The sequence below is a fragment of the Cricetulus griseus genome, chromosome 8 (assembly GCF_003668045.3).
Source record: "Cricetulus griseus strain 17A/GY chromosome 8, alternate assembly CriGri-PICRH-1.0, whole genome shotgun sequence".
Taxonomy (NCBI): domain Eukaryota; kingdom Metazoa; phylum Chordata; class Mammalia; order Rodentia; family Cricetidae; genus Cricetulus; species Cricetulus griseus.
The window spans coordinates 98,617,531-98,682,530 of record NC_048601.1 but is presented as its reverse complement, the minus strand read 5'-3'; the positions used below and the strand labels follow the sequence as shown (position 1 = coordinate 98,682,530).

The window sequence follows — 65,000 nt, the reverse complement described above, 5'->3', positions numbered from 1 at the left end:
CTCAGGATCCCAAGGCTCGCTCTGTGTGTTTATGCTGACTGCCAAGCCACATTCATGACTCCAAAGCTGCTTGCTGTTCCTCTCCCATGGCCCCTGACATTGAGCCTTTTTTGTACCAGTTTTAAACTAAATTTTTCCTGCTTGAAATTTTACAGCTTTTTAAACCACACCCCCAATGGTCTTACAGATCCTGTGTAAAATTTACATTTTACCCAGAGTTTCAAAGATATCTGTCACCTTGATAGGGTAGCATTTTTTAAACCAAGCCAAGAAGAGGGGGAAGTATTCCGAAAATTATTTTCCTCCTGATTAAACAAATTTAAATACCATGAGAAATTCTTCTAAGGGGAGGTGTTAGGCAACATTAGTTAGGCCTTAACTCAGTACATATAATGGCATTTTCATTGCTGCACAGGTGTGCTACCTCCCCATTTTTCTTTTTCTTTTTCTTTTTTTTATGTTTTTAGTCTGTACATCCAGAAAACCTTAAAGTCTCATATAATTAGGGACTAGTGGCATACAGCTGGGAGGAGTGGCCAGCCACTCAGATGGAGGTCTGATGACTTTTGCCCATCTTAAATTCCAGCTGTGATTGTTTCAAGTAGGCACAGCTGGAGTTATTATTGAGTGTCTTTTCTATCCACAACCAGTTCACATTCTTCCTGCAGATGAAGCAGACAACCTGAAAAACTGAATGAATATTTGTTCTCCTATGAAGATGTCAAGTTGCCAATAATATCAATATCTGTAACCTAGAGACCATCAACAGAAAACTATAAAAATACAAGCAAGAGTATCCCGGCCTGGTGGGGCAGGAACAAAAGCAGGCAATAGCATAAGGCAAAGGATTGATTCTCAAGAACAGGAAGACTATCCCATCTCAGATGAAAGAAGAGGCTTGGAGAGCCAGCAGAAATGGTGGGCATGTTGTTTCTGGATGTGCTTGCCGGCTGCAGCTGAATGGCAGGCATGAAAGGGTTAAGATGGGCTGGGAGTTCAAAGTGGAGGTGGTGGGGGTGCTTGGATCATTCTCCATTCCATTTTATGAAGTTATCTAAATCAACTTAGATACTGAAATTTGACAGTTCCAAATTCAGGCTAGCAGTGGCCATTGTCCAGTACATATTGAGGCCAGATTTGGACCAAGACCTGAGCAAGTGTGACTTATGTGATATCTCCCAAATGGAGCTCTTTTAGATTAGCCCAGGGTCAAACTAAGGACATGTCCTTTGGTGCAGACAGTTTGGAACTCATGGTGGGTGCAGAACCAAGGTAAAAATGGGACACCTGGAGATGTCCCTTGGCTTTCAAATTGACCAAACAAGTCTGAAAAGTAGGAGAGACATCCCATTCTTGTATATTTCTAGGAACTGAGAGACTGTGGGGCCAGTGAGGAGTTCCTGGAACTCTCATCCAAGCAATTATCACGGCCTGTGGAAAGCTCCTGCAATGTTTGATCAAGAGAGTCTCAGCTCTACAGGAGTTGGACTCCTGGAGCCTCTGAGACTCCAGAGCCCCTCAGAGTTAGTCCCCATGAATTACCTTGTCCCAACATTTTGGCTATGTAGAATTCCTGTTCTGATTGAACGGAGAATTGGCCTTCCACCTGGAGGTCAGAGTGTGTCAGAGCAAGACAGAGAAGCGAGAGAAGGATGGAGACAGAGAGAAAGAAATGACTGCCTGAAGAGAGACGGGTAGTGCCCGGGGTCGGCGATCCATGACAGGAAGGGAGATCCATGTTGAGGGACCATGGATGCTGTTCCCAGATTTTGGCACCAAATGTTGGATTTCCATGGCAGCATAAAGAGACAAGGCAGAAAAGAGGAAGAGTCTGACCTTCAGTGGGTAAGACTGTCTCTGTAAGCACACAGTGAGGGGCAGCCTCTTCCCTGCAGGCAACTGAGGGGCCTACCAAGGTAAAAAGCTGACTGTGACTCCATGAAGGGCTTGAGAATTGAGAAGTGTTTGCAGCCATGGGGGCTATGTGCTATTCTTGCAGTCTGTCTTTCCTGAAATTGTCTGCCTCAAGCAAGACGTTATCTTGGGAGATGTGTTATCTTTCTGCACACATTCTTTTCTGGGCTGACTGAGCAAGATCATTGGTAACCTTGTAGGAATCCTGTTTTATCACCAAGGAACTCTGTCGATAGGCAAGATACAAAGCCCAGTCATGGGTCACCATTTCACGACAAATAGTGGGACTATGACAGTAAACTTGGGAAAGTACCCAAAGATCTACTGTTCCCCTTTCCAAGAGAATTCAAATTGGTCTTAAAATTCAAGAATGACTTCATTTACTCTCCAAGGATGTGAGGCTGGTATGCCCCAGTAGTACAATACCCCAGAATGTTCTCTGGAGGTGGAGAAATGCACCCTTATGTATCTCTTGCATGGTGTTGGTCTGCTCCTGCATTTCCATATATGGGCTTGTCCATGCTCTGTCTCACACAAGTGGTCCCTATTCCTGAGGTTTTTTAAGTCTTTTTCTCCGCCAACAGGCTCATTCCATATGCTATTCTCATAGCTCTAATGCACCTCTTTTTTTTTTTTTAAGCAGATATCTCATCTTTTACTATTTTGTTTTGTTTTGTTTTGTTTTTTGTTTTTCAAGACAGGGTTTCTCTGTGTAGCTTTGGAGCCTATCCTGGCACTCGCTCTGTAGACCAAGCTGGCCTCAAACTCACAGAGATCGCCTGCCTCTGCCTCCCGAGTGCTGGAATTAAAGGCGTGCACCACCAACGCACGACCTTTATTAGTTTTGTAACTTATTGTAGATACATTTTATGTATAGGCAATAGGCAACGACATGTTTTACAATCAAACAAACATTCTTTTCCCTTTTATGTCTTATAGCCGTCATTATATTGAGATATATTCTTCCTATTCTAGTTTCAGAATTTCTCTTTAAATTGAAAATAGATTTTTCTTTTCTTCTTTTTTATAATTGTAATTAGACCAATTTTAAATTATAAATAAGCGTCTTTTACATGTCAATCCCAGTTCTCTCTCCCTCTCCTCCCCCCCCATCCCATCCCCTTTCTGCTCCCCAGGGGTGAAGCCTTCCATGGGGATCTTCAAAATCTGTCATATCATTTGGAGCAGGGTCTAGACCCTTCCCCGTGTGTCTAGGCTGAGAGAGTGTCCCTCTGTGTGGAGTGGGCTCCCAAAGTCCATTTGTGTACTAGGAATAAATACTGATCCACTACCAGAGGCCCCATAGATTGCTCAGGCCTCCTAACTGACACCCACATTCAGGGGGTCTGGAACAGTCCTATGCTGGTTTCCCAGCTATCAGCCTGGGGTCCATGAGCTCCCCTTGCTCAGGTCAGCTGTTTCTGAGGGTTTCCCCAGCCTGGTCTTGACCCCTTTGCTCATCACTCTCCCTCTCTCATGCACCTCTTTTAATGTAAGTGGATCTTCAGTTTTAAAAACTTTGTAGTTATCCTTTAACAACAAAGAAAAAGAACTTGCATTTTTATAAAGTAGATATTTCATGCTCACTTAATGAGTAAGAAATCGTTTTAAAATTGAAGTGATCAGAATGCAAACACAAATCTGGATATTGAAGATACCATTCAGAGACCATGAACTGCACTCAAGGACCTACCACTAGATGGAGCCGCTGAGCGGGACCTACGCCTGTTATTCTTCAGTTGGGGCATTCTAAAGGTTTTCAAATTACAGGGCTGTAGAGTTTCCTTCCAAACGTACTCAACCTTCATCACCTGTTGGTTGTGACTTAACCCTAAGATTGTCTCCTACCTCTACTCTGACCCAAACTCATGCCAGTTTATTATAATTTCTATGCCACACACATGCTGGTTAGAACTGCCATCCAGCATGGGGCAGGAGACCTGGGAGAGAGAGGTGCTTTGTAACACGAAAATAAAAGACCCAGAGACTGATATTGGGGTTCAAGCTTCAAGCTGAAGTTCAGAGAATCAAAGCAGCAGGCCACAAGCTCTTACCACTACCTCAGGTGAGTGGGCTGATCCTGCTGCTCAGAGTGGCTGGAGAATCCTGAGACTTCAATGTCTTTCTATCCTCAAGGTGGCTGGAGAACGAATGCCTTCTACTGCATACTGAAGACCCTGCTTCTATCTTTTATACCCTTCTAGTACTGGGATTAAAGGCATGTGATCTGTTACTCTTTTAGACTGATTCAATTTCATGTATCCCTGGGTGGCCTTGAACTCCGAGAGATCCATCTACCTCTCAATCCTGAGTCCTAGGAGTAAAGGTGTGTACCACCACTTCCTAGCTTCTGGCTGCTGGGATTAAAGGTGTGTACCTGGCTTCTATGGCGTGTGGCTGACTTTGCTTTCTGAATCCTCAGGCAAGCTTTAATAAATCATAAATAATATATCACCATATGCTTTAGTAATTTTTTTTTTTGAGACAGGGTTTCTCTGTGGCTTTGGAGGCTGTCCTGGAACTAGCTCTTCTAGACCAGGCTGGTCTTGAACTCACAGAGATTCTCCTGTCTCTGCCTCCCAAGTGCTGGGATTAAAGATGTGAGCCACCACTGCCCGGCCCAGTAATTTATTTTTATCTGTGTGTATGTGTGTATGCCGGGGCCAGGGGCACCTATGTACCTTTGTGCATGTGTGTAGGCCAGTGGAAAACCTTGGGTGTTGTTCCACCCAAGACATCCACCTTGTTTTTGAGACAGGGTTTCTCACCGGCCTAGAGCTTACCAAGTAGGCTAGCTAGGCTGGCCTTTTTTTTTTTTTTTTTTCCAAGAAAAGCCTTTAAAAGCTTTTATTTTGTTTTTAAATACACTACATATAATGATACGAAGTACCATTGATAAACTATAAATGTGATATGTTAAAATTAATTCAAGTATGGTGCCAGGTTGACATGATAATAGAATATTATTATGTAGTTGTTAAATACATCATATTGTTGGAATGTGTTATAATTTCAAATAACATCAAAAGAAAAAAAAAACTGCTTTCTTAACTGGCGCTTAGATGTGTCTTCCAGTGTCCTAAGAAAGGCAAAGCAAACTGCTTATGAAACACCTGGTGTTTCTTGGCCAACTGAAGATGCAGGTTTGGTTTTGGAAACATACCAGAGGTACAGATTGAGGTGATGGTGACTGTTTTAATTTCCTTTCTGTTGCTGTGTAACACACCACGCCTATAGAAGGATGAGTTTACTAGGGTAAGTTCCAGAGCAGAGTCCATAATGGTGGGTATAACTGGTGGCTTTTTTTTTGTCCTGCCCGGTCTTATAGCCATTTCTAAATAATCACTCAAAGACATAATATTAATTGTAAATGTTTGGCTGATGTCTCAGGCTTATTATTAGCTAGCTCTTATATTTAAATTAACCCATTTCTAATAATCTATGTATTGCCACATGGCTCATAGCTTTTACTGGCCTGCTGGCATGTTATTCATTGGGTGGTTAGATGGCGTTTCTCTGACTCTGCCCTTCTTCTCCTGTATATCTGCTTGGATTCCCCACCTGGCTCTATCCTTCCTTGCCATAGGCCAAAGCAACTTTGTCAACCGCTGAGAGCAACAGGTATCCACAGTGTACAGGATCCCATAGCAGTGGGGGCATGGTATCAGGTGGCCTTATCAGTAAGCTGAGAGCTCATGTCTTCAACCAGAAACACAAAATAGAGAGAGAAAATTGAAAGTGGGGCAAGGCTACAAACTCTCAAATCTTGCCCCTTGAGGCATACTTCCTTTAGCAAGACTACCCCTCTCTACAGCCTTCCTACACAGTGCCACCGACTAGAGACCTAGTGTTCAAATACTTGAGCCTGTGGGGACTTTCATTCAAACCACCACAGTGACGCTAACAATTCTTTCAAGTCAGCTTAGTAGTTCTACTGAGAGGGAGTTTGGGCAGGCAGGAGTCACAGCTTGTTTTAGTTATCTGGTAAGCAAGTACAGATGGCATCTGCAAGCAACAGCACCTGCCACCACAGGAAACAAAATACCCTATGATGCCTCTGTTCTGATGCATCACAAAGCCTTTGAAGTAACAGGATAGAGTTTCCATGAATTTCTAAGCCAGACTTGGCTTTTAGTAGACATTAAAGCAAGGGCAGGTAGATACACACTGGCTCTTAAATCTTTTTTTTTTATTGTTTTTTTTTTTTTTTTTTTTTGAGGTAGGGTTTCTCTGTGTAGCTTTGGAGAACTTGCTTTGTAGACCAGGCTGGCCTCAAATTCACAGAGATCCACATGCCTCTGCCTCCCAAGTGCTGGGTTTAATGCACTTGGCCTAAATCTTTTTTTTTTTTTAATTAAATTGAAGAAGGTATTACTGGATCCCACCTAGGCATTAACAGAGGTGTGATACTGCAAAAATAGACAGGGTCTGATCTTGAGAAGCCAACAAAGGACTTTTAAACCAAGCTAAGCACTTTCTCTCTCTCTACTGAAGCACATAATGCCTGTAGTGTTTTCCTGGCAACGCCTAAGATTGTCACAGAAGTTAATTGTAGAGTGCCTTCTTCCACCAAGTGTGTTCCTGGGTCATGTCAAGTCATCTTCAGAGTCAGGGCTCCCCAAAGAGTCTTGCACCCAGTTACTCTAATGAATAATTCTCCAAGTGAGTGAGTGTGTGGAAAGCCCCGCTGTGGAGTCTGTCTGGGTGACTTACAGACCTAAGATTTCTGTTTCTGGTTTGCTGCTGCTCTTGTATGCTGACTGAGTCTTTCTCCATGAAGAGGTGGTACCTTTTCTTCACTGCTCATGCTCTCAGGCTTCTGTGTCCTGCTTAACAAGGGCAGCCAAGGGAGAAGCGCAGGCCAGTCTGTGTGGTTTCATTCGATTGGCTTAGCCATGGGATAGAGCTGACACTGACACATTCCTTAGTCCACAGCACTTTTCAAGCACTTTGGCCAAGCACCTTTCAAGATGCTGGCTGTACAATGGTAAAAACAACAAACCAAGTATCTGTCTTTCTGTGGATTATTTTGTGGTGGGGAACAAGAGAAGAGCCGAGTAAATGTCTGACTATATCAATAGGAGCTATGAAGAAAAATAAAACTGAGCACTGGGGAGTTAGAAGGCGGGGGATGGTGTGATGAACCAAATAACAGACACCAAAGGTGATCTGTCTCTAATCCCCTCAATCTGGGAATGTTACCTTACATAAAAAAATCTCACTTTGCCCATGTAAACTATGAATTGTGTTGTGAGGGGGTTGGAGAGATGGCTCAGGCAAAAGAGCACTTGCCACTCTTGTAGAGGACCTGAGTTCAATTCCCAGCATCCACACTGGACAACTCATGTCTACCCTCTTCTGGTGTCAACAGGCACCTGCATGCATATGTGCGCTTGCCCGAGTGTGCGTGCGTGAGTGTGACTGTGCGCGTGCGCACACACACACACACACACACACACACACACACACACACACACACAGAGGAATAAAAAAGCAAATACTACATTAGTTTTGAAGAGATCAGATTGGTGAAATTAGTTTAAAAGAAGAATATGATAACCTAGAAAACTTCTGGAAAAGATAGAAGAGAAAGAAAATAGTTTCAATTTTTAATGTGAAACCAGAACGAGAGAAGCAACGCAGGTGGTGGACGACATGAGCACCCGCCCTTTCACATAGCCTGGAAGATGCGTCTGCTACAGTGCCATTGCCATTGGGATTGTCTACTAGACACACCTCTGGGCATGTCTTTAAGAGATGCCTAGCTGAGGAAAACCCGCCTGAATGTGAGCAGCATCATGGGTGAGTAACTGAGTAAAAGGAGATCAAGCTGAGCACCAGCAATAATCTGTTTCCTGACGGCAGAGGCAATGCGGGTGCTGCCTCACGCCCCTGCTGCCACAGCTAGCTCACTCTCCTTCCTGCCATGATGGACCAGTTCCTCAATCCACGAGGCGAGATAGACTCTCAAGGAGATTTATCAGGTGTAAGATTTATCACAGTAAGAGAGAAGTACCTCCTGTACCTTCAAAGTACATGTCAGAAACGTAGTCGGCAATGTGGAGTCAGAGGTAGGACTTTTAAAAGGTGATTAGGTCCTGAGAGAACAGCTTGCTGCTGCTCTGTGGTATAGTTACGATGGGAGTGTGTTCCCGATTAGAGGATACCAGGGCCCCACTTGCTTGCTCTCTCCCTCTTACGCGAATTTGTCTATGTCTCATTTGCTCTTCCACCATCCTTTATGAAGATTCTCATCAGGTCTGAGCTCTTTGACTGACTTCTCGACTTCTAGAACTGTAACAAGTAAGTCTCTGATCTCCATAAATTCCCAGATCTGGAGCTGGACATGGTAGGGCCAGTTTGTAATCCCAGGAGTGGGGAAGTCGAGGGTGGAGGATTAAAAATCCAAGCCAGCCTCGACTACATAGCAAGGAGGCCCTGTCTCAAAATCAAACCCAACCAAAAATTTACCCGCTCTCAAGAAACTGTTACATATCTGAATGGGTAGTCCTCAGGCAAGAGGACTTGATTGCACCATCTGTCACTGGTAGGTAGTTCACCTAAATTTCACCTCATGATTCGAGAAAGCCACTTTCATTTCTGTACATCCAAAGGGAACCATGTGTGTATCTTTGTTTTAAGATAAGGTCTGGAATTCACTATGTAGTCAAGGGTGGCCTTGATCTCCTGATCCTCCTGCCTTCATTTCCTCAGTGCTGAGATTACAGGCATTCACCCCCTACCTTTATGACTGGCAGGCCTGCCATTTGGAAACTTTAGAAATTCCCCACCACCTGGAGCCTGGATGATGGTTCAACTTCCTTTGATGATTACAATTCCACAAGGTGGCCAGGCGTTGGTGGCGCATGCCTTTAATCCCAGCATTCGGGAGGCAGAGGCAGGCAGATCTCTGTGTGTTCGAGGCCAGCCTGGTCTCCAGAGCCAGTGCCAGGATAGGCTCCAAAGCTACACAGAGAAACCCTGTCTCGAAAAACAAAACAACAACAACAACAACAACAACAACAAAAAAACCCAAAAACCAATTCCACAAGGTGACTCCTGTTCTTGTGTTAGACAGGCACTGTAGGTGAACTTGGAAAAAGGTGCCATAGCTTTAAGAAAGAATTAAACAGGCCTCAAATAGAAGTTCTCAATTACAAGTTCTCTGGAGTGAATGCCTTAGCCAAGGGGGGAGTCTGTGATCGGGAGATTTTTCCTTTTTTCCTCAGAAAGAATCAAAATATTGTTTCTGAATTTTAGCTTGTATTTGCTGGCACAGTGATCCTGGATTATCCGGGCACACTCACCTGTGCCTTTATAAGTTGATTCAGGGAATTCCATGCAGCAAAGTGACACTGAGGCTGGACACTATTCTTTGCTCTTGGTGGAAGGGTCTTTGAGCCAAAGATACGAGGGCACAGCGACAGGTGGGACAAAGCAGGAAACAGGCTTTCTCTGGAGGAAGGTGGCTGGCCCACCAGACGTCTTCATTTCATCTCATTGAAGCTCTAAACTTTTGAAAGGGTAAATGGAATTGTTAAGCCTGCAAGCTGGTGAGATTTTGTTACAACAGTTCTGGAAAACGTGGGGTGATGATGGGAGACGTGAATCGAAATTTGAATCCTGAGAGGAATCCAAGGGCATCATCCCTTGGACAGCAACCCCAAAGGCCTTTTTGGAAGCAGTTTGTGACTAGCCAGGGCTGAGTCCAGCAGGTATTCATGATGCCTGAAAGTGAAAGACCCCAACTCAAACCCAGCCTGATACCCACCAGCATGTATTTGAAAATCACTCCGGTCACACACAGCACTGGGAAAAAGAACACATGAAATGATTGGTCATGATGACCAGTCTCTGGAAATTGTTATTATTACTAGTTTCCAAGGAATGTTATTATCCTCGACAACTGTCTGGTCTCTAGAAATTGTTATGGGTAACCCTGCTCCCGAGAGTCATCACCACCCAAGTTTTGAAAATAAGTATAAGTCACTCTGTTCCGGGAAAAACCACCAGCTGTCCCATGGCCTTGCAGATGTAAAAACCAAATTACCATTCCAAACCCCTCGTGAGCAAAATTGTAAGTTCAGTTCCCAGCAAATCAGTAAATGACTCATATATGTTATAGCCAATCAATATGTTGTCACACTCCTTCCTAGTGACCAAAAAGATATAAAAACTGCTTGCTTTAGAAACTCGGGGTCAATCTCTTCTCAGAGAAAGATCCCAACGCGTTGGAATAAAATCCTTTTGCGTTTGCATCGAACTTGCATCCTGTGAGTGACTCTGTGGGGTGTGTCTCCCAAAGTTAGACCCCGCTTTTGGGCCCAACAAAAGCGGCTGGTATATTCAGTTCATGCTGAGGCATTGATTTAGATGCTATTAAAAACTGCAAGGGAGGGAGGAGGATGAAGCTCAGTTGGTAGCGTTCTCGTTGAGTATTCACCAAGTCCTGGGTTCAATCCCCAACATCCTATAAACTGGGTGTGGTGGCATATCTGGCCTGATACACCTTTAAAAGTGACAGACTGACAAAGGGAAGGAAGAAGGTGGAAGCTGGAGAGTGGGGCAGCTGCTTCGGGTGGGCAGCAGAGCCTCATGGCTGTGAGGCTCCTACACAGACTCTTCCTCTGCAGGAAACCTGAGGTACTTGCTGGCTTCCTTCCTACCAACTGTACTCTGCTTCTTTTATCAAAATAGACTCTGGGACCTGTGTATGCAATAGAAAAGTGCTCCCATAGCAGTGCTGACACCCAATCTTCACCCGAGGCTGAGGGTCTGTCTCTCAGAGCCCTGCCCTTTCTATGCAGTACTCATGTCTTCTGCAGCTACAGCTATTTTTAGGACAGCATAGCCAAAGCACTCTGATTTTTTTCTACAGAAGCCATTAAGATCCTTTTCCCCTAAGATGATCACCCTAGGATAGGCAGGGGCTGACTTCGAATGTTTTTGTCTTTTTTTTTTTTTCTAGTGCTGGGGATGGAACTCAGGGCTTGTGTGTGCTCAGAAAGCACCCGCACTGAGCTAGGTCCTCAGCCTTTCTTTTCCTTTTTCTTTCCTTTTCTTTTTTATTTGACAGTCTTGCTTTGCAACCCAAGCTGAATTCAATTCTACAATCTTCCTGCTTGCCTCAGACTCTTGAGTGCTACTATTCCAAGTCTCTCTGTCTGGTTTCTATTATAATGAGATACCCGAGACTAAGAAACTTATAAGTGAAGAAGTTGATTTGGCTCATTTTCCTGGAGGCTAGGAAGTTCAAGACGTCACTTCTGTGAGGGCCTTATAGTATTTTGTTGGGCTCAAAAATGGAGTCCAACTTTGGGAGACGCACCCCACAGAGTCACTCAAGTTCGATACAAAAGCAAAAGGATTTTATTCCAACACGTTGGGGTCTTTCTCTGAGAAGAGATCAACCCCGAGTTTCTAAAGCAAGCAGTTTTTATATCCTTTTGGTCACTAGGCAGGAGTATGGCAACATATTGATTAGCTATAACATATATGAGTCATTTACTGGTTGGTTAGGAACTGAACTTACAATTTTGCCCAGTAGGGGTTTGGAATGATATTTTGGTTTTTACACTTGCAAGGCCATGGGACAGCTGGTGGTTTCTCTGGGGACAGAGTGACTTATTTTCAAAACTTGGGTGGTGATGACTCTCGGGAGCAGGGTTACCCATAACAATTTCTAGAGACCAGACAGTTGTTGAGGATAATAACATTCCTTGGAAACTAGTAATAATAACAATTTCCAGAGACTGGTCATCATGACCGATCGTTTCATGTGTTCTTTTTCCCAGAGCTGTATGTGTGTGACCGGAGTGATTTTCAAATACATGCTGGTGGGTATCAGGCTGGGTTTGAGTAGTTGTCTTTCAATTTCATATTGTGATGGGCTTCAAGAGGAAGTGCAGGCATGCACGGGAGAGAAAACGAGAGGCATCTTTACCTTATAGCAACCTGCTTTCATGAGAACCAACCCTGGCCTGTAAGAAAAGCCTTAGCCTCTTTCTTAACAGCCCAGTCACTCTTAAAGCCTACTGTCACAAGGCTTCCCCATATCTCTCCCACCAGTCTCTCCATGTGGGACTGGGACCTGGCAGTCAGTGCATCTTTTAGAGGGGAGAATCCATCTTCACTCACTCAAGACTTGCCTCGGTTGTGTTGGTGCTTCTGTGGAGTTCCTTTCCTCAATCTCAACAGATTCTTAGTTGGGTCAGATGCCTGTAACCAAAACTGGATTAATCAGAGGGAAATGGCATTTTTTCCCTCCTATTTCACATACGGGTGGGAGACACCCAGGGATGAGTAGTTCTCAACAAGGTAGCTTTGAATTCCAGCCCATTCAGTATCTGTAATAAACAACAGTGGATTTTAATTTTTTATCACTAGTTTTTTAGTGTGTTGGAGACCTAGAACTTCCTGGGCAATCATGTTACCGTGAGCTATACCCTAGCACAAACAGGCAAGGTAAAGAAAGGGCTTTGAGCCTCTCGGGGTGGCACCTTGTGAAGGGCTGCAGCAGGCCATCAAGGCCATCGTAAAGCTTGTTGGTGGCTTAATTTTGGTACCATCTCCAGGCCTCCCAGGGTCTCAAGCTGTCCTAGGTGCCTTTGCTTTCCCTGGTGGTAGGCATCTTCTGTCCTGTACGTGATGCCCAAGCAGGACAGAGGGCCTTTCTGTATCTACTCCTCAATTGTCCTCAGTCTGGGATTCCTTCGTATTTGAAAGTGTGTCTCTCCCACTGCTTTCTCTTGTTCACCTGCTGGGAGAACCAAAAAAGCAGGGCTGTGTAGGATGTTAAACCCAGTGTCTTGTCTTTTATCCAGGTCTGTGTGGGATGTGCCTTGTGCTTTCTCTCCTGGAACAGCTCTGGGGATCTTGTAATCTGCCTCTAGCATATTGTTAGAGGCAGCAGTTACTATGGAATAGTTAGAGGAATCTACTACAGTGAATTCTCCCTTCTCCTCTTCCAATCCTCCATCTCCAAGTTTTCACACTAACAAGAACTTTAATTTTTTTTTTTTTTTTTTGGTTTTTCGAGATAGGGTTTCTCTGTGTAGCTTTGGAGAAGAACTTAAAATTTTTATGGTAACTAACCCAAGAGGTATTTCCAATGATTCACTGCAGTTAAAAAGCCTCTTGCCATCCTTTCTCATTCTGGAAAAACAGCATGGACCACTTCTGTCTGGGTCATGAAGAGATTCAGTGCCTTCACACTGAATTCAGATGTTCCACACTGTAATTAAATATTCATGGAATCTATGGGCTAGTATTGCCCAGCAGTCTTTGGGGCTGCTGCTAAATAGTATATGGGTATCTTCAGACAGACAACAGGGTCTCTAAGACATAGTTTTCATCCCCCAGCTGCTTACCCATTTAGCCATGTAACTCAAAACAAAGACCAGGTTCTTCAAGAAGAGAAAATAAGGGCCCTCCAGTGGGCCCTTAGCCAGGTCTGGCCCTATACTGCTCCAGTAAACATGTTGAAAGCTGGGATATTCTACGTTAGGCTAGAGCACTTGGCAATTTGGCTGGTTGCTGGACTGTGTGTTCCTACAACTGACATTGTACAGGCCCCAATTTCTGATCAGTACACAGGCTCAGGAATCCTTGCCCAAGGCCCTGCGATTTCCTTCCCCCTGTGGAGTCAAGGCTGGCATTCTGTTTCTTTTATTGAGAAAAAAGTACAGGTAGTATCTTCTGAGTGGTGTTGGTGGGGAGGGCAAGGCATTTCCTTCAGGGGTGGGAAGAAAAGGAATGGTTTAGGGCTGTGGTTCTTCCTAATGCTGTAATCCTTCAGTACAGTTCATGTTGTCATGACCCCCAAACCATAAAATTATTTCATGGCTACTTCACAACTGTAATTTTCCTACTGTTATGAATCATAATGTAAATATCTGATATGTGACCCTCATAGGGGTTGAGATCCACAGGTTGAGAACTGGTTTAGGGCCTTGTTTAAGAAAGGAGAGGGGCTGATCACAGACGTGACAAAGGAGTCTCTTTGAGTGTAAGAATTCTGCTTGAGGGGCTCTTGCAAAAATGCAGTAATCAGCTCTCCTGATCTTGAGGCATCAGATCTGCACACTCATCAGCATTTTGCATTTCACATTTACTCTGGGTCCAGCATGCGGGGCTCCCTCCCTGCAACCCCTAAAACTGCAGTGGTTAAGGGTGAGGCTGGGCAGTGCTGCTCCTGTTTCCATCGCCCACCATGCAGCAGTCTGGCCCCCAGTCAGCCTTCTAACATCTCCAAGGCCCAGTTGTGTCATTTGTAAAATGAGGACCACAGAGTCTGTTTCAAAGGACTGTTGAAAGGATGAAGAGATGTGTATGACAGGGTGTTTGTTTTGTTTTTGGAGACAGGGTTTCTCTGTGTAGCCCTGGTTGTCTTGGAACTCACTAGGTAGATTAGGCTGACCTGGAACTCACAGAGATCTGCTTCTTCTGTCTCTGGAGTGCTGGGATTAAAGATGTGTACCATCACTGCCCAGCAATGAGAGGGGTTTATCACCATACCGGACACAAATTAAGTCCCCTGAGGGTTTAAGCTTTCCTATAAAACATTCAGGTGGAACTCAAAAAAGAGGGTCTTACTGCATAGTCTTCTGCAACCACTGTGCTGGACATCTGCTCCACAGATGCTCCTTCCAGTTTGCTGAGAGGGAAGCTCTACCATCCGTGAAAGCCCACATATCAGTGACTCCACAAAGTGTGACCCAAATAGTGTATGTATTCCACGGCGTGTCCACATCTCTGTTCTCACCCAACACAAACAGGGGTTCAAATATTGACAAGTTCTAAAGTTCATGTGGAAAAACAGAGGAGTGTTCTGGACAAGTTTTGAAAATCAAATTAAAACAAGACAGAATTGCTATAGGGAATACTGAAACTGAGGTCTTAAAACTCACTTTCTGCAATCAAACTATAAACAGAGAGTAACTGGGGATAGAGGAGGTAATGTTCCAAGCACAAATCTAAAGGCAAACACCAGAAAGAAAAGGATGGGCAGGTTTTAGCATATGCAACTAAAATTTTCTCACTTCAGAAATCAGAGTTTCTGAGTGTGGTGGGCATGCCTGTAATCCCAGGTTTGGGTTTAAGGCCACTGTGGGCTACACAGTGAGAGCTGATTCCCACATCCCAGCCAAAGGAACAGTCCAAGGGAAAACATCTTCCACATACATGACAGATTAACACTGTAAGCATGAACCCCAAAACAACAAAACTAACTTCCCAACCTTGAAACAAAGGACAAATTCTCAAAAGTCATAGCATAAACTTGTTAAAAAAAATCACCTGGAAGAAACAATTCAGCAAACCAGCAATCCAAGAAACAAAAACCAATTTTAATTAAATTTGGGAAAATAGCCCATGTTGTCAAGGAAATGGAAAAATGGTTACTTCTCAGGGATAACTAATAAGTCTTGGAAGAGCATTTAAAAATATATACCTCGTCTTTGACCATCTGTTCCTTTTGGGCCCAAAAGGTGAGTCCAACTTTGGGAGATGCACCCCACAGAGTCACTCGCAGGACGCAAGTTCGAAAAAGCAAAAGATTTTATTCCAACATGTTGGGGTCTTTCTCTGAGAAGAGTTGACCCCAAGTTTCTAAAGAAAGCAGTTTTTGTATCTTTTTGGTCATTAGGAAGGAGTGTGACAACATTGATTGGCTATAACATATATGAGTCATTTACTGATTGGTTAAGAACTGAACTTACAATTTTGCCCACCAGGGGTTTGGAATGATATTTTGGTTTTTACACTTGCAAGGCCATGGGACAGCTTGGGGACAGAGTGACTTATTTTCACAACTTGGGTGGTGATGACTCTCGGGAGCAGGGTTACCCATAACAATTTTTAGAAACCAGACAGTTGTTGAGGATAATAACATTCCTTGGAAACTAGTAATAATAACAATTTCCAGAGACTGGTCATCATGACCGATCATTTCATGTGATCTTTTTCCCAGAGCTGTGTGTGTGTGGCCGGAGTGATTTTCAAATACATGCTGGTGGGTATCAGGCTGGGTTTGAGTAGGGGTCTTTGTTTCCACCTCCAAGTTTGATACTGATCATATACAATGAAACATTAATTTCTACGGATATAGAAACAATTTGTAATCTATTTGCATATTTATGCAACCATTAAAATATATGAAAGAATATATAAAAGAACAATGAAATGGGCGGAAACTTACAATATCTTAAGTGAAGAGACAGCATATACAGTTGCAAGGGATTACCTCCGGCAAACCCCAACATAAAATGCTACTCAGAACATCAGGAGTATGTCAAAATGCCGAATGTAATTGACTCTAGGGGGCTAATATATGAGAACTAGATGGCTCTTTATTTTCTATATGTGGGAAAGATGTTACAAGTGTTTTTTAAAATAACGTACAATCTAAAACTTGTCTCTGTTGAAAGCATGAAAGGACACGAAATTGCACTGGCCTGGGAGCTCCAAGATGGGGTTCCTTTGGAAAGCCAAGGCCACCTGCCAGTGGGTGAGTCATCACCACAGGCTTGCACCTGCCCCCGCAGACGCCACACTGGCTGCTGTGCGTTTCCAAGTGTAAACGACCCACTTGTGCCAACAGCCACCTGAGCCCGGCCTGCAGCTCTAGAGCGCGGGCAACTGCGGATCTTAGTTGTGGGAACAGAGGGCCTCGCAGAGGTTACAGCCGCTGGCCATGCATTCTCCGCCCGGGCGCGTGCGGGGCGCGCTGCGTTGCCATGGGCTCTGCGGCTCGACTGTCCCGCAGCAGCCCCAAGCTGGAGCAGCCTGGGCAGAGCTCCGGGCTCGACGCCCGGGGAACCGGCGGTGTCCTGTCCAGTCCGCCCAGGCTCTGGCTCTTTAAAAAGCCAGTGCGGGTGGGCCAGACGCAGTGCCCTCAGCCCGGCCACGAGGTGGCCCGGGGGCTAGCGTCCTTTGCAGGGACAGAGGGCTGAGAAACTGGAGCCCCGGCCGGTGGCCAAAACTCGAGCTGGTGGCTGCCATGGTAACCGAGCCGGGGGGCCGTCCCCGGCCGAGCATCCAGGCGGGAGAGAAGCTCGGTGACCTGGCTCGCCCCGCCCCGCCCCGTCCCGCCCCCAGGCCGCGGCCGCCTAGCCGAGACTGACCCTCCGCAGCTCCTGTAGTCACGTGGCGCTGGGAACCCGGAGGGGGAGGTTGGGGACGGGCCTGGCAGTTGTGAACTCGAACCTGCCGCCGTCGCCTCGGCGGGGCGCGGAGTGGGCCGAAGAGGCCGGCCTGGGGCTTCATGGATCGGTGCCGGGTCCCCGTAGAGCACGCGGGAGAGGTACGGCCGGAGCCGGGGCACAGGGGCCACACCGGGGGCGCGCGGGGGCAGCTCCACCTGCGGGGCGCGCGACCGCGAGTGTGAGCGACTGTGGGGCGCGCGGGCGCGGGCGCGCGGGGTGGGGGAGGGCGGAGTGCTGCGGCGCGGGGCGAGCGCACCTGCGCACAGGCTCCGCGGGCTGCGCTGTGCGTGGGACCCGAGATGGCCCGCTCCCTCGGAGGAGCCGGTTCAGCGTGCCAGCGAATGTGGACGGAGGACACGCACCAGTACAAAAGGGGGGTGTGGGCCCGCTGCCACCCGGGGAGCCCCGGCCGAGTCCTGGGCACTGGCGCGCCCTGCGCAGACCCCCGGGAAACAGGCCTGGGATTTCTGTTTCGAGGAGAGTGGGGGAAGGGGAGCCAGCAGGGATTCCAGAGCTACTGCCTAGACCAGCTTTTGGCCACCGAGAGCGATCTTTGCCACAGATCAAGAATTCTTCTGTGACCCAGCCAGGCTAGGAGGCGGCCCCCAAAGGCAGCACCGTGCTTCCTGGTGAAGGGCCATATTCATGCTTTAGTCCAGTGTCCGTTAGGTCATTCTCCCAGGCTGGGGTGCGGAGCTTAAGGCTGAAGCCTGTGGCTTTGAATTGCGGGAGGCACTGGGTGAGCGCAGAGCCTCACATAGTTTTTCTCTCCTTCCCCAGGTAAGGCTGACCTCTCTGCAGTTAGAGGTCTGAGCTCTACCATGGGGATAGAGGATGTCTTTATTGCTACAGTTTTCTCTGACATCCGGGGGCTACCAGAGTGTGGGCCGAAGCAGGCACTGCAGCAGAAGTATCCCCAGAAGGAGCTGGAAAAAGCCTCATCCCCAGCACTGCAGTCTCCAGGGTAGAGCCTGGCCTTTCCTGTGTCCTCAAACCAACCCCAAACTCCAATGCTCAGGTCTCCCTTACGGGCAGGAGAGGAGCTTACCGCGGAATGAAGTCATCCCGGGGTTCAGCCAGTGGGGGCAGGGGTGAGTCATGTCGGTAGTCCCCCATCCCCCCCAGGAGAGAGCTGGTTGTAAAGGAATTTGGGAGGTTGTGCCTGGACAGAGCCTGTGAGCAGACATGAAAGGTCCCTGGGGAGTCTCAGTGCTACCCCACAACTGTGTAGGAGGCTTTCTGGAACCTGGGCTCCCCTGCTGTGGTATAGCAGTCCTTGGCCAGGTTTGGGCAGGGCCAGGCAAGGGATATAGAGATGACAATCTCTTCTTCCCTCCCCTCCCCTTACCCCAGCAATCCGTAACACCCCTAAGAGATGCTGAGCCAGGGATACCCCTTCCTGCCCCTGCAGCATACTGCGGGTGTTCCTTGGATTGAGAAGCACTTTCCTTCCCACAGTGTCCCAGTTGCCATGGCGTGAGTGTGGGTGACAGGGGCTGGTAGGCAGAATGTGGGCAGTCTGGCATTAGTCTGTGCTAGGAGAGGCACCTTGCTCCCCTCCTTTTCTGAAGAAAGGCTGTTCCCACTTGCCCTCCAGGCGTAGGGGAGAAGGGGAGAGGCTGAAGTACCTTCCTCAAAGCTTTAGCCTTTTGGTTTTTGAGGTCTTTCACACCTTGGTGCTAAGAGGAACCTACACTGGCCTGGGGGTTCACAAGACCTGCCCCCCCCCCCAGCTCTGGTCCACTAGTGGTTTACAGTGTCACCTCAGGCATGTCCTGCCACCATTTGAAGCCCTCTCTTGCTTCATATGTCAAGTAGGGAGCTTGGATGTGCTAATCACAGGGAAAGGCAATGGGAATTTTGGAATCAATCAGGTACAGTAGGGAGATGGAAGAATATTTTCTCTAAGTCCTCTTGACACTAGGGGAGATGCCATGTGAGAACCCCAACGAGTGTCAGCATGTCTTCCTTCTGGAAGTTTCCAGGGCAATAAAGACAGAAGGATCCTTGAAATGTTATTTAGAAACTCAAGACATATAGAATAGAATGGTGCTAGCAGTTCCTAGAGGGCGGCTTTCTTCTTCCTTGGGATCCTAAGGGAGGAACGGGTTAGTTCCTGCTGTGACCGTGCTTTTCCTCCCTCGGCAGACGAAGAACTGATGCTGGAAAGGCGCTTCCGGGGCACCATGGCTATGGGCCCAGCCCAGCCCAGGCTCCTTTCTGGACCCTCCCACGAGTCCTCCCAGCCCAACAGGGGGCTGAAGCACCAGGGCAAGTCAGTAGCTCAGTCAGGAGGCCAACCCCCACGCCAGGTCCATCGTTGTGCCCACTGTCGGAAACGGTTCCCGGGCTGGGTGGCCCTGTGGCTTCACACTCGGCAGTGCCAGGCCCGGCTGCCACTGTCCTGCCAGGAGTGCAACCAGCGCTTTCGCCACGCCCCCTTCTTAGCTCTGCACCTTCAGGTTCATGCCTCTGCCACCCCCGATGTGGGTTTCACCTGCCACCTCTGTGGGCATAACTTCCAAGGCTGGGTAGCCCTAGTACTGCACCTGCAGGCTCACTCAGCTGCAAAGCGGCCCATCATTTGTCCCGAATGCGACAGACGCTTCTGGCGACAAAAGCAGCTTCGAGCTCACTTGCGGAGGTGCCATCCCCCTGCTCCTGAGGCCAGGCCCTTCATATGTGGCAACTGTGGCAGGAGCTTTGCCCAGTGGGATCAGCTAGTTGTTCACAAGCGCGTGCACGTTGCCGAGGCCCTGGAGGAGGCAGCAACCAAGGCCCTGGGGCCCCGGCCTCGGGGCCGTCCTGCAGTGACTGCCCCCCGGCCAGGTGGAGATGCTGTTGACCGGCCCTTCCAGTGTGCCTGCTGCGGCAAGCGCTTCCGGCACAAGCCCAACCTTATTGCCCACCGCCGCGTGCACACGGGCGAGCGACCACACCAGTGCCCAGAGTGCGGGAAGCGCTTCACCAACAAACCCTACCTAACTTCCCACCGGCGCATTCACACCGGAGAGAAGCCCTACCCGTGCACCGAGTGTGGCCGCCGCTTCCGCCACAAACCCAACCTGTTGTCACACAGCAAAATCCACAAGCGCTCGGAGGTCTCAGCGCAGGCAGCCTCCGGCACCGGGAGCCCCCAGACGGCGACGGAGCCCGTGGCGCAGCCTGCACTAGGGGCCTCCCTGGGGTCCCCGCGCACCCCGGCCGAGGCATCTGTGCCCCTGCACCGCTGTGCCGACTGCGGCCGCAGCTTCCGGCTGGAGCGCTTCCTGAGGCTGCACCAGCGGCAGCACACGGGCGAGCGGCCCTTCGCCTGCCCCGAGTGCGGCAAGAACTTCGGCAAGAAGACGCACCTGGTGGCTCACTCGCGCGTGCACTCGGGCGAGCGGCCTTTTGCCTGCGAGGAGTGTGGGCGCTGCTTTTCCCAGGGCAGCCACCTGGCAGCGCACCGGCGCGACCACGCGCCAGAGAGGCCCTTCGTGTGCCCCGACTGTGGCAAGGCGTTCCGCCACAAGCCCTACCTGGCCGCACACCGGCGCATCCACACTGGCGAGAAGCCCTACGTGTGTCCAGACTGTGGCAAAGCCTTCAGTCAGAAGTCCAACCTCGTGTCGCACCGGCGCATCCACACGGGTGAGCGGCCCTATGCCTGCCCCGACTGTGACCGCAGCTTCAGCCAGAAGTCCAACCTTATCACACATCGGAAGAGTCACATCCGGGACGGCGCCTTCTGCTGTGCCATCTGTGGTCAGACCTTTGACGACGAGGATCGACTCTTGATGCACCAGAAGAAGCACGATGCCTAAGAGGGGCGGTAGGCCAAGGAGAACAGGCCTGGTTGTCCTTGGCAACAGTGTGGCAGTGGGCCCGGGTGGGGTGCCTACGTTGATGCTGCTGGAGGGACAGGTGGGGATCCCAGAGGCACAGGGGCGGTGGAGTGAGTGATCTGGGCTCTGTGTAGGAATGGGGTTTCCCCAAGGCGGGGGTCAGGGAGCTGATTTTAGAATGCAGGGACCTGGCTTTGAGCTAGCCGGTCCCCAGCTGGGTGTTCTAAGGGTCAACTCAGACTGCCCTGTACCCTGGAAAAGTAGCAATAGAAGCTCCATCTATCCTTTGAGTCCTCGGCTAGAGGAGCGACCAGTGGGAAGGGAGCCACTCCATCCTCTGGTGTTAACGCCTTAATGTCCCAGTCTTTACTATGAGTTACTTCAGGTCATTTTTTTGGAAGTAGGTGTGGTATAGTCATTAGTAAATGAATCCTGGGGCAGGGGAAGTGCCAGCTGGATACACCTTGGTCAGCCTGCTGGCATTGTTAGGCAGCAGGACAAGTGAAACTGAGCTGTATCTTCTTTTTTTTTTTCCCCCAGTACCCTTCTGCAGTGCCTCCTGCATAGGTACCCAGATGTGTAGAGGCCCATCTACGGTTAGCAATTCCATTTACTTTTTGCAGGTTATCTTTCCAGGACATTTACCTACTCCTTCACCTGCCTGGCTTTATTTGCTCTCTCTCCCTGAGTATAGGGCTTCCCTGGTGGTTTTGTTTAAACCCCTAACTCTCCTCAACTCTCTCCAGCACTTCAGGAGTTCTGGGAAAGACTAGCCCACAGATGCTGAGGGTTTGACTGTAGGAAAGGTCCTGGGTAGATTTCCTTTTTAAAGTTTCCAGGGTGTGGATGCCAGCCTCCACCCATGCACCTGGGTGCTGGGGCACTCTTACCCCCAGAGGTACGGGTTCTATTGTAGGGTGATTCTAATTGTTAGAAATCCTTACTTAAAATGATTGGATTCTGCTTTCCTATGATTTCTGCCTACTGGGTCTTGTTTTGTTCTCTGGATCGAAACAGAACAACCATTTACCCTCCTTTTCAAACTAGAGAATAAACATTTGGTTTTAGAACTAGTGGTTGGCCTTGTTCCTTTTTGTGGGAGCTGTAGTTATGGGGGAAGGAACATGATTCTGTTTCCTGAAAAGGAGTCAGGCTGGGGGCTTTGACAGCAGCTGAAGTACGTCTATTCTTTCCTCCCAGTCCTTGCTGGAGGCAGAGCTAGACACACCTGAGCCTGAGTAAATTCAGGTGGTGGGCAAAAGTGCCAGAGAACAAGGATGCTTATTTTGGAATCAAGGCCTTGGAATGTTGGACCCAAGTGTAGGGAAAAAGGGCCAGCCAAAGAAACACACTTTGGCCCTGCAACCAGAACCAAAGAAATGCACCCTGACTCTGGAATCAGAGCCAGTGAAAGAAATATACCCTGCCCCTAAAATTAGAGCCAAAAGACTAAAAGGACTGGTGAAGGAAACACACTTTGGCTTTGAAACCAGAGCCAAATCTGACCCTAAATCTTCGCAGAAAACCAACCAATCCCTGAGCAGGAGATCTAGCCATTCTGAGCTCAGGGATTGAAAGCTGACCAGTCCCCACCCTGGAAATCTCCTTGGAAAAACTTTGCCCCCTAAGAATCCCTATATAAACCCTGTGCCTGTTCAGATTCAGGCTGTCAGGCTGCCGGGCTGCCCTCTGCTGGGTTCCCGACAGAGGGCAGCCACTCTCCTGGATTCCTCTCTCTCTCTCTCTCTCTCTCTCTCTCTCTCTCTCTCTCTCTCTTTTTTTTTTTTTGAAGATTTTATTTATTATGTATACACCATTCTGCTTCCATGTATATCTGCACACCAGAAGAGGGCACCAGATCTCATTACAGATGGCTGTGAGCCACCATATGGTTGCTGGGTATTGAACTCAGGATCTCTGGAAGAGCAGTCAGTGCTCTTAACCTCTGCGCCATCTCGCCAGCCCTCCTCCCTCTCTTGAATGAGGTTTGGGTGAGACTTTCTTTCTCCGGAGCAGAGATGACTCTGGGTGGAGCAGAGCAGGGCTGTAACACTGTTCGCCTGGCAAAGCGGAGTTGTTACACTCCACTCTCAACTGACAGAGCCAAACTGTAACCCTCTCTTGCCAGAGCAAAGCTGTTACGTCGTTGAGGAGAAGCCATTCTCTGGAGCTGGGGAAGCTCTCTCCTACCAGAGTAGAGCTGATACACTGGGGAAGCCTTCCCCTGAAGCAGGGCTGTAAGTGACCGGTGGTATTCCTTGGCTCTCAATGGCCAGAATACCTTTCCATCTGAGCTGTAACACTCAGTATTCTGTGACTTCTGAGTGCCACAATCCCCGTCCTATCTCACCTGTCGAAATGCCTACACCAAGACGAATTTGTTTTTCTTCCCACTAGCAGCCTTCATGTCATACCACTGAACCTCATTTGAAGGGTGGTGACTCTTACATACCTTGGTAACATCTGCAGCTTTGTCAGGTTGTTGTCATGAAAAGGAGTCTCTGGGAAAAGAGGTGTTGAGCAGCAAAGATAGCTTTCGGCTAATACACACAGACATGCACTCAGAGTCACCAGGTTCCTTAAGGGGAGAAGGGGCTAGTTTGATTGGTCTGACAGGGTCTCCCTGGTTAGCACCACGCAGGTCTGTTATTGATAATTTCACACACACAGTTGAGTGCTGGTCTTACTGGGTGCCAATAGGCCCTCTTGCCTGTCATCTCTGCGTCAGTCCCTATACGGAGTGGTGTGTAAGAATAACTTTTTGTGAAGGGACTTTGCTAAGAAGTTCTACCTGAACCCACCTGATGGGCTGCCCTGGATGCTCTTCTTCTCCCTTTAAATTCATGCATACGCTTGCACATGATCCTGTAATGTTGATTACTAGAAGCTGACCGAGACTCAAGTCTGTCTGCTCTTGCCCTCTTTTCTCTTAAAGGTGTGTGTGTGTGTGTGTGTGTGTGTGTGTGTGTGTGTGTGTGTGTTTGCCTTTGCCTTCTATGTATGTCTGTGTGCATGTGTGTACCTGGTACCCGTGGAGGCCAGACAAGAATACGGTATTAGACTCCCTAGAACTGTAGCTGCCATGTGAGCTCTAGGAAGCAAACCCAAGTCTTGCTAGAGTAGCAAGTGCTCTTAACTGGTCAGCCACCCCCCCCCCCAGCTCCCCGTTTCACTCTTGACCACCACAACATACCAAAAAAGTTAAATTAGTGTGCTGCTTTGCGTATATAATATTGAGTTTGGGGGGATGGCTCCGTTTGTGGAACATATCCCTTTGAAGTATGAGGATGAGTTTGGCTCCCAGGGGCCATGTAAAAAACTAAGTATGGTGGCTCACAATTGCAATCCCACAGGTAGTGAGATCACCTCAGTCTAGGCTACTTGATGAAGTTCCAGACCAATTAAAGACCTTGTCTTAAAAAAAGTATGGAAGGGGCCTGAAGACACCTGATGTGATCCTCTGAGCTTCACGCACCGCCCCATGCACATATACATGAATTTTATGCCACGATGCAGACTCTCCTTATATGTGTATGTATGGATGTGTATCAACACATCCAGAGTTTGATTTTTTTTTGGGGGGGGGGCGCAGGATCTCACATAGCTCCAGGCTGGCCTTGAACTCACTATGTAACGTAGGCTGGCCTTCAACTACTGATCCTCTGGACTTTACCTCCCAAGAACTGGGATTTAAAGCAAGCATCACCATGTACAGCTTCTCTTTATGTGTTTTAAATATCCTTCCTGGCCCCTCTTTCTCTTAATACCTTAAGTTTGAAGGCTTTTTCCCTCAGTCGTTTCATTTTGTGAATTTTCAGCTGCCTTGCTTTTGCTTAATGGGAAATGTCTTTGCACCCCTGCAACAGTCTTGGTCCTGGAAGGTCAGTCTGGAAAAAGTCTGTCACTCTAGAGTGGAATTGCTTGCTGTTCCAGGGCCACATTAGCTGGTGGGAGATCTGGAACCAGAATGCTGCTTTGAAAGTGTTGGGCCTAAAAGTGGGGTCTAACTTCCGGAGATGCAACCCACAGAGTCACTCTCAGGATGCAAGTTCGATGCAAAAGCAAAAGGGTTTTATTCCGACATGTTGGGGTCTTTCTCTGAGAAGAGATCAACCCCCAGGTTTTAAAGCAAGCAGTTTTTATATCTTTCTAGCTGCTAGGCAGCATATTGATTAGCTATAACATATATGAATCATTTACTGATTGGTTGAGAATTGAACTTACAATTTGCCCACGAGGGTTTGGAATGTTATTTTTGGTTTTTACATCTGCAAGGCCATAGAACAGCCAGTGGTTTTTCCAGGAACAGAGTGACCCAAAATTATTTTTTAAAACATGGGTGGTTATGACTCTCTGGAGCAGGGTAACTCACAACAATTTTTAGAAACCAGACAGTTATTACAGTTATTGAAAATAACAACATTCCTTAAAGACTAAGTGGTTGAGAAACCGGTCATCATGACCGACTGTTTCATGGGTTCCCTTTCCCAGAGCTATGTGTGTGGTCAGGGCGATTTCAAATACATGATACCATGCTGGGTTTAAGGACCCTCTTTAAGGAGGGTCCTTCAAAAGGTAGGCGTGAAAATCCAGAAAGATACACAACAAGGTGGAAAATTATCCATCTGTTTCACAAGTAAATACATCAATGCTCAGAAACAAAAGTCTCTTTTGTGATGACTACACGTGAGTTTAATTAGAAATTGGGTAGGAATTCCATCCCAGTTTCCATTATGCTTAAGAGCTGGACAGTAGCTGGGCCTAGAGCAAGCCCAGATTGATTAGTTGCAGATTGGTCCGGTGGCAGGGTCGCAGGAAGCCACCCAACTTGGTTCCAAATACACCTTCAAAGTATCTCTAGAGAGAAAATGCAGTTTCTCTCCAGTTGACCCCACCATGATTCCTGAGGCAGGAGTGAGAGGATTTACCCAGCTGTGACCCAACTCAAGGCCCTAGTGGGAGGAATTCCTTTCAGATGGGTGGAAGTGGGTGGAGAGGAAGACACTTTCCTGGAGGCGTTTGGGAAACCATCACCCTCCATGGCAGTCTGAAATCAGTTAGCAGCTTGAGGGTATTTCACTCAACTGAACCCTGGTGTGCAGTAAGGTAAACTCTTCAGACCTGTTTCTTCAGCCAGAAAACTCTCCCAAGTGCAACGTTTTCCAAGGCCATTCCCAGACAGCACCAAACATCATTTACCGTGACTGTGATCACCTGAGGTGCTGGCCATGGCTCATTGCACACTCACGAGGTACAAGAGTCCTGCAATGTGTGCAGATAGGCGTGCGCAATGCCACCTGAACACAGCTTTCAGGGAGAAGAAAAAGGGTCACACTAAAGTGGACATATTCTCGAAAGAGCTCCAAAGAGTGGTGGTTTCAATGTGGTCCGCGATGGCTTCCCAGCGCGGACACCAGTGGCACCTTGAGAACACTAGCGATTGCTCGCACCTACGTTGCGAGTTCAGAAGTCAAGACGCGCTTGTGAGGGAGGCGGAGTGCGCAAAGGCACCGGGTGGACAGGGGAGCGGCAACGACGTCAAGTCGCCCGGCACAGGACGCCAGAGACCACCGCTGCTACCCCAGCCGTGCACAGCACAAGGTCGACCTCCCCGGGACGCTCGTCCGGTCCGCGGGCGAGGTCAGACCCCGGCAATTGGCTCTGGAGAACAAAGGGGCCGCCCCGCGGGCTGCTCCGATAGGGCCCGGAGTGTCATCTGAGCCGTACAGCCAATCCGCAGACGGGGCGGTGCAGGGCAGCCAGCCAATCCGGAGCGCCGCCCGCCTGCGCCTGGACTGGCCGTGGCCGGGATCCCGGGATCCCGGGGTCCAAGTCGCTTCTTGGGTAGCAGTTCCCGTTAACCTTAGCCACAGAGTCAAAGGTATTTATTTCCCAGGCTCCCTCCCCCCCCCACGCGAGTCCCTGAGCATCCCGGGCGGGGAGGGGCGGTGCAGGGACGGACCAGCTCCCCGCCGCTGCTCCGCTGCCCCAGGTTGTACAAGGAGGATGAGTCCGGGGCCTTGAGGTGCCCGAGTCCCGCGCGCGCACCTCAGCTCCAGGCCCCAACTTTCTGCACCACTCGCACCCTGCCCAGCCCAGCCCAGCGCAGCGCAGCGCAGCGCATCGGGGGAGACCTGAGGCTGGCTGCGAGGGCGCAGGCCAGGGCACCGAGGTCAAGGGGTCGCCCACGCGCGGCGCCTCTGGTTGGTCTGAGTTCTCTGTGGTGTCTGCCGTCCACTCCCCCACTTCCCCACCCCGTAGACGCGCTTCTGGAGGCAGGAACCTCAGTGCTGGCCACAGAAAGACTCAGAGCAGGTGATCCCTAAATGCGCGATTGCGTGAGCCGGGATGAGGATGGAGGAGGAGAACAAGAGACAGAAAACACGCACAAGTTACAGCCGGGTGCGCGTTTTCGGGCTGGGGGTTCCCGAGACTCCCTTCAAGTAAAGTGACTGCCGCAGCTTCAGTGGGTGTGGCGTGAGCGACCTAGAGTCTGGAATGGTCTCTAGGTGCAGCAGAGGCTGGGTGTGGTCTCCTGAGGTTGGAGCCGAGTGACAGTCCAGGCTCCGCATTTTGGTTTGTTCAGTTTTTTTGTTTGTTTGTTTTGTTTTTTGTTTTTTGTTTTTTTTTTTACCTGTGTTAAGCAATAACATGAAAACATTCCATAGTATTTGTGTCCTTTCAACTACAAAGTGCCACGATTCTGTGCTTCTGTCAGTCAGTCGTGGGCTGACATTTATTTAAATGAGCCCTCATTGCTGTGTTTTATAATGGTCTACAAGGCTGGGGCCTGGACTGTGTGCTGACCGCGAGGCATCTTATAATAGGATGCGTTTGATCTTTTGGTGATAACAGAAAGCACTGATGATGATAGTTACTCTAGGTACTTGTTTGTGTACACACAAACAGTAGCTTTGTTTCTCCAAAAGGTGTCTGCCTGGCAAAGTGACCCCTGATTTGGGCCGGGAAGGGGTATGGGCAAGGTCACTGCAAGACAGGTTAGAGGTGTGCAGGTGGGTAAGAAGGCAACACATCTGGGTGTTGGGTGATAAGATGCATGGCGCCATGGGGGAAGGTAACCAGAGACTAAATTGTGAATGGCCTTGCCGAGACATTTTGGCTAAATCTCCAAGTGTCAGGGAGCCCTTGAAGAGTGTTAAGGGAGTAAAATGTCCAAATTGCAGTTTTAGAAAAAATCAGTTTGGGTTCTAGGTGGCAGATTGATTCGAGGAACCAAGAAAATCAGAATTTGTGTGTGTGTGTGTGTGTGTGTGTGAGAGAGAGAGAGAGAGAGAGGGGGGGGGAGGGGGAGGGAGGGAGGTTTCTGGCAGTTTGTTCTCACATGGGTTCTGGGTATCAAGCTTAGGTCAACAGGTTTGCATGTCAAGCACTTTTACCTACTAAGCAGTGGTTCTCAACCTTCTAACGCTTCCACCCTTTAATACAGTTCCTCATGTTATGGTGACCCCCGAACCAGAAAATGTTTTGAAGTTGCTACTGTTATGAATCGTAAAAGCCACCCACAGATTGAGAACAGATGCACTAAGTGATTTCATTGATTTTTTTTTTTTTTTTGATCATTTAGAGAAACAGTGAGACCTGGACTTAGACTTGGCGGCAGGTGGCTCAGGATGGGTTCCTGATTACTATTCTAGGTGTGATGTGGAGGCCTGAAAGAACTTTGCCAGGCTTGGGTGTGGGCTCAAGGGAGAAACTTGGGTTGATGATTTAGACTTGGGGTAACTCAGCTCACCCAATGTTGGTAGAGGGGAAAGGGCCTGCTGCTTCCCTGTGGGTTAAGCCCTGGAGGATCTTACACTGTGTGGACTGCTGGGCACGGTCTAGTCATTATGTCCCATAAGGCCACACAGGGCTTCCTGCCTGCCTAAGTTCTGTTTCACAGCGAGAACAGGCATGTGAATATGGCTCTGGATATCCAAAGATTTATTTATTTTAGATAGGATTTCATGTAACCAAGGCTAGTGTTGAACTTTGATATGTAGCTTAGGCTGGCCTTGAACTCCTGAGGCTCCTGTTTACTGAAAGCTTGGATTACATGAATGTCCTGCGTTCAACTTCGAGAAGTCTTGTATCATGATTGCTTCCATTTCTGTTGTCACGATTGGACGGTGTAGTGATTTGTGTTGACATGTCTCATTCACACTGACTTGCTTGTCTAATGCTGGAAGTGTGCCTTTTGTAGAAAGACTTATTTTTACTCATGTGTCTGGGTGCTTTGCCTATGAGTATGTGTGTGCACCACATACATGCAGGCAGGCCTCCTGGAACTGGAGTTACACACCGTTGTCAGCCACCATGGAGGTGCTGGGAACCGTCTTCGAGGGCAGCAAATGCTCTTAACTACAGAGTCACCTCTCCAGCCCCATGCTTGTTTTAAGGCCATGTCATTCATACTGGTCACATGTAAGTGGTCAAAGGCCACATGTGGTTGTCTCACTGTGACTGACAGCCAAGGCCACTGCTGTCTTTCTGGGGGGGTGAACTATCTAGGAAGGTGGAGCCTTGCCCTGCTGGAGCTCTGTCCAGCGTTTGCATGTACAGTCCTTCAGCCCTCCATGTTTCTGAGGGACATAGTGCCATGTTGCCTGACTCAGTGCATGCTTGAAACTGCAGCTAATACTGGACTGTGCTCTGGCTTTCCCAGCATATACATCTGACAGTTAAATGTATAAATTAGATACAATATAACAGGACAATGTACTATTATAAATGTCATGTGACTCTTGATTCTCTCAAAATATCTTTGGTACTGCACCAGGTGAGGTTCGCCATGGCTAAAAACACACTGTTTTTAGGGGGCCCCTATGCAGTGTGGCAGGTATCCGTTCTGTATCTTTGAACTTCTGCTTGCTTAGCGAGTTTGGATGGGAGGTATTGCTTGTGTGTGCATTTGGTTGTGTTTCTCAGCTTCCTGTTGGTCTTTGTTGTCATGTTTGATTGAAATCGTTTCCCAGGCAGAGTAAATTTGTTGTTGGTAACAAAGGACTGTGGCCAGAGGAATGACTGCTTTTAAGTCTTCAGCTTAATTATCCAGTCATTCAGTGTGTGTGGAGCCTTTTTTTGTGTCAGGGCTCCAGCAGGGCAAGGCTCCACCTTCCTAGATAGTTCACCCCCCCCCCCAGAAAGACAGCAGTGGCCTTGGCTGTCAGTCACAGTGAGACAACCACATGTGGCCTTTGACCACTTACATGTGACCAGTATGAATGACATGCTGAATTTAAAAAGTTAATTTATTTGAAGTTAAGGAAGCTTGTTATTGTATCTTTTAATGATCGTTTAATGATTTGTTTATTTTTCTTTTATGGGCATTGGTGTTTTGTCTGTATGTATGTCTGTGTGAGGGTGTCAGACCCGATGGAACTGAAGTTACAGACAGGTCTGAGCTGCCATGTAGGTGCTGGGAATTGAACCCTCATCCTCTGGAAGGGCAGCCAGTGATCTTAACCTATGAACCATCTTTCCAGCTGATTTGAATTTAAAGACTCACATTTGGTTGGGCATAGAAGCCAAACTCCTGAAAATGAGGGGCTGGGAGTTTAGGGTTGTCTTGGCTACAGGTGCCCTCCAAGTAAGTCTCCTACCTTCTCTTGGAGGCTACATAGTTATGGAGAGTCTGCCAGTAGGGGCAAGGCTCCTCCCCAATCAGTCCTGGTGCCAGCATTTACACGACCTGAGGCAGAATGACATGGGCTTTGCTTGCTGAGTGCTTGATACTTAGCCGATGTTCGGCAGCTGGTGATATTCTCCTTGTTCCTGCTGACCACCTTTTCTTTCTTTCCCCAGGCCACTGTCAAGGAAGCCCCTTAACCCATCCTCAGATCAATGTGGGCTTGAGGGACGCACATCCTCTTCCTCAAGGGGAGATCTGAGAACCTCCTTGGCACAGAGGTACAGATGTTTCCCTCACCTATCCTTATGCAGATGCTGTACCAGCTTTCTGGCAATTCCCTGGTGAGCATGGCAGGCAGGGAAAGCAACCAGAAGGATGGTGTCACTGGCGGGGTGACCTGAGAGGACAGGCAGGGTCAGTGAGTGTCGGGGACCATGCGATATTCTAGAAATATGCTCTACCCAACCACAGACTCTAAGAGCTCAGAACTGTTTTTGTCTTTTAGATATCGATGCCAGGCCTTGGTGGGGAGTGGCTCCTATTCTGTATAACAAAAGACCTGGGCCAGGGCGAGTCTGCATCCATGCTTGAGGGCTAGTAAGATGTGCTGATGTGGAGTGTCTGAGGGCTTGAGTCTCTAGGGTTAAAGGAACTATTTCCTGCCAGCCCTCTATACATGATAATGGATGTCTTCTGCCATTATAACCCTGACAATTTTGGATGGTTACTTAAGATGATGCTTCAATAAACCGTGGCCTTCAGTATTGACTGGAAGCCCTCCTGTTATGACCAGATGTCTCTGTCTCATCCTTATCGTCGTTGGATAGCTTAGGCCTTCGTTCATCCACACTCAGGGTCAGACCTGGGCCTGTCCAGAATAGATGGTCGCTGCAGCGTGGGGCTAATATAGACCAGACCACAGTAAGTTGAGTGCTAGGAAAAATGGGTTTGCTAGAAGGGGAAGTGGGGAAGAGGGAATTGGCCAGGTGAGGAGAGCTTTGAGGCAGGCTGTCTCCTGCCTGGTCTCCTGGGAAGGTACAGGGCTGTTGGTATAGATGAGAGCTCAACAGGATTAGGACCTTGTGGGGTGGATCTCTGGGCTGAGAAAAGCCAGCGGCTGGGTTTTTGTCATTGGAAGGCCTGCTTTACTGGTGACAAAGGAGGTATGAGGTACTGTTCACTTCTCACTTCCATTCCTTGGCAGGGGCCTGTGTTATGATAAAGTGCAAAGGAGACCTTGTCGGATTCCATGGCAGGTGCAGGTGACCAAGGTGAGGGACACACACGCCAGGCAGACAGAGCTTAAGTGAGAAGTTTTATTAAAAAGGGGAGGGAGAGGGAAGAAAAGAGGAAAGAGATAGAGAGACACAGAGACAGAGACAGAGAGGACGGAGAGAAGAGGGAGACGGGACATGTCATGTCAGGAAAGAGAGCAGAAACAGCTTAAGTGGGCAAGGGTCTTTCTTTTACAGGGGTCCTTTGCACCTGCATGCTGACCAGGGCACTGTCTGAGTGCATTCTGCCAGGAGACAGGGGCAGGCCAGCTAATGCCTGAATCCTTACATTCCCACCTTTATTTATTATTAAAAAGGTGAGGAGTTAGGTGTGGCAGGTTAGGGAATCAGGGTGTCGAGTTCTTAAGACTACTTCCTGCTGACCTGGGGGGCATCGACCATCTTTGGGGGACCTGAGAAAGCTGGGAGGCTTCCATGTCTTGGGATAGCTGGTTGTTTCATCACAGTCCAGGCTGTATGGAACTCTCTATTGCCTCTTAGACCTGGAAAGACCTTGGCAGAGCAGAGGACAAGGTTAAGTTTAGGAAAACATTTTTTTTTTGTTTTTTTTTGATGGGAGGATGACTGTAAGATGAGGGAGGGGTTCCCTAAGGGGTCCCAAGATGAGGGAAGGAAGTCCCAGGACCAGGGAAAGGTTGAATGATATTTATCTGGAGTAAATCTGACCTGTTTGGGTGGGTTCAGTTCTGCTCCCTGGAATTTATTTACAAGAATCCTTTGGGTTTGTGAAAACATAAGTTTTAGACACATTAGCATTTCCATTGTTACTGATCTGTACTGAAATTTGCATTGTAGAAATGGCAGTATACTCATGTCAGAAATGATTTGGTTGAAAGCATTAACATTTTAAAAACTGACATATCTTTAGCACACTGAAAATCACCTTAATCCTGACCTAGCAGTTATGATCGTATAGTGATATAGTATGTGTTTAGTGCCCTGTCAGAGTTGGATTAGTAGCTTATCAGAACTTTGTTGATGAATGTTAAGGCTATGAAGAGTAGTGTAATGAGAGAGAAAATCTGGGACATGCTTTGTTCTTTTGAATATCTCAAATCACTTTATCATCACTTAAGCCTTTTTATCTCAGACCTTCATAACTTGCATTTATACACCTTATGTTAGACCTTCCCACCCAGCCTGCACTGTGGGAGGGCGAGGGGGGACCTGAACAGCTCCCTGAGTTGATTGTCCCTGTAGCTTGGCCTCACCTCATTTCCTCTTCTGCATGCTGTGTGCGTCAATCTATGCTCACACCAAAGTCCCCTTGTTATCTCCCCTGTTCCAGGCCTCACCACCTCCTGCAGGCCACAGTCCCCTCTTTGTGTTTCTGCAGCTGGCAGAGCAGCTGATGTTTTGGGGACTTTCTGTCAGGGGAGTTCATATCCAAACTGTAACCTGACCCACTGTGGGACTCTAGGCTCCAGCAGGCCACAAGAAGATGAGGGTGACCAGGGGACTTACCTGTGTGTGCCCTGTCCTGATAGTACTCGAGGGTGAAGGAGAGAGAGGGTCAAGACTGGGGTTCAGGACCCCTGTGATAGACCAGCTTGTCTTCCTGTCTCTTGAGTCTATATAGGAAGTAGTTTGTGTGTGTGTAGGGGGTGCACCTGCCCCTTAGCTCCTGCATCCTGCTAGGGTGTTTAGGTGGAAAGCTGCTCACTTGCTTCCTGGGTGTCTCGTCAGCTGAATGGTGTGTCAGGTGAGTTACGAGGAGGCTGTAAATAGCACGGCAGAATGATAAGTGGAATGAGAGACACACTTGGAGGTTGTGGCAGGGAGGCATGGAGGACCTGAGAGGAGTGTCTGTGTGTAGGGCCTGGGCTTGGCTTTCCTAGCATGTGTTCTGCAACATGTGAACACCTGGGCATATAGGAGGTAGATCTCAAAAGACACGGCCTGCCTCCATGTATCTCGTCTTTTCTGTATCCCCATCTCATTTCTCTCCTCATCCCTTTGGGCCTGTGTGGGTCTCCTTCCTTCTGTTCCCACTTCTGTTCCTGATGAGACCCTGGAAGAGTTGCTCTTCCTGCCTGGTGTGGCATGGATAGATATGTCAAGGTGGTGCCAAGCTGGGTCACCAGGAGCCAAAGCCCTTCCACTTCTCCGAGTGGGTGAAGTGGTGCTCTGGCTGGCGTCACTTAGGACTTCTCACCAGTCCTGACCTTCTAGCTCTGCCCTGCATTCCTGGCCCACACCTTCTCAGTCTGAGTCTCTCCACGGCCAGGTGACCTCTCTGTTTGTGGTCCTCTAAGACTCTTGAGATGGTCTCCAAGGTGTGGGATGCAGAGACTCACATACAGATAGAGGGACCCAGGGGTGACAGGTGCTAGGAAAGAGGGATTTTCAGGCAGGGCTTACCTTAATCTTCCCGCTACTCCCTCTTCTCTGCCATCAGTGGGTTTCAGTGTCTATGAGAAAACGCAGTCGAGTGCTTCCCAGACCCCATGAGGAAACAGAACTGCAAACAAAATCTGCTGCCTCCATAGAAGAGTTTCCCACAGGGGTAAATGAGAAAGAATGGTTTATTATTTTTTTCATTGACTAAATATTAGTAAGAATGATAACAGTGGAACTCAAGCCCCAGATATAGCCCAGGAAGGTGCCTCCTCCTGGCCACACATGTTTTACAAATTATGTCTGGTTGTCATGCAGGAGGATGTCACATGGTCACATGCAGCTCATTGTGAGTCTATCTGGTTGTTAGGGTGACTGTCTGTTAAATAATTAACCATATCCAAATTAAAAATAAACATATTTTTATGACAGAAAAATCATTTGCTGCCCAGGTGCCAGCCTGCCGGAGGGAGGCATCCACTTTCCCCAGGAGAGAGGCCTCTGGGCCTCTCCATCCATCTCCGATGGATGGCTCCCAGACCCTTGAGGAAGACAGTAGGTTGTCAAGCTGGCAAGAAGCTTATTCCGTTTTGAAAAGGTGTACATTTGTTTAGAGAGGACAGAGCCAGAGCTTAGCAACTAGAAGTTTCTAAAGACAATGCTCCAAGAAAAAGGAGTAGTTTCTTCCCTGCCTTGCATCTGGGGTTTGCATTTCTAGTCCAGGTTCTGATTTCTAGTCTGGGTAAACACCCCCAGAACAGACTCAGGAAGGTGATCTGGAGGACAACAGATTGAGGGCTGGTCTCTAGGGCTCAGAGTTGGTTTTCTAGTGAAGATAACCCAATAAAAGTACCAAGAAGTTCATGTCCTGAGCTAGCATGAAACCAGCTTTGGATTTCTATAGAGCAGCTAGCCACAAAGCCCCTGGTTGTGCTTAGGGGTATTGTTGAATGAAGCCGGACCCTAACGTTAGGAGAGACAGTCATGCCAATGTGATAGATAGCGCAAGCCCACCTGTGAGCAACAGCTCAAAGTCAGGCAGCATGTTTGGGAATACACAGGCCTGTCAGGCAGTAAAAAGTGCTGGCGGTGAGCTGGGGAATGTAGCTCAGTTAGTAGAGTGAATGTATATCATTCTGGAAGCCTTGAGTTCTTTCTCTAGCACCGCAGAAAGCCCATGGTGGCACAGGTCTGTAACCGCAGCACGAGGGACATGGAGGTCAGAGGTCATACATGACAAGCAAGGCCAGCTTGTCATGTACTCAAGACACAAGACACACTCTCCTAAATACAGGGGGATGGAAAATAAAAGTGAGGGGGGTTATGCTTGTACTCCGAGGTCCCAGGGTAACCCAGCCACTCTGCTAAGGTAACGCCTAAGCAGAAGAAGGAAGCAAGAGTAAGACAGGCAGAGATTATAGGTACCCAGGGTTGCAGAAAGAATGCCCTCAGAGCAGAGGGATTTAGATAAATTTCTTCTCTACCTGAGGGCTAGACTTTTCTATCTGAGGGTAAGTAACAAAACACACACACACACACACACACACACACACACACACACACACACACCTGTTGAATACTAGTTGTCACCTGCTGTATACTCCCACGGCCTCTGGTATGGAGGGATGAGTAGAACAGAGAGGGTCAAAGCCTGGGTCATCCAAGCAACTATATGGTCTGTCTCAAGCTATACCCCAGGTATAAAGGGAAGCAGTTGGGAATGTTCAAAATACGATCATGAACTAGGGAGTGGTGAGCTAGCATGTTCTTGGTGGTGGCGGCAGCAATGGCGGTGGTGATGGTGACTTGTGAGATGTCGTGAAGGGGTTTATTCGAGGATCTTGGAAGAATGTCCCATTGACTTAGGAAATGTGGGAGAAAGTCTGACTTTGCAGATGTTGTGTTAGTGTTGCACATAGTGCTGGGATTGAATTCTAGCCTTGCACATGCTAGGCCAGCACTCAGCTGAATCACCAGTCACATCCCCAGCCCCTCCAGGAGTCTTCTTGAACAGGTCCCCACATATCTAACCTTACCTGAGGTACCTGGTTCTCAGGTGCCATGCCCCTCACGTGCCCTCTACCCATGCAGAGGGTGCAGGGCTTGAGGCTTTGTGTGGGAGTTAGGGAATTTGTATACAGTTCAGCTGTTTAGCCATCTCTGTCTCTGGGCACATCATGGCCTCTCAGGATCAGTTTCCTCTTTGTACATGAGAATCGTGCCCACTTACCTTCCATTTGCACTTTTCACCCCAGGGAGTGGATAGAACTCTGAAAAGAAGCATGGGCATGGGTGGGAGAGGGCTGGGAAAATGGATTTTGGCCATGAGCCATCAGCCATTCTTTCTCTTTTCTTCCATCTTACCCCAGGGGCAGGGTTGAGACCTCATCAGCACAGTGGGAGGCCTTCAGGGATGGAGAGCGGCCTGACTGGCAATGGCTCAGGTAAGAGAAGTCAGCCTTCCCCCTTCCAGACCCCCTGCCCTCCTTGGAACCAAATACAAGTCACCTCCTCAACCAATATCTTCTAGAATGTAGAATTTCAGTGTGGGACCAGGACTTTGAAGGTCATCCAGAGACTGAAGCAAAGATAGTAATGTTGGGAGCACAAACACAGCAAAGCCTGGCCCGTAGAGACACAGCCGGCTGGGTAAGAAGTGGGGCCTTGTTTTTAGTGCTGGGACTGGGACTTGATGCTTGGCTAGTCAGACTTGGAGAATGAGCTCTCTGGGTAGGGTGATTGGCTGAGAGAAGCTGTTGTTCATTGACCATCAATCCAGACTCCTAGAAATCCAGGGCCACTCAGAGTTCAGGGTCTCCATCATTCTGCAGGCTGCTGTGATGATGAGCAGCAGGCAGTCTGGGGTTTCCTAGAGTGGAAAATGTTCTTGCCTCGTCATATGCTCTCGATAGGAGCTCTGTGTAGGGCTGCAACAGCCCCCACCTGCCAGTGACCCTTGCAGGTCTTGGTAGCAGTTCTGTCATGGCAACAGAGAACGTTATTCTGTTATAAGAATGGGGAGCAGTACCTGTAGGCCAGAGACTTTTTTTTTTTTTTTTTTTTTTTTTTTTTTTTTTTTTTTTTTTTTTTTAATCTCACCTGAGCCCAAGAGAATATGCTTCTGGGCAGGCTGAAGTTCAAGCATACTCCCTTTTTCAGCCATAGGACCTGCATGGGTCTGTGCTGGGTCCATATTCTTCTATACTCTGCAACACGTGGTTGGAGAAGAGTATAGGCCATCTTTCTGGTTGGAAGTCATGGCTAAACTTAACAAGGCATTAAATATGGGGGCTTCTGGGCTATTTTAATAGACACCGTGTCAATCAGGGATCTCTTCTCATTGAATAAACCTCAGATTCACTGCCAGATTAGATACTTGGCACCAAATCTTCCTTTGACCAGATTTCAATGCAGGTCAGGGGACAGACCTATGATCAACTCATTACATTTGGATATTCAGTTCCTGATAATATATAATTGAAGACACTGCTTGCCTTCTTAAGCATGGCTTACTAAAATGAATTCTCAAGACCAAGCACAGGACAAGATCAAAGTTTATTTAGAACTGATTTTTATTAACACTGTGCATCAGGAATCTATTGTATTTTCCCCTGAAAGAAAATGTCTTAGTTACTTTTCTGTTTCTGTGATAAAACACCATGACCAAGGCAGCTTACAAGAAAAATCATTTAATTTGGCTTATTGTTTCAGAGGATTAGTTCCATAGTGGTGGAGTGAAGGAATAGCTGAGGGCACATATCTTGATCCACAACCAACACACACACATACACACACACACACACACACAGAGAGAGAGAGAGAGAGAGAGAGAGAGAGAGAGAGAGAGAGAGAGAGAGCTCACTGGAAATGGTGTAATTCTTTCTGAAACCTCAAAGCCTGCCCGCAGTGACACACCTCCTCCAACAAGGTCACAATTCCTTCTATTAACTGGGGACCAAGTATTCAAATATATGGCCCCCTCTGGAGGCCGTTCTCATTCGACTACCACAGAATGACAATTGGCACTAAGACCTTTTCTCTTTAGTGGTTTTCTTTACAAATGTTTTTATGCTTTTTAAGGCACTCACAGTTATTTTACAATGGCTACTGTCTGTTTTTAAAAGTGATTAATTTTGTATGCTTTTGTGCCTCACAGTCTTGCGGAACCATAGTGTCTCCGTTTGTTAGTGGGTTCTCTAGCACACCTAAGTTAATAATCATAAGCACATGAGAGGTTTTCCCCCCTCTTTCCCGTGTCTTAGTGTTTTCTCTTCTATCCTTTGGCTGATTTCTCAAGGTTAAATATCAATGATAAAGAGTATTCCTATTGTGTTCTTAATACTATCTACTATCCTTTGCTGTTGCATAGAAAGCTTACTGTAGTTTTTGTCTACTTGAATTACCTTATATTCCTAGTTTGCTAATTTCTTCCCTCCCTCCTCCTGAAATGATGGTGAATTTTTTTCATATGACTTTTTCTGCATCTGAAGAGAGTGGTATAAGGTATATTTTTAAAAAATGCTGGGTAATCCCCTTGAGGCTGCTAGACAAACCCTCCACACCCAGCTGCCATTTCACTTTTAATAGGATAATATCAAGAATTGTATCAAGCCATTGTACTTTTCTGGGGAAAAATGCCAGCAAGGCTATAATATTTCTAATTCTACTGAGCTTGCTTTGCAAATGTTTGTGTTTGAGGAGCAGTAACCCTACAATTATCCCGCCTGTTCCCATTCTTGTATGCTTGTCTTACAGACCATTCCCTGTCCCCCATTCTCTCCTCTCCTTCCTCCTGCCCTCCCAGTTACTGAATAGTTCCAGAGCTGGGAATAATTATTTCTAATAAATTAACAGACATTTTTTGAGTGCTGGGTGTGTGTCTGTGAGTGTATGCTGTACACATGCAGGTTCCCACGGAGACCAGAAGAGAATATCAGATCCCGCAGAGCTGGAGTTCCAGCTGGTTGTGAGCCACCCCACTTGGGTGCTGGGAACCAAACTCGGAGCAGCACATGGTCTTAAATGCTGAGCCATCTCTCAAACCTTCCTTTGAATTTTTCATGGACTATGTTGATACAGCTATGTTGTCTATAAACCAATTTGAGCTAGAATTCAGCTTTTACATTAGTTTCTTATAGACATTTATATAATCATTTTTAACCTGTTCTTTTTTGTTTTTGTTTTTGTTTTTTAAACCACATGCATATTTTATTTATAGATGCATACATGGATAAATACTAAAACATTGAAAGCTGGGTTTAATTGGATTTTGCAGCTCAACTTTATAGTAACAGCTTTTTAACCTGTTCTTACTTGAAATCATTTTGAAATGTGTTTTTATTTTTAAAATTTGCTTCTTTTTTTAAAAAAAAACAGAGTTTCTTTAGGTAGCTTATGAAGCCCTGGTTGTCCTGAAACTTACTACGTAGGTGAAGCTGGCCTCAAACTCACAGAGCTCGGCCTGCTCCTGCCTCCCAAGTGCTGGGATTAAAGGAGTGTACTCCTATGCTAGCCCATTTTCATTTTTTTGTGTATGCATATTTTGCCTTCGTGTGTCTGTGCACCACATGCATGCAGTGCTCATAGAGGCCAGAAGAGGGCGGCATTGCGAGTGGTTTATGAGCCCTGCCTTGGGGGAACTGAACCTTGAGCCTCTGGAAGATCAACCAGTGCTCTTAACCACGGAGCCGTCTCTCCAGCCCCTTTAACCTGCTCTTGAATTCATTTTAATTGATATTTTCTTGTAATGTTATTTACTTTATATTTACAAACTTAGTGATATAAAACGATATTTTAGTGGTTTTGGAATCCTTTAGTACTCTTGTGAGTCTTGGTTTTTAACTTTATTATTGCCTTTTTTCTGCTTCTTCAAATGTGTCACCTGTGCTGATGCTGAAATCTGTTTGCAAATCTTCTTGGCTCATGACTGTTTCATACTGCCTCCTTATCGGGTGTGAGCTTCTTACTGAAATGTAACACACAGAAAGGTTAAAGCACACATTACAAGCTCCATACATTCTTTGTGACCATGAGCCCCATTAAGGGAGGACACTGACAGGACCTGAGAACCCTGCCTCTGTAATGGGCCATGATCTAACACACACAGTTTTTTCAGATTTGATGTTCATATCTGCAAATCATCTCTGTTCTCTGCCCTTTCTAAAGCAATCTGCACTATGACTTCTTACCCCCGGGAGCCTGATGTAAGGTGCGGGCTGGCAGCTGTTTCCCTGAGCTCTGCGGTAGTGTTTCTCAGCCTGTGAGTCGTCATCCCTTTGGGGATCCAATGACCTTTTCACTGGGTCTCATGTCAGATATCCTGCATATCTGATATTTACATTATGATTCTTTTTTTTTTTTTTTGGGGTTTTTCGAGACAGGGTTTCTCTGTGTGGCTTTGGAGCCTATCCTGGCACTCACTCTGGAGACCAGGCTGGCCTCGAACTCACAGAGATCTACCTGCCTCTGCCTCCCGAGTGCTGGGATTAAAGGCGTGCGCCACCAATGCCCGGCTCTTACATTATGATTCAAAGCAGTAGCAAAATTACAGTTATGAAGTAGCAACAAATATAATTTTATGGTTTGGGCTCACCACAACATGAGGAACTGTCTTAAAGGGTCCCAGCAATAGGAAGGTTGACAACTGCTTCTCTAGTGGGTTATCTTTACTAAAAGGGCATGGAATACCTTTTTCCGTGTGAACCTTTGGGGCCTGTTGTAATTTTTAAAAAGTGTCAGTGAGAGAAAAAGACCATGCGAAAGGGGTGATAAGAAGGAGGGTGGGGGAAGACCAGCCTCTGGGACAGGAGCCTCAGGAGAGAGGAAAGAGAGGCAGAGGAAAGTGGGAGGAGGCAGGGATTTTAAAAGAGAACATAGTGAATATGCACAGATGGTGCTCTTAGTGCCTGCAGCCGAGGGCTTATCCTGTCAGAACTCCAAGGGCAGGCCAGCACAACCGGCTGGATACTAACTGGGCCTACCTCCTCATTCTTGGTTTTGTGAGAGAAAGGTGGAGGTCCTTCCAGTGGGATGTTCCTGCTCCGTGGCTACTGTATTGGAGCAGGGGTCCTGCCAGCAGAGATAAATTTAGTGTTGGTGACTCAGGGTGTGGTAGCTCTAACCACTGAGGGACTGGATACCAGTGTCCATTCTCCTAGAAAAAGAACAGCAAGTTTCAGGCTGGTAAGATGGCTCAGCAGACAGTGCTCTTTCAGGGCAACTGTTGGTCTTGGGTCAGGAAGCATCACTGCCTGGGTTCTTTAACATCTCAGCATCCGCTGGCCTTGGGTAGAGAAGGCCCGGCCGCTGATGCATGTGGGAGCCACGGCCTTGGCAAGCCAGCCATGCTTGTTTTACTCTCCTGTGGGCTTTCTCTCCCTTCACATTGTGCCTGCCCATACGGGGTTCTTCAAGCCTCCCGTTCTTTCTTATCCATGTTCTTCCCTCTGTTTAAAGCTGTTTTTTTTTTTTTCTTCACTCTTTCAGCTGTTCTATCCTTTCCCCATCCCTTTCCTCTCTGAGCTCCTTGCATCGCCCGATGGTGCCTCTGACTTCTCCCTTTGCCTCTGTAGGAGATGGACTGGTGGGAATCAAGCAGGAGAAGCCAGAGTGGCAGCTGCAGGCTGTGGTGTCTCAGGCCTCACTTCCGGAGAAGGACAAGGAAAACATATTTCTGCAGCCAGGCGGCCTCCCACCGTGCCAGACCATGGGGCGACCCTGGGCTCTGGGGTCACAGGAGGAGGTTGGGGGTGCATGGTGGGCCCCACCCCCTGAGCAGGACGCAGGACTGGAGGCTCGAGTTCCAGGGACAGCCCCAGGCCCTCTGAGCCCCGCACTTTCTGGGGGTGGGGGTCACTTTGTGTGCATGGATTGTGGGAAAAGGTTCAGCTGGTGGTCATCCCTGAAGATCCACCAGCGCACACACACGGGCGAGAAGCCTTACCTCTGCAGCAAGTGTGGCAAGAGCTTTAGCCAGAAGCCCAACCTGGAGCGCCACCAGCGCCACCACACTGGCGAGAGGCCTTTCTGCTGCCTAGAGTGCCCAAGGCGCTTCAGTCAGAAACAGCACCTGCTCAAGCACCAGAAGACACACACTCGGCCCACCACCCACCCGTGTCCAGAATGCGAGCGCTGCTTCCGGCACCAAGTGGGCCTCCGCATCCATCTGCGAGTGCATGCCCGTGACCGCCTGGGTGTCCATGTCAGCTTGCATGAGATGCTACCTTATGCTGCACGCCGCCGCCGGGCCTGTCGCTTGCGCCCTGGATCCCCACGCGGGCGCCCTGAGTGGGTGTGGCTGGGGCTCTACCAGGGCTGGTGGGGTCAGCACAAGGTACGGACAGCAGCCCACAGCCGCTTATGTCCCAGTGAGCAACGCCAATTCATCTGCAATGAGTGCGGCAAGAGCTTCACGTGGTGGTCATCACTGAATATCCATCAGCGCATCCACACAGGCGAGCGACCCTATGGGTGCCCGGAGTGCGGCCGCCGCTTCAGCCAGAAGCCCAACCTCACAAGGCACTTGCGCAACCACACTGGTGAGAGGCCGCACCCATGCTCGCACTGTGGCCGCAGCTTCCGCCAGAAGCAGCACCTGCTCAAGCACTTGCGCACGCACCTGCCTGGAGGCCAGGCTGCAAGGTGCACCAGCTGTGGACAGAACTGCCCCAGCCGTGCCGCGCTGCGGGCCCACCAGCGCATGCATGCTGCAACAGAGCTGCTGCGTTCGCGGTCTGCTGTCCAGGGTGGCGTACCCGGTTCAGAGTCGCAAGCTGAGACTGTCCAGAGTGTGGCTGTGAAGCCCCATGGTTCCCAGGGTGCCAAGAAAGTGCCATGTGGTCAGGGGTGCGAGACCCTGGCTGCATCTAGTGAGCAGCGCCAGTTCATCTGTAACGAGTGCGGCAAGAGCTTCTCGTGGTGGTCAGCGCTCACCATCCACCAGCGCATCCACACCGGCGAGCGGCCCTATGCGTGCCCAGACTGTGGCCGCTGTTTCAGCCAGAAGCCCAACCTCACACGACACCGGCGCAACCACACCGGTGAGAGACCCTACCTGTGCACTGCCTGTGGCCGTGGATTCCGTCAAAAGCAGCATCTACTGAAGCACCAGCGTGTGCATCGCGGAGCTCAGGCACCACACCCCGGCCCAGAGGAGGAAGAAGAGCCGTAGTACGTGCCAGCCTGTAGAGCTGGTGGTGGTGGGTGGTAGAAGGTGTGCCTGCAGGGTGTTACACGGGGAACAGGAGGGCCAGGAACGCTGACTCTTGATGCTCCTCAAGGTTCTGAGGCCTGAGGAAGGTATTCCAGAAGCATCTCAAGGGAAGCCCGAGAAGGGCATAGTGGGGGAGGTGAGATCAAAGCTGTCTGTGATGAGAACGAGTCCATTAGTACACCGTTCAGCGCTGGCTCCCAGCCTTAGGCACCTTGTGAGGGGCTGTGAGAAAGCCTCCTTATGTGAAATGGCCTGGAACTGATCAATGGTAGCACTGTCCCTTCACATAGGGTACAAGATTGTTAGAGGGGTGGTCCCTATGGAGAGATGGTCACAGATTCCAGGATCCCAGCAATAGGGCAAAGGCCTTGGCTAGCAGGGGGTAATTGTTTCCCCAGCACCAAGGACAGTGCCACTTGTGACACTCTGAAGGATGATCTGATTGTCTCTCTTGAGTGTCTCCCTGCTCATGGTGCTAGGCGTGGCAGACCTGGCCTTAGAACTGATAATGTGTGTGATGATTAAGGGATGGGGTACAGTCACATGGTCTCAGCCATAGCTTGGCCGCTTGGGAAAAGCGGCTGTGCAAGAGTGGGGACTCTGTTCCAAGTGTGTGACTGACTCGCAGAAAATGAAGGACTGAGTATTCCACACGGTGTTGCTGTCCTTTCTGAATTGTCCTGACTGGAGACCAGATGTATGTGCTCCCTAGGATTCCAAGGGTGTGGGCGTGGGGTTGCCGTTCATGTGTCCTCCTCGTACCTGCTGCCCAGGCTGGAGGGTAGTTTTCTGTCTCCACTCCCCTTCATGTCAGTTGCATGTTACCATATACTGATCCTCTGTATCCATCTGAGGTCCCTGCTCCTGCCCCTGTAAAGAGGGTGGCTGATGTTCTGGTGCTGCCAGAAGCCAGGGCTCCGGCTCAGGATAGCCTTGGAAGTATCTTTCCCAGAAGATGAATGCTGGGACGGGAGAGATTAGAGGTCGCAGGAAAGTGGGGCCCCGGCAGGAAAGTTCTGGAGGAGGGTGAACTACACTTGCTGGCCTCCCAGGGCCTGTATCTTCCTTCCTGAGGATGCCAAACAGTGTTGAGTTCAGCCTGGCTTTTGATCACTTGTCTAGGGACAATAGTTTAACACTTTTATTTTGGAGATGCTTTAGTGTTACAGAAGGCCATGTAAGGCTAAAGAAGGACAAACAAGAACATTGCAGCCGTTGCACCTCTCCTGAGGAGCACAGTGTCAAGCCCGGCCTGCTAGTTCTTGGTCAAGTTATTTGATCCTAAACTGGATGAAGTTCTGCACTGGGAGAGGTGTGCTGGTCAGCTCTGAAGACCACCAGGAAGCCAAACCTGCAGAGTCTTCCCACCAAGCCCACGGACGCACACTGGGATTAGCCTTTCCCCTGCCTCCCTGTAACGCCCTGCTCTTTCCTATCCATCCTGCCCGTCCCTTCCCAGGAGGTGCTCAGTGTCCTGCATCTTACCAAAACCTAGTCCTTCCATGCTTCTTCCTCTTTGTCATCTAGCAAATCCTGAATCTAGCCTGAAAAGCTTGCCTACTCCTGAAAGGCATCCAAGGGCACCACCATTTGGGGCTAAAGAGCCATTGCCTTCAGGGTAGGCCCTGCAGAAATAATGACTCCCTATAGAATCAAGTGGTACAGGAGACACTGAAGAGATTAGATATGTTCAGTCCTGCAGTGGAATGAATTCTCTCCCACAAATGGCCTGTGATTAAATTCAAATCGCGTTGGAGTGTGTGTAGGACTCAGGGTTAATGAGGCTTAATTGTAGCCCCTGCTTGTGCAGGTTGAGAATGCCTGTTCACTTTTCCTGGGTGATGAGTCTCTCAGGGTCATAGGGCAGAAGGGTCACATCCTCCAGAGGGCTAAATTACTGACTATATGCACATCGACCAGGTTGGGACTGCAGAGTATTGGCTCCTTAATGGATCTGTGTACCAGGCCTTTGCTAGTTGAGTAGAGCATGGCCTCTGCCCTTGCTGAAGGACCTCCTGGGGGATCGTTTTAATGTGTCCTGTCATTTGTCACCATCTGTATGCTCCCTCTTGAACAAATGATTTTCAGCCCTGGCCTTGTTAACAAGGCCTTCTTATTCATGATTTCATCTAATCCCCCGTGGTCAGTGACGTAGGCTAAGCAGTGGCATTGCCATTTGACATGAAGGTAAGGAAATTGGTAGCGCCACTTGTCCACCAGGTCGTGTTCTACAATGATGGCAGGTCCACACCTTCTGTCAGCCCAAGGTCTGTTGTCACAACTATTGGCTTCTCTATGGATAGCACAGCACTGTCAACTTCAGTTCTGATTCCCTTTCTTTGTAAAGTGGGTCAGAGAGTATCAAAGAGGTGGCATCAAATCAAAGGCAAGGTCATACTTGTCCTAGTGGTTTACAATGCAGGGTACTCTGCACCATTGCAGAGATTCAGAGGGTTCATGGGAGCCAGTCCACGAGAAAGGAAACAAGACCCCAAGGCTTGCTATCCTGTCCTCTGCCAGGTAAGTGAGTGCAAGCCTGCAGTGGTCCTATGGCCAAGTTTTCGAAGGCTGCATCAGTTGGGTGGGGCTGGATCCTGGAACTGTTCTCGTCTTCTGTGAGGAGTAGATGGAAGGCTAAGACAGATAGCCAAGGGTGCCTGCAGAGCAGCCGGCCATTGGTGAGCAAAAGCATCGGGTTCAACAGCAAAGGAGTCAGGATCCCTGGGAGGGTTTGACATTCTCTTCTCAGGCTCTGCCATGGGAAGCTAACTGGGGGAAGGTGGAGGGGTGGGATGCAGAGGCCCTGAGGAGCGAATGCCCAGCAGGTACACTAACTTGGAAAGAAAACAGATCCTTGCTGAGTGTGTTTGTGTGTGTGTGTGTGTGTGTGTGTGTGTGTGTGTGTGTGTGTGTGTATGTGTTTGTAAAAGCTGACAGAGTGAGGTTACCTCTGAAACATTCTCACATAGTCTGAGTTTCATAAATATCTTTGACTTTTTTTTTTTGTAGGAAGAGTACTGGAGCCCCTAATAGTATGTCACCATCCATCCTGGATTTGACAAGGACAGTGAAGACAGGGAAATAAGTAATATCTTAAGTTATCCCTTTGGACAAAGAGGATGGAATCTACTGCATCTTCAGGCGTGGGGGACATGTCCTAGGTCATCTCTGTGCAACAGCACTTTCTGCAAAGATGAAATACGTGTGTGTTGTCCAATATCATAGTCCTTGGCCACATGTGTCTCCTAAAGCTTTAAACCTGGAGGCTGGGGCCGGGTGTTGGTGGCGCACGCCTTTAATCCCAGCACTCGGGAGGCAGAGGCAGGAGGATTTCTGTGAGTTCGAGACCAGCCTGGTCTACAAGAGCTAGTTCCAGGACAGGCTCCAAAGCCACAGAGAAACCCTGTCTCGAAAAACCAAAACCAAACCAAAACAAAACAAAAAACAAAAAAACTTGGAGGCTGGGGCTGTAGCTCATGGATTAGACATTAGTGCTTGCCCAGCATGTACAAAGCCCTGGGTTCTGTCCCGAGGGCCCCATAGAATTTGCGTCATGGCACACGTCTGCTATTCGATGCATTTGGGAAGTGGAGGCAGGGGGATCAGAAGCCCAAGGTCATCTTTGTGGTGATACAGTATTTATACTTTATTAAAGCTCGCCTGAGAATTTAGAAAGCAAAGTCTCAAACTATAGAGATCAGGAGGTGGTGGTTCACACCTTTAATCTGGGGACTGAGGATTAAGATCTCTGTCAGTTCAAGGCCACACTGGGCTACAAGAAATATATCAAAGAGAAATAGCTTTACAGAGATAATCTCAGCACTTGGGATCACACACAGGACTCAGGAGAGGTATCTAAGACAGCAACAGGGTTTCAGAGCTGGCATTCGTTCTCCGGCCACATTGAGGACAGGAAGACATTGAAGTCTCAGGTTTCTCCAGCCACTGAGGAGCGGCAGCAGGATCGCCTTTCCGTCTGAGGGAGAGGAGGAGCTAGTGGTCAGCTGCTTTTCTGATCTTCAGCTTGAAGTTTGAACCTCAATATCTGTTTTTGGGCCTTTTATTTATCATGTTACACTTGTCTACATAGAAAGTTTGAGGCTAGCTTGGGCTACACGAGACCCTTCTCAAGAACGAAAACAAACATCTACCCATGTTCAACCAATTCCTGCATTTTACGTTGAGTCTTATATAATAGCCGTGTGAGGCCATAGTGCACCCTGGTAATGATGCTTCTATAGGCAAAAGCGAGAAGCCTTGCCCTCTCCCACCCCTTTCTCAGAACACTCGTCCTTGTCCATGGTGGATAGAAAAGGTGGGTTTTTGTTGTTGTTACTCAAGGATGAAGTTACAGCTCTGGGGTTGAAGCCCTCACTAGGAGGTTGCTATTGTGACTCTAATAAGTTCCCTGTGTGGCTACCTGAAGAGCTTGTGCATCGTAGGAAGAGAAGGAAAGGATTTTCCCTACTGACCTCAGTTTCTATGAGGAACTGTGTTACTCAGCCTTTCTGTTGCTATGAAAATACCTGAGAACAGAGGCAGTCCTGTCCTAAGGGTGTGGGTGGCTGCTGTCAGTCCATGCTTAGCTGTCCTAAGGGTGTACGTGGCTGGGTGTCAGTCCATGCTTAGCTGGCTCCATCTCTTCAGGCCTGAGGTGAAACAATATGAAGGCGGCAGGTGACAAAGGAGGGTGCTCACCTTAAGACATCAAGGAAGCACAAAGACAGGAAAGGGCCTGGGACAAAGTGTATTATTCCCGGCACCCCCTCCCATCAAGGAAGGGCCTGCTTCCTCCAACTAGACCCCACCGCCAACATTCCAAAAATCTCCCCAAACTGCTATCATATGAATCCTCCAGTGGATCAGTCTTTGAGCCCTTGAAGGGAGGGGCACATTGTCTCTAAATGGTAGCTGGAATGAACCAGTTCCTCACATTCAGAGCTGTTATGCATTTAAAGGTTTGACTAAACTGATGTTATTGGCCCTGTCTTGGATTTTACCTGTAAAGAAAGAATTTTGGAACAGATGACACCTTAAAATCTGAGCTCTACATCTATATTCAGGCCTCTGCAGCCCCTCACACCCTTCTGGATTGTAGCTGGATAGGTAGTTTAGCCTGCAGCTCCTCATCCTCACCTGTCCCTCTGGCTGTCTATGGAGATAACAGATAAATGTGCTATGTAGACATGCATTATTCACTGAATAGACATCGAAAAAGACTACATGCTGGACCCTTGGGGATTCAGGGATGCTAAAAAAACCTGCTCTTGGGAATTCACAGCCTGATGGGATGATGCAAGTGTGCTAAATTCCAAATTGAAATCAGCACCAGACATTTAGGTGAGATGTAGAGACCATGGGGATAGGAAGAGCTCTTGGAAGGAGTTGAGAGATGGGAGCCCTAGAGATTTATCACTGTGCAGGAGTGCTCGGGGATGCCCAGTGCAGTTCTCAGGGCCCTCAGGGATGTTCCCAAATCACCTGTTTTGTCTGGTGTGCCTCAGGGTGAATACAGCACGGGGCTTCAACAGGATGTTCACCCACACACAACACACACCTTCCTTAGGCTCTAGAGTCCAGCTGCTTCATGACCCTTACATGGCGGTGATGGTCACATGCGGGTCACTGTCCTGCCTGGATAAAGAAGCTGACATATGTGCAGGATGTTGTCACACTGTCTTGTGTTTGCCACAACACCTGAGGTTGGGTTTGGGCTGGGGGCAGGTGCTTGCCCATGGGATGGGAGGACAGAAGTGACCCAGCCAAAATTCAGCCTTCATCCCTTGTCATTCCCCTCAGAGACTGAGGGTTTTAGATGGCATTCCCTGTCCCCCATCCCTGCCCACAGCTGTGATTTCTTCCTCTGTACTGGCACAGCATACCTAGGAAATGCTATCGAGAGCACGGCACTGCCCTGCCATATATTAGTGTATTTGCTTTCGAAAACCTTGGTCTTCCCTAAGCATTCTTCCTGTCACCTGCTGAAGAGATGAAACTCACTTCCCTGGCAATTGTCAGCTTCCCTTTGCTGTTGAACCCGATGCTTTTGCTCACCAATGGCCAGCTGCTCTGCAGGCACCCTCGGCTATCTGTCTTAGCCTTCCATCTACTCCTCACAGAAGACGAGAACAGTTCCAGGATCCAGCCCCACCCAACTGATGCAGCCTTCGAAAACTTGGCCATAGGACCACTGCAGGCTTGCACTCACTTACCTGGCAGAGGACAGGATAGCAAGCCTTGGGGTCTTGTTTCCTTTCTCGTGGACTGGCTCCCATGTACCCTCTGAATCTCTGCAATGGTGCAGAGTACCCTGCATTGTAAACCACTAGGACAAGTATGACCTTGCCTTTGATTTGATGCCACCTCTTTGATACTCTCTGACCCACTTTACAAAGAAAGGGAATCAGAACTGAAGTTGACAGTGCTGTGCTATCCATAGAGAAGCCAATAGTTGTGACTACAGACCTTAGGCTGACGGAAGGTGTGGACCTGCCATCATTGTAGAACACGACCTGGTGGACAAGTGGCGCTACCAATTTCCTTACCTTCATGTCAAATGGCAATGCCACTGCTTAGCCTACGTCACTGACCACAGGCATGGGAAGGGGGCTGGCTGTAGTAAGGTGGCCCTCTAAGATGAGTTAAGCTGGGCCTGCTGCTGACACACACACTGGTCCTAAGTAAATGGAAACGAAGGCATGGCTTCCAGTTCTAGTGTCCTAAACAAGAGGATGTTTTAGTGTCTCACGGTCCTCTGGAAAAATTCTGCAAGCACACTGGACACTTGGAAAGATTAAGCAGGGAGGGTCCTCTCAGTATCTGAGTGTCCCAAAGCCTATGATACAAAGTTTTCCTACCCAGTCATTCATAGAATCTGCTAGACAAAGCTCTGTATGGTCCTGGGAAGCCTGCTTTCTCTGTCTGACAGCTACTGAGGGGTCACAGAGAAACTCTATCAGTTGTTTCTGTAGTGACTATAACCTTGAAGTAATTTTCCTCTCAGGCCTATGTTTATTTATAAGTCTAGTGTGAACTCTAAGGCTCTTTATGTGATCTTTGATACTTTTAAAGTTGTGGGTGCTGGAGGAAGCCACCTTGTTCTTCATTTTAAAAATCTTTTCCCATCTATAAAATGGGATGATAAAACATTGTTGGAGGTTCCCATGAGATAATACATGGGAAAGAGTGGTATAAAAAGCCAAGGGTATGGACAGGAAAGTGGTATTAAAGGGCAGTGGGAAAGAAATTTAGTGCTATTTCTTGTACCTGCTGTTTCTCTGGGTGCATTCATTCATTCATTCATTCATTCATTGGAGACAGAACTTCATTATACAGCACTGGCTGGCCACGAATTCCAGAGATCCACTTGTCTCTCTTCTAGTGCTGGGATTAAAGGCATGCACCATGTCTGACTTCTCTGGAGGTTAGAAGCAGCACTTTTAGGGGGGGCAGCTTTGGCTTGATCACAATATACTCAGCTCTGGTGACTCCGAGACTTTCCAGAACTGGGGCCCCTGCGTCTCTCCCTTCTTACTTCTTGGGACTGGCACACTGCTCCCAGAGACTGGGCCTGTTTCCCAGGAGCTAGGGCAGGTCCGAAGACTTGCCAGGTTTCTTCTGCCTAGGGATGAGGGAGATCGCGCTCATCCAGAAAGTGGGCTGGCCGGGGTGGGAGTGCGGTGTTGGGCTACTAGGGTGATCCCTCCTGCAGACAATGCTGGCTCCCAGAATCTGGACCCTTTTCTTTCCCGGGCGGGCACAGCGCTTGTTGCCTTCCTTTCCGCTGCCAGCCAGGTTGTTGGCGAGTTAGACCTCCCAGCCTCACGGGGCTGCTGTGCGGCTGCGGGGATGCTGGTGACTGCGAGGCTGTAGCAGAGAGAGGGCTCCACAGGCCGCCACGTGAGTCTGGTAGGGCCGGAGACTAGCAGGGAGGTTACTGTATTAATAGAGTCCAGTGTATGCCGGACCCTTGGGGGCGGGTCACTGCGGGCAGGCGTGCATATTTGCCCGGAGCCATGCAGCCCTTTCTGGGAGTGGCAGTGCCAAAGCTTAATTACTTGTTTACTCGGGATCCCGCGGTCCCATGGGGCGGGGGGTGCGCTGCGGGCACGGGGGTGGGTGGATTGCATGCATTCCTCCAGAAGCTGGGGCAGGCAGCCGGGTATGGTGGGCTGCAGCAGCCGGGTGGCAGCCTATGTATGTTCCTAAGGGTGGAGTTGCGATACACGGCTTATCACATTTCTCCAGGGTCGCTTGGACCCTTGCAATTGGCAAGGCTGAGAGAAGCAGTCGTGCCGGGTGGGGTGAGCTCCTGATTAATGCAGGGGTTTGACTGCGGGAGGCTTTTCGGCTTTATGGGGGCGGGGAAGAAGGGGTGCAGTGCTTCGGGAGACTTAACTGTGTTTTCCTTGGGCTGCTCAGCCAGAGGAGAAAGCTGCTGCAGACTGCAGAAGGGGGCAGCTTGGGCTGTGAGTGTGCACTTGATGGGAGAACTTGGGGGAGGGAGGCAAAGCCACGGTCTTGTTCCCTCCGGGCCTGTTCAGAGGTCTAGTAGAGAAAGTGGGGAGGTGGCCCAGTGACCAGGCTCAGATTGGTCAAGGAGACTTTGACGGTCTGTCTTTGCAAATGCCAGCACAGCTGTCTGGGGAAGAGACTATGGGTGGAAACATGGCAATGGCTCCTACCTTTCTCCAGGGCCAGTGCCAGTTTCACCCTGGCCTGAAGGTAGGGGAAGACAGAGGGTGTCTCTGAGACCCCACCCTGCAGGTAGATTGACTGAGGCTGGAAGTGTGAAGACTTGCAGGGAGGTTTGAGGGGAACCCTGAATAAGCTTCTCCGATGGAGGGGATGGCAAGGCACGGTGCCTTATAGGAGCAGTGACCGTTGAGAATGGGTGGTAGGTGTGCATGTGTGTGCATGCCTGTGTGTGTGTGTGGGGGGGTGTTTAGTTGCTGAAATCTAATATATTGAAACATCTTCAACATTGAGTCAGGAGACTCAGGGCCTAGGCCAGGCTCACCTTGCTGTGTGACCTTGGACAAGTATGTTGGTTTCACAGCTTCAATTGTTCCATTTGCTAACCTGGGCTCAACAATACTGCTCTTCCCCTTATTCCAGGATGTTGTAAGGGCAGTGAAGTTATTTCAGAAGGACACAGTGAGTGGCCTGGGAAGACAGTGTTCAAAACAGGCTGCAGGGAGCCCAGTGCTGGGGATGTCTGTTGAGCACTGAGTGTTGCTCAACCTTTGGACCAAACCTGGCTCCCTGGGAGCTCTTGCTTTGGTTCAGTGACCTGCAACTTTTCAAGTGTATGATTCATCTTGTTAGACAGAGGGACTGCCTTTAATGTTTAACTCAGGGAGGTCACTTTCAAGTTTATTGAGGTTTATTTTGCTTCCTGCTTTAAGCCACTGGTCACCTTCCTTCCTTCAGGTTTCAGGTCACCTCCTATCCTTGGGCATCTGAATGGAGAAGCTGCTCCTGAGAATCCCCCGACAGTATTTAGCCCATGCCTTGTGTGGTGCAGGCACAGAGCTTGATGTCTCTTTTAACAGAAGGTAGCTCTCTGTTCTTGAGGTTGGAGTCAGAGGTAGCATGACCACCCTATTCCAGGGTGATGATGAAGGGCACAGGGCTGGGTAGCAGACTGCAAGGGCATGCTGGAGAGACCAAGGAAGCCTTCTAATGACTCTTGAGAAGAGCCCAGGACGACAGGCTGTGATGAAACAAAGTTGTAGATGGGCAAACGCTGGGGGTTGTTGGCAGTGAGTGATTCAAAAGGCTGGAGAATGGCTGATCCTGGGGTCTTCTTGATCTCTCTCTCTCTCTCTCTCTCTCTCTCTCTCTCTCTCTCTCTCTCTCTCTCTCTCTCTCTCTCTCTCTCTCTCTCTCTCCTCGCTTCTACTTCTCCAGGGGCTGGTGATTGCATCTGAAGTGCCCATGACAGAACTGGTGTCCTCCAGGGGAGGGTCTCCTGCAGGGGACCCGGAGGAGGGTCTGGGGGACGATCAAGGCCTGGTTATCCACCACCCAGCAGAAGAACAGTGCCACCGTTGCCCTCTGTGCGGCCAGACCTTCTCCCAGCAGCCCAGCCTGGTGCGGCACCAGAAGGCACACGTGGGGGCTGGCCGCACCGCCGCCTTCGTGTGCCCGGAGTGTGGCAAGGCCTTCAGCGTCAAACACAACCTGGAGGTGCACCAGCGCACACATACTGGCGAGCGGCCCTTCCCTTGCCCGGAGTGTGGCCGCTGCTTCAGCCTCAAACAGAACCTGCTCACACACCAGCGCATCCACAGCGGCGAGAAGCCTCACCAGTGCTCACAGTGCGGTCGCTGCTTCCGCGAGCCACGCTTCCTGCTCAACCACCAGCGCACCCACGCGCGCATGCCCACGCCGCACCCGCGCCGTCCCGGTGTCTTCGGGGAACGGCGACCCTACTTCTGCCCCCGCTGCGGCAAGAGCTTCGCGCGTGAGGGCTCGCTCAAGACTCACCAAAGCAGCCATGGCCATGGGCCTGAGAGCCAATCAGCCCATTTAGGCCGTGTGCTATGACCGCTGGGAGGCCTGCTACCATCAGCTGCCTCCAACCCAGGAGCCACATCCATGGGTGTTGAGTTGCCTCCTCTCTGGATGGGCTCATGGGAGAGGGGCAGGGCCAGCTTGGGGTGTTGAAAGGGCTTGAGCCACCCCCTTGCCTTCCTCCCCCTGGACCCTTTGGTTGGCTGCATGCATCTGCTTTGGGCACCTGTGTTGGTTTGCTTCCTCAGGCTCCTCTGGTCTAGAGCAGGTGAGCCCCATAGGGTTGGCCAGAGTCCCCTGGAGCGTGGGGGTAGTGGGAGTGTGCGGCTTTGTCTCTGTAGTGGGACAGGAGTGGGTAGTCAGCCTATGTTGGTTTCCATAACCCGCTGCTTACCTGATCTTCATTCCCAGCATGTCAGACTTGAGAACGCCTTGGAGAGGACCAAGTTTCTACAGTCACTGGGCCCAAGCTCAGTCTGCAAAGCCTCAGCTTCCCGCACCCAGTGTCTGGTGGCCTTGATGAGCCGTTCTACTCCATGTCTCAGTTTGCTTAGCTGTAAGTTGGGCGTGAAGATGAGAGACTGTTCCTTTTCCCTGGGGTGTTGCGAGGCTTGCCTATTAGCAGAGGGTGAGGTAATCTGTCCAGAGAGCTTTACTAATTAGCTCTGGGTTGTGATCTGGTCCACTCTTGGAAGGACCCCAGGCCCAGGCACTAGGAAGCCCACATTCATGCCTGTGAGAGAGTGTCAGGGTGTCTGCAGACATGTGGACTACAGTAGGGACATCCCTGGGAAAGTGACTGGCTTCACTTAAGGGGGGTTGAAGGCCTTGCGCTGTGTCCTAGAGACAGAGAATTGCTATAGGAAGGGCAGGTGTGCAGAGGGACGACTTTAAGATGGCAAGGGCTAGGATTTGTTTCATAAAGGACTTTGTGTTCCGGGGGAAGGGACACCGCCATTTGTAATGAGTGCAGTGAGTTCAGACCTGTGATTTAGGATGAGAACAGAGGCCCTGGGAGGAAGATAGAAGAGCAGAGAGCCTTGAGGTTCATTCAGGCAAAGAGAATAGAGACCTCAGCTATGATGACCGGTCAAAGCCACCTAGTAAGAATGGTAACTTAGGGCTTGCTTCCACGACCCCTGTTTGCAAGTTGTCACTCTGAGGCTCTGGCCTTTTCTGCCGTTTGGCAAACAAGGAAACCCAGATTTTCTCAAGCTTGTTCTAAATCACAGCTAATAATTAGTGCTACAGTGGGTCAAGTCTGGGCTTTGTTTTGGAGTTTAGACCTGAAAATCTTTCAGCTTTGTTTCTGAGTTACTGAAAATGCAGCGGGGAGAACTTGAGCGTATGGACAGGGCATTGCTGGGTTTGACAGGTGCTGGGGACATCTCTGAGAGGGCCCCGTTCCCTGAGCCCTTGCTCCCCCCAGGCCTGTGCTTGGTGCTGGAGACCTGTCCACTCCCTTTGCTCTCCGTCTTACCTCATGCTGTGTGGCTCCTCTGGAATCATTGGCCTCAGCCTGAGGTTCTTGGTGGTTATTGCAATGTGGATTAGTATTTGGTGGTGGGAAATAAAGAAGGCCCTGGGAAGTCAGTCACTCAAGTGCTCAGAACCCAAGTATCTCATGTGTGAATAGGCTAATAATCTTGGCAGTGTTTGTTCAGACGTCCCTGATAGATTCAGAGTGGATCCTGTGAATGTGTCCATGTAGTCCAGATGGGTGCATAGGCTGGGCCATGTTACTACCATGTACTGACCATGATATCTTTGTTTCTGTGAACAGATACAGTGGACAGGACCTCGTGGCCCAGGACATGCAGGGCATATCTGGGCATGGAGACTAAAAATGGAGTTTCATGGGATCCTATGGGTTCCTGGCATGAGGATGTGTCTCATCAGAAGACCTACCTCTGGAGGTGCCCTGTGTTGGTAGGGCCAGGAATTAGGGGCTGGTTCCATGCCTTGGTGGGAAAACTCCCAAGGTCTGACTTGAGTTACAGCTGGGCAAGCCTCCTTTTGGCTTCCTGGCCCCAGACAGCAACTCAGGTGTGGAGATAGACTGCACCTGTGTGGAGAGCTTCCAGCCTGGCCCACCATTTGGTTGAAGGGTAGAGACAAGATGAGCAACTGGTCTGGGTTATTGCAGCAAGTTGATGGCAGACCTGGCTTGAGAGGCGAAATTTTCCTCAAGATGTGAGCAGCAACTGAAGGCTCCTGTGCCCTTTCTGAATTAGAAACGTTAAAACTTCAGGGACATGTGGCCCTTGAAATTTTGATAGAGGCTGTGGAGCTCCTAGGAGAAGTCACATACTCACACAGCTCTCACAATGCCAAGTAATTCAGGAGCCTTGGGACTCCAGACTGAAGACCTCGGCCCTGGGGGTTTCATATGCCATCCTTTTCTTACTCCATACAAGTGTCTCTCTCTCTTCCTGGTCTCCTCTTGTTTGGGAATAAAGAATTCTGAGGCTGAGCCCCTTTTAGTCCACTCATCCCTTTTCCAGATTTGTAGGATCTGAGCTTCCTCCCCAAGACATTGCCGGAGGCTTCCAGGCTTGGCTACTTCCCTCCTTTTTGAGACTGACAGGCTGTGGGATTTTTCCAGTGGAGCCTTGTAAGGCTATAAGGCTCTGCTTGGCTTTCGCTCTCATTTCACTGTCTCAAGGGGAGTCTCAAGGGGAGTCTCAAGGGGAGTCTGGACTGCTGAAGGGATGGTGAGTCATTTTATCTGTGTCTGCTCCAGGGAAAAAGGATCCTGCTTCCTTTAGCACGTGCAACCAATCAGCCCTCTTGGCTGGCCAGGTGTGCAGCTCCAGGCAGATATCACATGGGAATGTGAGGGTAGAAAGGCACCAGCCCCCTGTACATGGTACTCGTGGGTCTAGGCAGAGGGAGAAGCCAGAGGAGGAGTTGTGTGTATCCTTTAAGTAAGCAGAGGTAAAAAGTAGGGGTATGGGTCTTGGGCCACTGTTGGCCAGGGATTCCTGTCTTCACACATGAGCAGGTCAGCTGGGAGGCCACAGATGTTTCTCTTCTTCTCCAGAATGAACACTAATGAGGAAGGGGGGTCCCTTTCCTATTGGGGTTTGGTAGAAATCTATGGATTCCTAACCTGGGGTCTTACTGCCTGTATCCCCCATGCAGCTTGGGTTACAGGTTCTTATTGAACTCTATGACTTATTCTGAGGTCACTGAGTGTTCAAAGAGATCTGAGAAAGGGGAGGCAGTCCCCATACTCCAGGAGCTTCCATGCACCTCTTTTCTTTGGCTAATCTAGAGGCGCTCTCACCATGCCCCTCAGCTAATTGCCCAGCTTGTCTCTTCCCTGCTGTAACTGTGCCATGCCTTCCCCTGTACTGCTCTGAAACCTTCGTCTTCCCCTACTCCCAAAGCCCCCTTATTCACCAGGGCTGAGTCCCCCAGCCCACCCTGCCTATGCTCCCTCTGAACAGTACTCATGCTAACATGTGGCGTCTCCTGTGAGTACTATGTGTTGTTTAGTCTTGTGCTCACTTTTTCTGTGTGTGCGTATGTATATGTTCTGTGTGTGCACATGTGCACCTCAAATTCCCAACTAGACTGTGAGCTCCCTGAGGGCAGGTGGCTATCATTTCTTCTTCAACCCCAAGTGGGTCTAGCACAGGGCTGGGCTCCCAACTCTCAGGAAAACACTTGTCAACTGGCTGATGAGTACATGTTGGATGTTGGGGGTGGTGGTGGAAGGCGTTTGAGGTGAGTACATGTGAGTTAGCTAGGGGTGCATTGAGATGAGTTGTGGGCTGGCTCATTGGACCAATAATGGATGCTCCAGGCCTCAGGTCCTTGCATTTTGGGGGTGGTAGAAGCAGAAGGGATACTCCCCCCACACACACACCATGGCTACACAGGAGTGCACTTGAATGGATGTCCAGGTTGGATATCCCTGGAGGTCCCTGACATCTGTTGGAGCTGACTCAAATAAATGTTCTCTGTAACACTTGGGATGTGGAACAGTCTTTGGGGGACATAACCGGGAGGAGGGTGTGGCTTCTGTCTCAGCCTCCATTACTTGTGGGAGAGTTCCTTCATGGTAACATGGACTTGTGTTCAAAGTGGAATAGTAGCCACAGACTAGGAAGCACTAACTACAGCAGTTAGCACCGGCCTCCCTGTCCAGTAGTGACTGCTATTGGGTACTGATTACCAGACCCCAGCATCTTCCGATCATAGTCAGCCCAAAATGGGACAACACCCGCTCAGAAACCGCGAGGTGATTCCTACTGGCTCCCAAGCACTGGGCCACCAAGAAGATTTGAGTCAGGAGACTGGACTCCAGGCTGGGCCATCGGGCCAGTCACATCTCTTCTGATTGTAGTTCTAACAGAGCCTGCACTCTTGACTTCAAGAGCTGTGGTAAGAATGAACAAGTCAGATAGAACTGATGCAATTTCAGAGCACATCCCCACCCATGTCTTGTCCCAAGGTGGACCGTGTCACAGACCACGTCTTCTCTAGTGCAAAAGCTAGATAGCACCTTGATGCCAGGCAAGCCTCTGTCAGGTCTCATTAGTGTGTAGGGTCCGGGCCCAACTGTGGCTCAGGAGTACTCTAGATTCTGTCATTAGTCAAGGAGGGTCATGAGTGGGAAGTCATTCCAGGTCACTGCCTTTGAAGCCCGGCTCTAGGGTGAGGGATGGGCACATAGAGTGGTCAGGATTCTATTCATATTGCCTAAACTGAAGGTGACAGCAGGGCCCACCCTTCTCTTACTCTGCCCACACAGCTCCCAGGGCAGAAGCAGCAGCTGTGGCCTAAACTCTTGGTCCAGTTCATTCCTCACCATGAGCTTCAGACAGGGTTGAAGCTGGCTCAGCCTGAGCTATGCCCTGGGGAGGACTTTATGAATGACTGGGATGGCAACCCTTCACAGAGTCCTACCTGTCACTCATGGTGGAGGATAGAGGAAGAAAGTCAGAGCTAGTGGATGGTGGGTAAATCCCAGGGGGGTGAGCAGTGTGTGTGTTCCTGTGTGTTTGCACCCAGGGGTGTGTGCTCTGGGCATCACTGTCTCCCGGGAGCTTGTTATGTGGAACCATGGGTCCAAATCCCAGATTCTGCCTGGAAGCTTCCTTTTAAAAGGATGCCGTCCACACTGAGAAACTACCATTGGCGTTGTCAGTTTCTAGCAGCATATGAGGAGATTCACCTTGGAGCAGACTTTTCTATCGGAACACCGTAAGTGAATACTCACTGCTGCTCTTAGACTCAGCAGCACTTCACAGCTGCTTCTGACCATGGGTGATCACTATTCCACTTTATAATAATCATTATGAACTGAGTACAGCCCGGAGGATGGAGCTCTGGTGTAGGAAGGAGCTGGAATGTCCCTGATGAGGGGCTGAGTTGGTCCTCCCCTGCATCTGGATGAATGCCGGGGCACAGACAGGGTCCCTCATGATTAGCGTGTGGATTCAAGAGAACCTTTGCAGAAGCCTTGGCAAGGAAGGCTCCTGGGAGGGAGGCACGGAAGTGCACCATGTGTCTTGAGAGCTGAGAGAAGAATTGGCTGGTGGGCAGAAGTGACAGTGTCAGCATTCCTATAACTTTCTACAGGTGTAGTGTGGGCCCTGGGAGGTAAGGCAGGCTACATGATTCCCAGGACAGTGAAAGTCTACATCATAAGAACCATAGTTCATGCTTTCAGGGTGGGATACCCTGACCATGGCTTCCTGTGGCTCCTACCATGAGCTCGCCTTGGTAGCTGCAGCTCTGTGGCTCTGGGATCCAGGACATGTTGCCCCCTAATACAGCATTTGAACATTTGAGAAAATGGCAGGCAGCGGTCACCGTCCCCCTTCCCTAGTCTCTTAAATCAGCCACAAAAGAGTCTCTGCTCTCTAAAGCAGGCCATAGAATCTTCATTCCAGAGGATTCCTCGACATATGAGGCAAATGGAAAGCATGGAGACTCTGGAGGAACTGGATCCAACCGGTCTTGCTGACTTTTTGTTACTGTTAGATATGAACAACCCTTGCTTGGTTCTCCAGTGACATTCTAGCACAACTGTCTGAATGGACAGCTCAGCCAGGTTTCCCTGCTTCTGCGAGTTTCTTATTTCTGTCAGTTCTTGCACCACATAAAGCTGTTAGGGAATAAGTCTGTGTGCTTTTGTCTCCTTCGCTTGCCTTTTGCTGTAGGTTTTCCATCACAGGCCTGTGGTGGGTGAGGAGAGCCTTATTTCCAGCACTCTGCTCCACTGTCCCCTGATGTCTTGCTTGTGGATGTCCCAGGCAGATGCTGGTGTGCCTGGTCACAGTTCTCATCAGGGTGTCTCTTGAGTAGACTCCTTTCTTCCCACACCACCTGAGTTGCCATGAGCCCTGATCCTTTGGCTGTGTCAGGTGACAGAGTCTCTGACACAGTGTAAATCCCAGGCAGTTTCAAATTATCAGGATCTCTCATGCACTGCAAATAAAAGCTTCTATGTAGTAAAAGATTAAAAAACATATGGAATAATTCAGGTCAAAGAAAATAATTGTAAAGGAAATCATAAATATTTATGAACTTGTAACTCTGAGAACATTACATTTTAAAACTTGTGAGGCATAACTAAAACAGTAATTAGAGAAAGCTGGGCGGTGGTAGCACACGCCTTTAATCCCAGCACTCAGGAGGCAGAGGCAGGTGGATCTCCATGAGTTCAAGGCCAGCCTGGTCTACAGAGTGAGTGGCAGGATAGGCTCCAAAGCTACACAGGGAAACCCTGTCTTGAAAAACTAAAACAAGTGGTTAAGCGGCCCTGCTCAGAAACATCTGATTCGGGGGTTTGCTTACTGGATCCGAGCTCGGCAGCAGGATCCAAAGCACCCAGACACTGCCAAGGTCCAGGTAACAGTGCCACCTCCATCCACTGCAAGAGGACAGACATCAGAGTATTGGAACTGTTTGCACCAACAGAGGGGAACCTTGGTCCCACACCCACCAGGAGAGGAAGAGACTCCTGCTACACCCACCAGAAGAAAGGATGAGGACAATGTAAAAGCACATTCAACAACAGAAAACCCAATATGACACCACCGGAGACTAGGAGCCACACACCAGCAAGACCTGAACATCACAATGCAGATGAAGCAGAAGAGAATGACCTTAAAAACATTTTCATGAAAATGAGAGAGGACCGCAAAGAGGACATGAGAAAATCCCTTAAAGAAATGGAAGAAAAAAAAACAAACCAAAAAATACAAGATATCAACAAATCTCTCAAGGAAACAGTTCAAGACCTAAAAACTGAAATAGAGACAATAAAGAAAGCACAATCTGAGGGAATGCTAGAAAGAGAAAAACTGGGTAAATGATCAGGAACTACAGACACAAGCATAACCAATAGAATACAAGAGATGGAAGAGAGAATCTCAGGAGTTGAAGACACACTAGGAGAAATAGACTCAACAACCAAAGAAAACTTAAGTCCACCAAATCCCTAACACAAAATATCCAGGAAATATGGGATAATGTGAAAAAGACCAAACCTAAGAATAATAGGTATAGAAGAAGGTGAAGAAATTCAACTCAAAGGCACAGAAAACATATTCAACAAAATCATAGAAGAAAACTTTCCCAGCATAAAGAAAGACTTCCCAATGAAAGTACAAGAAGCCTACAGAACACCAAATAGACTGAACCAAAAAAAAAGGTCTCCTCGCCACATAATAATCAAAACACCAAACATACAGAATAAAGAAAGAATATTAAGAGCAGCAAAGGAAAAGGGTCAAGTAACATATAAAGGCAAACCTATCAGAATTAAACCTGACTATTCCATGGAAACTCTGAAAGCCAGAAGGTCCTGGATAGATATTCTACCTACACTAAGATACTATGGATGCCAGCCCAGACTACTATACCTAGCAAAGCTTTCAATCAATATAAATGGAGAAAACAAGATATTCCATGACAAAACCAGATTCAAATAATACATATCCACCAATCCAGCCCTACAGAAAGTTCTGGAAGGAAAACTGTAACCCAAGAAAATTAACTACAAACAGAAAAATATAGGCAATAGATAATCCCACTTTACCAACAGACAAAAGGGAAAAGGAGTAGAATTCCTCATACAATTTTGCCACCATCACCAGATCAAAAACAAACAAGAATGAACAATCTATGGTCATTAATATCCCCCAACATTAATGGTCTTAACTTTCGCCTATAAAAAGACACAGATTCAACAAGATAGACAAACCTTTATCCAAACTTACCAAACAACAAAGAGTGAACATGCAAATTAATAAAATCAGAAATGAAAAGGGGGGACATAACAACAGACACAGAGGAAATCCAGAGAATCATCAGGTCATACTTTGAAAACCTATATTCCTCAAAATTTGAAAATCTAAAGGAAATGGAAATTTTCTGGACAGATTTCACTTTCCAAAATTAAATCAAGAACAGATAAGCAACTTATATAGACCTATAACCTCTAATGAAATTGAAGCAGTCATTAGAAGTCTCCCAACCAAAAAAAGCCCAGGGCCAGATGGCTTAAGTGCAGAATTCTACCAGAAATTCAAAGTACAGCTAATACCAATTCTCCTCAAAGTATTCACACAATAGAAGCAGAAGGGTCATTACCAAACTCTTTTTATGAGGCCACAATAACCTTGATACCCAAGCCACACAAAGACACAACTCAGAAAGAGAACTACAGACCAATATCCCTCACGAACATTGATGCAAAAATTCTTACTAAAATATTGGCAAAAGAATCCAAGAACACATCAGAGAAATCATCCATCCCGATCAAGTAGGCTTCATCCCAGGGATGCAAGGATGGTTCAACATACAAAAATCCACCAATGTAATCCACCATATAAACAGACTGAGGAAAAAAAATCACATGATCATCTCACTAGATGCCGAAAAAGCCTTTGACAAAATCCAACAACCCTTCATGATAAGGGTCCTGGAGAAATCAGGGATAACAGGAACATACCTCAACATAATAAAAGCAATATACAGCAAGCCAACAGCCAACATCAAATTAAATGGAGAGAAACTCCATTCAATTCCTCTAAAATTGGGGACAAGACAAGGCTGTCCACTCTCTCCATACCTCTTCAATATTGTCCTTGAAGTTCTAGCTAGAGCAATAAGACAACAAAAAGAGATCAAGGGAATACAAATCGGAAAGGAAGAAGTAAAATTCTCACCATTTGCAGATGATACGATAGTCTACATAAGTGATCCGAAAAACTCTACCAGGGAACTCCTACAGCTGATAAACACCTTCAACAAAGTGACAGGATACAAGATTAACTCAAAAAAATCTGTAGCCCTACTATATACGGATGACACATTGGTGGAGAAAGAAATCAGAGAAACATCACCCTTTACAATTGCCACAAACAACATAAAATACCTTGGGGTAACACTAACCAAAAAAGTGAAAGACCTGTACCATAAGAATTTTGAGTCTCTAATGAAAGAAATTAAAGAAGATACCAGAAAATGGAAAGATCTCCCATGTTCTTGGATAGGTAGGATCAACATAGTAAAAACGGCAATCTTGCCAAAAGCAATCTACAGATTCAGTGCAATCCCCATCAAAATCCCAACACAATTCTTCACAGACCTCGAAAGAACTATTCTGAACTTTATATGGAGAAACAAAAGATCCAGGATAGCCAAAACAACCCTGTACAATAGAGGAACTTCTAGAGGCATCACCATCCCTGACTTCAAGCTCTATTACAGAGCTATCGTCCTGAAAACAGCTTGGTATTGGCACAAAAATAGACAGGTAGACCAATGGAATAGAGTTGAAAACCCTGATATTAACCCACACACCTATGAACACCTGATTTTTGACAAACAATCCAAATTTATACACTGTAACAAAGAGAACATCTTCAACAAATGGTGCTGGCATAACTGGATGCAAACATGTAGAAGACTACAGATAGACCCAATCCTATCTCTATGCATAAAACTTAAGTCAAAATGGATCAAAGACATCAACATAAACCCAGCCACACTGAACCTATTAGAAGACAAATTGGGAAATATGCTTGAATTAATTGGTACAGGATACTGCTTCCTGAACATTACACCAGTAGCACAGACACTGAGATCAACAATTGATAAATGAGACCTCCTGAAACTGAGAAGCTTCTGTAAGGCAAAGGACACAGTCAGCAAGACAAGACGGCAGCCCACAGACTGGGAAAAGATATTCACCAACCCCATATCTGACAGAGGAATGATTTCCAAAATATACAAAGAACTTAAGAAGCTAGTCTCCAAAACACCAAACAATCCCATTAAAAAGTGGGGTACAGAATTAAATAGACAATTCTCAACAGAGGAATCTAAAATGGCTGAAAGACACATAAGAAAGTGTTCAACATCCTTAGCCATCAGGGAAATGCAAATCAAAACAACTCTGATATACCATCTTACTACTGTCAGAATGGCCAAAATAAAAAACACCAATGACAGTTTATGCTGGAGAGGATATGGAGAAAGGGGAACACTTTTTCCACTGCTAGTAGGAGTGCCATCTTGTACAGCCACTTTGGAAATCAGTATGGTGACTCCTCAAGAAAATGGGAATGAGTCTACCACAAGATCCAGCAATTCCACTCTTAGGCATATACCCAAAAGAAGCACATTCATACAACAAGGACATATGTTCAACGATGTTCATAGCAGCACTATTTGTAATAGCCAGAAACTGGAAGCAGCCTAGATGCCCCTCAACCAAAGAATGGATAGAGAAAATGTGTTACATTTACACAATGGAGTACTACTCAGTGGAAAAAAAAAACAATGGAATCTTGAAATTTGCAGGAAAATGGATGGAACTCAAAGAAACCATTCTGAGTGAGGTAACCCAATCACAAAAAGACAAACATGATATGTACTCACTCATATGTGGATTTTAGACATAGAGTAAGGATTACCAGCCTACAATCCACACTGCCAGAGAAACTAGTAAACAAGGAGGACCCTAAGAGAGACATACATGGTCCCCTGGAGAAGGGGAAAGGGTCAAGATCCCCTGAGCAAATTAGGAACATAGGA

The 65,000-nt window shown here is 48.4% G+C and overlaps 2 protein-coding genes across 11 annotated transcripts; both read left to right on the top strand.

Moving 5' to 3' along the window:
- Nucleotides 1-17,083: 17,083 nt before the first annotated feature.
- On the top strand, nt 17,084-22,017 carry Repin1 (replication initiator 1). Of its 4 annotated transcripts, none has more exons than XM_027428482.2 (3): nt 17,085-17,215; nt 17,898-18,081; nt 19,266-22,017. In XM_027428482.2, exons 2-3 carry the CDS (start codon nt 17,952-17,954, stop codon nt 20,921-20,923), a joined length of 1,788 nt encoding a protein of 595 aa, XP_027284283.1. In that variant the 5' UTR covers nt 17,085-17,215; nt 17,898-17,951; the 3' UTR covers nt 20,924-22,017. The 4 variants fall into 4 exon arrangements, with proteins under 4 accessions (XP_027284285.1, XP_027284283.1, XP_035304457.1 ...); XM_035448566.1 differs by lacking the exon at nt 17,085-17,215 and adding an exon at nt 17,373-17,481; XM_027428484.1 differs by lacking the exon at nt 17,898-18,081 and having other exon boundaries at nt 17,084-17,215.
- Nucleotides 17,085-56,409, top strand: Znf775 (zinc finger protein 775). Of its 7 annotated transcripts, XM_035448564.1 has the most exons (7): nt 22,845-26,825; nt 30,749-30,916; nt 31,780-31,846; nt 36,577-36,651; nt 41,779-43,375; nt 54,348-54,492; nt 55,720-56,409. In XM_035448564.1, the coding sequence occupies exons 3-6, from the start codon at nt 31,825-31,827 to the stop codon at nt 54,454-54,456; spliced, it is 1,803 nt and encodes a 600-aa protein (XP_035304455.1). In that variant the 5' UTR covers nt 22,845-26,825; nt 30,749-30,916; nt 31,780-31,824; the 3' UTR covers nt 54,457-54,492; nt 55,720-56,409. The 7 variants fall into 7 exon arrangements, 6 of the variants coding, with proteins under 6 accessions (XP_027284279.1, XP_035304455.1, XP_027284278.1 ...); XM_027428478.2 differs by lacking the exons at nt 22,845-26,825; nt 31,780-31,846 and adding an exon at nt 17,085-17,215 and having other exon boundaries at nt 30,749-30,853; XM_027428477.2 differs by lacking the exon at nt 31,780-31,846.
- The last annotated feature ends 8,591 nt before the right edge of the window (nt 56,410-65,000 follow it).

Coding starts and splice junctions, on each gene's coding strand:
- Znf775 (XM_035448564.1), top strand. CDS start 31,825: ATGGCAGGTGCAGGTGACCAAG. Junction 31,847..36,576: donor GGCAGGTGCAGGTGACCAAG/GTGAGGGACACA, acceptor ATCTTACCCCAG/GGGCAGGGTTGAGACCTCAT. Junction 43,376..54,347: donor GAGGAGGAAGAAGAGCCGTA/GTACGTGCCAGC, acceptor CTTCATTCCCAG/CATGTCAGACTTGAGAACGC.
- Repin1 (XM_027428482.2), top strand. CDS start 17,952: ATGTCTTTATTGCTACAGTTTTCTCTGACATCCGGGGGCTACCAGAGT. Junction 18,082..19,265: donor CCAGCACTGCAGTCTCCAGG/GTAGAGCCTGGC, acceptor CTCCCTCGGCAG/ACGAAGAACTGATGCTGGAA.